This window comes from Thamnophis elegans, chromosome 6 (genome assembly GCF_009769535.1).
Source record: "Thamnophis elegans isolate rThaEle1 chromosome 6, rThaEle1.pri, whole genome shotgun sequence".
NCBI lineage: Eukaryota > Metazoa > Chordata > Lepidosauria > Squamata > Colubridae > Thamnophis > Thamnophis elegans.
The window spans coordinates 33222445-33294533 of NC_045546.1; positions in this window are offsets into that span (position 1 = coordinate 33222445).

Genomic DNA, 72089 nt, shown 5'->3' on the forward strand with positions numbered 1-72089 from the left:
AGGCCACCACTGTTGGCCCTGACATGAGTGATGTTGAGCTGTCCATGCCTACACTGGCCATGTCCACTCTGGCCTCCGAGGTTAAACACAACCCTGATGCGGTCGTCAATGAAATTGAGTTTGACACCCCTGTTCTAGAGATAGTCCAGCATGCATAGACTAAACTTCCACCTAAATTGTGATACTTCAGTACTTTGAACTCTTCGGTTTGAGACAATATATATTGTCCTGTGTGATTATCTACATTTGTATACTATATTTAGACATAATACATGAATCAGATTCTATATAGTTTATTGGTGATTTTGTTTTTAATGGACAGTTTTCTACTCAGTATTCTGCAGATACCTGTGGAAAATACGTGTGGTCAAGATAGGATTTTGAAGGGGAAAACAAGACTTTTATCAGCATAATTTTTCTCTTAATAATTTTCTTTTTAACCATATTTTAAAGTAAATGAAATGGTACATATCTAAAGTGAGGGTATGAGGAGATTAAATTTAAAATAGCATTACTGCACAAATTGGCATATTTGAGGGGAAAAAAACATTTACCCTATTTATTTTATTTTGTAATTTCAACAATTAGAATGTTTGCATAGAACCCAGACAAGTTAAGATTAAACCTACATATGAATGTCTATGAAGAATCTCAATCATCCAGGTCATGGTTATCCCAAAGGTGCTTTTTCCAAAAGACAAGTCTATTTTCTTGGGGTTTTTTTTCTTTGAAAACATTTCATTTCTCATCCAAGAAGCTTCTTTGGTTTAATAGTTAACTCCCCAGTTAAACTGAACAAGCTTCTTGAGAAGCAAAATGTTTTCAAAAGAGAAAAAAAAAGAACAAGAAAGTTCAGTTGCCTTTTGGAAAAAGCACCTTTGAGACAACTAACTTATATCTTAAATATTTCTTTGTATCCAGTGTACAGAGTTGTACATTGTACTAAATTACAATTAGGCACAAAATCATAGTAGTGTGTAATGAGAATTTAATCTTTTTCTATTATCAGCTCTCTAAAAAATAATGTTTTTTTTCTAAAGAGGATGTTTACTCTGTTGTTAATGCACCAGTAGCATAAATAGAAAAAGGAATTGACTCTTCCCAAGGCAAAGTGTAGTTTAAGAAAAATCACAAGAATCACAAGAAGTGTTCATAATTAAATTCTTTATCATCTCTTATGATCCTATGGGTTATCTCTCCCCAGCTGATTATACAATAGACATTTAATATCATATGTGTAGTACTTGGAATAACAATGAATTTGCTAAAGAAATGCTAAGCATAAGATCAAAAACTCCACCTACCTTGATGGGTGGCGTGAACATAAACATTTTAGTATCACTGTCACATAGGAAGATTTATTGTATAGCAGTTATTTAGTTGACATCACTGCTTTCAGAGTTTGGAAATTTTGCTGCTTTGTTCTCTTCATTTTTAGTTATTTTCACTGTAAAGTAATAGGTGCAGAAATTTGAAAGCTATCTTTGAATGAAAGGCTGTAACAAAAATTAGAATCTCTGCCAATCCTCCTAACTCAGACTTAAAAGCTACAATCTGTTTTTGCACTCTGAAGAAGATGGTGTTAGGAAGGACTCATTATCTTTTAGTCATCACAACTGTCAAGGGCATTTTTTTTTTGTTAAGAAAAATAGCATTTTGAGTTTTGCAGCTTGGGAACTGGAGAGCTATAATTTTATGAGCTTGTAGTGAAGTATGATGGCCTTCACCTGAATTGGCATCTGCACAAGGGAGCATAGTCCTGGAAGCTGATGCTGGGGGTGGTTTTACCAATGACAGGCCAGAGAATTGATGTCTTTAGAAAAATAAAAGGATGCTGAGGAAAGGGGGAAGTTAGATCATCCCACTGGAAGAGTTAAAACATGCTTGCGAGATTAGATTGCAACAAGCAGAAAAGTAAGTGTATTAAAATACTGTAGAATAGAGTAGAAAAGATAAGTTGCAAGTTTTGTTGTTATATGCCTCTCTTGCTTTATGGTGTTACAATTTGTTGCTATTTTAATTGTCCATCTCATCAAATGATGGTAGGGATAGATTTTCTTTTCTTTTGTTCTTTCCTACCTTTTCTTCATAAAAATAAAATTATTTGTATGCTGATTTCTACCAGCAGGACTTTTTCTGCTTTTGTAGGTTTTAATAAGTTTGTTTGTTTTGCGTTTGTGCTTATGCTCAATCGAGGGGTTGCTTTTTGCCTATACATATTTACTGAAAGGCTCCTAAGATGCCTGATCAAATTTTTGTTGAACATCATAAGGAAAGGAGGAAAGAAGTTGAGGTTTGTATTTCTGCTGGAATCCTGACAAAATAGGATGTCTGACTCCTGTTCTAAAGGAGAAAGGGATAGGGGTAAAAGCTAGGAATTCTAAATGAACCTCCCAGACAGTGGGTGAGATAACAAGGGTTGGTATAATTATAACACAGTTGGTTTTGACTTATGTTTTTTTTATTGTTGACAGTTGAATACAGACTTGGAAAAAGCAATTGGGAACAGTTACATGTCTGGTAAATCCTTAGAGTGTGGGTTTATCCAGGTGAAATTGATTATAGAATTAAGACTGCTATAAACTACTTTTTTACACAATGCATAGTTTAATCAATGGAATTAACTTCATCAAAATGTAGTGATGGCTGTCAGATTATGTAGCTCTCAGGAAGATTTGTTGTTTATTTAAAGCACATTGCTACTGTTCTTTACAAAAGGATCTGAAAAGCTTACTTACAATTAGTGAAATACACACACACACACACATAAACTGAGCTGAGAAAATCAATAGAAGGTAAGATTATCAGCGACCTCAGGTGAAAGAGGTAAAATCTCTTTTGACTTCAAGTACAATAATAATGTTTCATAAAGATGCCCATGTTACTTTCTTGTCGGCAATATGGACATGTTTGCCATTGCCCTCTGCTGGTAGCTTTAAAAAAAATATCCTGGGGCACTCTGACATTCCTGATATTTCCTTCAGACTTTGTAGGCAAGGGCTTACCTGATTAACAAAATGTTGATTTCTTGATTATATCTTCTCAATGTCAGCCTTCCTTTCAAAATCAATGAATGTGAAATTGATATTCGGGAGCAAAGATTATTGTCCTGATGTATTGCATATGAATTTGTAGAAAACAGCAATAATAATTTACTATTTAGAGTTGTGAGATATTGGCAGTTACAAAAATGACAACAACACAAAAAAAGGCCACCAATGACAAACAGGCTTTGACTCAACTCATTACTTGAGTTTTAAATATTGTCACTGAAACTTTTAAAACTTAAATTATATGGTGTGTCTGACAGGGAATATATCCTTGAAAATCCTACATTATTACAGTTGTGTAAATTAGCAAAGTCTGGATAAGAAAAAAGAAAAGAAAAGTAGTCATATGTTATGTATAAACAAATATATTTTTCATCCCATGATACTAATATAACTTTTTATTCACAAATTATTTCTATTCATGCATAAAGCTTGAAAGCACCTTATCTTCTCTTGGTGTAATATGGATTGTTAAAAACCCTTTAATGCTATTATTTTCATTTTCTATGAAGATTAGTGCTAGCAAAATGCCAATTGTTAACTAAGCTGTCTATTAATATTGGATTATCTCTGGCTCTGGTTTGTAATAATTAAGTCAGCTCAATCCTGCTAAATTGCTTGACTTTACTATGAGTTATGTATGTTCGGAGAACAAGGCTAAGGTTCATGTTAATTCTGTTTTATAACCGTTTGTAAGGCAGTGCTTGGAAATAATGTTAGTCAAAATGAACTCAGCTACTAAAACCTAATTAAGATGGTTATCTCTTGGCAAACAAAGATAGCATATTTGTACAGAGGGTAATGGGATTTAACAAAGAAATTAGTGTTCCTTGCAAAAAGGGTTCATATTTTCAAATATATAGGGACAAAGCTAAGTTGCCAGCACTGAGAGTAGGAAAAGAGTTTTACATATACATACATAGATACATAAACACACACACACACACACACAACTAGAACAGATGATTTTACACTGAAAAATGCATTCTAATATACCAGTACATTAAAAAATTAAGTATTTATACATGTATTTATTTATATTCACATTTATTATTTTTTCAAATAAATTCAAGGTGGCGAACATATCCAACATATCTTTCCTTCTTCTATTTATCCCACAACAACAGGGCTATGAGATAGGTTGGGCTGAGTTAGAGTAACTGGCTTGTTAGTCTTCTGATATTGTACATCTGAAAAGAATTCAAATTCCTAGTTATTAATGATATAATCATTGGTTGACATGATATGGAGCTATCAAGATTCAAGCATTCCACATTAATTTCCTTCCCTTCATAAATCATATCATCAGTTCAGAATAGACACAACTCATTTGTTTTGGCTTATCTGGAATGGTCTGACATTGTGTGACATCACCCTATGCATGCTTAAAAGAAGCAAACTCTTTTGTGTTTAATGACCAGTGTTTTAGGAAAGCATATTATAAGATTGTAGAGCAATCCCGACTCCAATGCTATGGTGTTGGTCCTATGAATAAACCATTTTTTGGCATTGGCTAATTCTGTCTCAATTTATAGTTTTATTGACGAAATATACAACACTTTTGGAATTCTTTTCACCCATTAATAACTCTGTTCTGGCTCATGCAACTGCGATGCAAGAGGGAAGGAAACAGAATGAAGGAGAGATAAATATTGCAAACATTGTCCATTGTCTTTCCAAAGATTCCTTGGGAAATTTTGTTTCCTTTTTTGCTCTCTGCAGACCCATATCTATATTGTCCATGTATTAAACTCAAACTTTTTCCAGCTAGTTCAAAGTTTGTCCAATTGCATTCCCTTTTCAGAAAGTTAATGAACAGATAGATGGGTGGACAAGCAGAATCCCAAGCTTATTTACATAATTTATTCAAATTCTGTCAAGTAGGAACATAAGAAGTAGGGAAATATGCAATGACTCTAGAATTCTTTCCAACTACTTTACCAGCAATGATCTTAATAGTCTTCATTTGTTCTGTGTTAAGAACATTCATCTCATCTACATATGTACGTTTATTTGCTCCACAGATACCAATCCGATATATGTAAAATGTCGTGCATAAGTAAGCGGTATGAAGTTTTAATGACGGTATGTGCAAATGAATTGCTTCTGCATGTACATTTGTAGATATTTCCATTCCCATTGGTTGCATCTGTATTTATGTATTCACTGGAAACATACTGTGGGGTTAATATACTCACTCTGGATCATGTAATAATGGAGAATGGTTTAGTATAGAACAGTTAGCAGCATTGTGATTTACTGCTCATGTACCATACAATTGGCAAAAAATTCTGGAACATTTTTCGCTGCAGCATCAGTCAGATCTACCTAATTTTCATTGGATGTTCTGTGTACCTTTTGGAGGGTAAGTCTGTTGATGAATGAACAGTGTTCCAAACTAATTTATATAATCTCTTTCCAAAATTGTTGGCTTGGGAGGAAATGACATGAAATGAAAGAAAAATAAACAGAATAGAATAGAATAGAATTCTTTATTGGCCAAGTGTGTTTGGACACACAAGGAATTTGTCTTTGATGCTTATGCTCTCAGTAAACATAAAGAAAAATAAAATAGAATACATTCATGAAGAATCATAAGATACAACACTTAGTGATAGTTATAGGTTACTAATAAGCAATCAAATTATACTAGGAAACAAATAAAACAATATAAAATTTAAAGATAATAGCAACATGGTTATAGTCGTAAGTGGGAAGGGATAGATACTAGGAAGGATTATTTTCACATCCCTCTTTTTGACTTGTGCAGTATACAGGTCTTTTATGGAAGGCAGGTTGGTAGCAATTGTTTTTTCTGCAGTTCTAATTATCCGTTGAAATCTGTGTCTGTCATGTGTGGTTGCAGAGCAAACCAGACAGTTAGAGCAGTGCATGTGACTCAATAATTAATGTTAAATGTTAAGACTAAAATGTTAAGAATAAATGTTAAGACTTAATATAATACGTGCATAAAGTATGTTAGTCTTTAACACAGCATTAAACCTTAAGCATAAAGAATGACATGGATCAGTTCTGAAATTATTTTGATATAGTTCCAGTATGTAAGAAGGGAACAAACATATATCATCATTCCCAAGACATGTTTTTCCATCATAAAAAAAATGTTTTTGCTGCGGTTCATACTCATTAATCCTTAATTGTTCATATTATCATAAAACTAAGTTTTATCATAGGTAATTATCACATTCATTTAAACTATATACCCATACCAATTTATATTAACCAACTCATGGTTATTAAACCAAAATGGGAATCAGAAGTATTTTTTCCATCATTTCTAGCATAAAGAAGTTAACAATCAATGTTTTTTAAGATTCTTTGGTAGTTGTCCACTAAAAATGAAAACAAAAACAAAACCCAAACAAACATTTCTTTAAAGGTGTCTGTGGACCAGTCATCTACGTCAGCCCTAGGAAGGAGATAGAGGCAAACCAGTTCTAAACAATCTTGCCAAGACATTATAAGGATTTGTCCAGACAGCCACAAGGAAACAAAAACAACAAAATTAATATGAAAAGGAAATTTTTCCAACTTAATTACATTTTTCACAGTTCATTCCTATCTGATTTATTAAATTATTATTAAAAGTTATTAAAGCACCAATCCTAGCTTAATTATTTTTAAGGCTACTAGTACTTGACTTGTTTGCCATACCCAAAATGTGTGTCTTTCAGGAATCCATTCAAATAGGAAAGCTACATTTATGTTGAAATATGACAACTTTAACCATACTTCTATAATTGTAAGTGGCTTCACCCAAAATAAATTGTCAAACTGACATCTTGTATATTTTTGTAGTTTTCTTCCTCTTCTCTTGCAATGTTGATTTCCATTTTCTTTCTATTGGTTGTTCGCACTCTATTTATTTTTAATATCTCACAAAAACAGTTTTATAAGCTCTAGTTAAACACTTTTATTTAGTTTCCTAAAAGTTAGCAAAATCCATAGTAGGTTGAGTTACACTTAAAGTTCAAAGAAAGATATGGTTTTTAATACAATGAATTAATAGGCTATTCCAAATATTAGCCTATATTTAGTTTTGTTTTAGAAAAAAATAAGCAACAAATTTAAAAATGATACAACTGTTGGATCTGGAAAACATCAAAATTCAATATCCTATTTCCGATAGAGAAGAATATTTGTAGCTCATGTTTGAAAGGAGAGTTCTTTGGTACCCTTTGAGTTTGGTTGTTTTATTCAGACATCATCTGATGATGCTATCTAATGAAATGTCTTCAAGAAAACAACCAACCTCAAAGAGCACCAAGGACCTCTCACATCCTGTTTCATAAAATGATCTCACAGGTCTATTTGATGGATGCATAAATCATAAAGGTAGCAGCTCCCTGTTTCCCACCTCTCATCCAGCCTTGAAGCCATTCTACACAGCCATTGAAGATGAAGGTTGGTCTTTCATTCAATGGTGTGATTCAGTCAGTTTGCATCTATTCAAGAGAATCGGTTGTTAACTTTCTAAGCAGTTCAGTTGTTGGAGGAAATCTTATTTTGTTTTTTTCCCACTTTACAGAGCTAATCCTGTAAGGAAGGCAGGAAGGAAACATTCTGGTTTTTTTTCTAGCCTAATCTTTATTGCCCTGCTTACAGAAACTGCCTCTCCGGTTAACCCTTATTAAATTGTAATAGCTAAGGCGAAGCGCCCATCAACCTGAGTGACACTGAGTTGGCCACACCCACCCAGTCACATTACCATGGATTCACATCTACCCAGCTGGTCATTAGGGCAGAGAACTGGTTGTTAAATTATTTGAATCTCATCACTATTTTCATCCATCTATCCATCCTTAAGAGAAGGGACTGTTGGCTAAGGCATTTGTGTCTTTGTACCTTATTCACTCATAATAAACATTTGTTTAGTAAAATTCTGTACTCCTTCACTATTTATTTTCCTAGTTAAATACACATATTACATATCAATTACATCCTTTAGGAAATTGCCAATATATAAGTTTTATCTTACTTGGATAAAAAAAAAGAATAAAAGCAAACATTTCACATTAGAATATGGAAATTGAAAAGAAAATTTAGAAATGCAAGCAAACTGGGCTTTGGAAACTGATAGTTTTGTTATAGCTTTTTAGGATGAAATCACACAAGTGGTTCTAAATGCTTAGAAATCAAGGGAAGCAATTTCTACATTACAAAAAAATAAAAAGGTAAAAACCTGCCTTCCTTTCATGGCCTCACATTTCTTGAAGAAATTAATGCTCTCCTGAAGCTCTGAGCCTGCTGGCCCCCTTTTCTCCCTTGCTGTTCCTCTCGCTAATGCTGGCCATGCACTGCAAAGTGCCAGGAATGGTTGCTAATCAGCTCAAACTGCTGGCAGCTGGGCCTTCTTCCAATTGATCAGATAAGTTCAGCCAGACTTCTCAAATTACTGGCACCTCTGGGCTCTCATAGCAGAGCAGTTTAGCAATGAGTGGCAAATAGTTCTTGATTAAAGGAACTGTAGCTTATAGCTTCCACAATGCTAAGGAACACAGGAGGAAGAGCCATGAACTGGACAACTGTCGTGTAAAAAATAAGTCAATCCACAGAAGAAGAAAGGCCACAGGAATTATCTCAGAAGGGACCCTTCTTAGCTTTCTGGAGAATAAAAGGAGAGGAGAGGTGGAATAGTTTATAACTTGCAAGATTCTGTTAATGTACGGAATACAATCAAAGTAGGGTTACAAATCATAGTTGTGTTTCTTGCCCACACTACCTTGAAGGCAGGAGGGGGATTCAGCTGGTATGGATTGCTTCAGGCAAACGGGTTGTTCTGGCAATCAGTTGGCCCCGCCCACCTGCCCCTGCTCTATTCTATCCTATATTTCCTTTGTTTGAAGCATATTGCTGCGTCTCAGCTGTTTTACACACTGGGGCTGCAGGAAAAGGTAAGATTTAGTGCAGATTTCAAATGTAACGTCTGTGTGCACGTATGCAAATTACCCGCAAAGCAAACAGGTTGTTACAATGGTTGAATCCCACCACTGCTTGAAGAACTAATAGCTTCTGGCTAAGTAAGAACTAACTTATTAAAATGGTTGCTTTCTAACTCTTTCCAGGAAAGGAAGAAATGAGGAAGAGTCTGGGAGTACAGATAGTCCTTGACTTACAACAGTTCATTTAATGACTGTTTGAACTTACAATAGCATTGAAAAAAGTGATGTATGATGTATCACACTTATGACCATTGCAGCACCTTGAGGGTTACGTGAACAAAATTCAGCCACTTGGCAAGTGACTCATATTTATGACTGTGTCCCGGGGTCACCTGATTCCCTTTTGCGACCTTGCGACAAGCAAAGTCACTGGGGAAGCTAGATTCCCTTAACAATCTTGTTGACAACTTACCAAAGGGAGGGATTCACTTAACAACTGGTATGAGAAAGGTCATAAATGGGGCAAAACTCACTGAACAGCTGCCTCACTTAGCAACAGAAATTTTGGGCTCGAATGTGGTTGTAAGTCAAAGAGTAGCTGTATGTACTTTTGTCTGAAGCGGTCATAAGCAGCAGCTATTCCTTTCAAAGAAAAGCCAGGTGTTAAGTGCTTTTCAAAGACTAGGAGGGTAGTGGCCTGAGAAACTTCACTTCCTAGTTCCCATACCCTTCTGATCTGGAAGGATTGGTAGATGTCTTGAGGAGAGGTAGTCCTACAAATAATCCTGTGCCATGTAGGATTTTAAAGATAATAACCAGTACCTTGAATTGCATCTAAAAGGAAACTGGGAGCCAGTGCATTTCTTGCAATAGAAGTGTCGTATAGCAATAGCACTTAGACTTATATAGCGCTTCATAGTGCTTTTACAGCCCGCTCTAACCATTTTATAGAATCAGCCTGTTGCCCCCAACAATCTGGATCCTCATTTTACCCACCTCGAAAGGATGGAAGGCTGAGTCAACCTTGAGCCGGTGAGATTTGAACTGCCGAACTGCAACTAGCAGTCAGTTGAAGTAGCCTGCAGTGCTGCACTCTAACCACTGCACCACCTCATCTCTTTATAACAGTAAACCTAGGGCTACTCATAATTGCATCTACAGGTAGTCTTTGAGTTACAGTGCAACAGTTCTTTAAGTGACTGTTCAAAGGGTTAGGATCTCTTAAAGAAAGTGACTCGTGGCCCTTTTTCATACTTTTCACACAGTGGGCCAATGGTCACATGATAAAAATTCAGACATTTGGCAACTGACTCATATTTATGACAGTTGCAGAATCCCGGAGTCAGAGTCAGTTGCAGAATCCTTAGGATACCTACCGATCCTTCCAGATCAGATAGGTTGCAGGCTCCTAGTTTCTTTTGTGACCTTCTGACAAGCAAAGTCAATGGGGGAGTCAGATTCACTTAACAATCATATTAATAACTTAATCACAGCAGTGAGTCACTTAACAATTGTGGCAAGAAAAGTTGTAAAATAGGGGAAAAACTCACTTAACAAATGTCTCACTTAGCAATATAAATTTTGGTTCAGTTGTGGTCATAAGTCAAGGACTACCTGTATTCCGGGTCTCTTGTAACTTCTATGTGGTCTCCAAGAGCAGCCCCACTGCAGAAAACTGCAAAGGGGTTTATATTTTACTATAACATTTCTTGAAATGTTTGCTTTCCGAATTCTGTAGCAATAAACTAAAGGATGCAAATACTGTAATATAACTGCATTTCAATTTACATTAATTTAGAAACTATAAATTAATAAGAGTTACATTACATTACAACACAAACCAGGTTAATTTTTTTCAGCCTATTGGTGGCACAACATAAATTAAAGTTTCAAAATATTGTTCCAACAATTCATTCTGATGACTGTTGAAAGCTAACCTTTTGTCTCTTATGGCTATTAAAAGGTGTTTTGTCATCAAATTTAAATTGATGACTTTTTATTTTTAGACATTGGCAATAACATGGCCTAGACATGGGCATACACAGAAAGGGGCAAATGATGGAGTATGTAATATGTCATCAAGACCTGACTTGTGTACTTGCATTAGATGTCATATTGTGCTGTTTGCAAGTTGTCAGCATATACATGTTATTTTGACATTATTGTGGCTTGTTACAGATGTTGCTGAGCCTGGGGCTGCCTAGAACAAATAAATGTCAATGTAGACTCAAAGGTATATTCTCAAGCCTACAGAGGTAACCAGTTTTTCATAATTAGATCCTTGATGTAGCTATCATTTACTTCTTGTATTCCAAAAGTTAATCTGCAACAGTTTGCTTAATTTTTATAAGCAATATATTTTTCAAGAACTTCATGGCGGACTGCATAAATTCCTACATAAAATATCTTACATAAGGAAAGTATGTCTGTCATATTTCATTTGTTTAAAATGTATAATTTCATTTCTCGTATATCTTACTTGATTCTTTAAAAAAAGTTGTTCTGTTTTATTAATAAACATTTTGTTCACTATCATTTAATCTAGTCAAATGTTTCTTTTTCTTCTTCCCTCCTATCTTTCTTTTATAGAAAGGAGTTTCTCGTTGGACTTCACAGCTTTTGGATTAACAAAGCGTAACTTTTCAAGGGTTCTCATCTGTACTTTGGCTCAGCAACCTTGGCATTTTACAATTTCATCAGAATGAGTATGGCTAATTGGTTAATTAAAAATGTTTAATCAACTTTCTAGCTAAAGGGACAATGCGTGCACTCAATCACACTGTGTCAGATTGGAGAGAGCAATTATCACCAGAATTTGGTCTCTGGCAATGACCCATTTTATAAATAGCTTGTTGTTCATTTAGAGTTCTTAGGCAAACACCCTCAGAGAGTGCTCATGCCAATATCCCATTACATGATGGTAACTAGAGTAGTGATGGGTTTTACACCTCAAATCCAGAAGGAAATATATACCAGTTCAATTTCTGAAACAGAAATTCAAGATCCTATCTTAAAAGCTGGGAAATATTTCTTAGTTGTGATCTTAGTAATTAAGGTTATGGTTATTTTCAGAAGTACTTCATAGCTGTAGGTAATCTGTCTAGTTCTGAGTATTTCCTGAAACATCCCAATTAAGGAAAAATTGGATGCAAGCTTTAGATTTCACCTAAATAGTTATCTAATAACTGAATATTTTTATTACATATTTATTTTCTATTTTTTGAGAGTGTTGACCCTCATTTTAAAATGAGATGCAATCCAAATGTTTCCTAGCAAACAATAGTAACTGAACCTGAGCACAAGAGTGGTTTCCTTTCAGACCAGCTACTGTATCGTTAGGTCAACAGGGTTGAAAAAGACAGGAACAAGAATTTTCTTGCCTTACCCAAGTAGCAAAGGACAATTATGGTAAACTATGTGTCTGCTAGCAGCTAACATCTCTTTTTCCCTGTAGAAGAACTTGAGCTGTAATCTCCTGTTCCAGAATAGAATAGAATAGAATAGAATAGAATAGAATAGAATAGAATAGAATAGAACAGAATAGAATTCTTTATTGGCCAAGTGTGATTGGACACACAAGGAATTTGTCTTTGGTGCATATGCTCTCAGTGTACATAAAAAGACAAGATACGTTCTTCAAGAATCATAAAGTACAATACTTAATTATATTCATATGGGTAAAAATAAGCTATCGTAAAGATACAGGCAACAAAGTTACATTCATGCAGTCATAAGTGGGAGGAGAGGGAAAATAGGAAATAGATATAATTGATTGATGTAGATTCCTCACAAGTTTTGTAAAACCTATTTCCTTAACTTTCATTCAAGATTATAAATCACAACATAACATGGGATTGTGTGTGTATTTGTGTGTGCACATGCATATAGATATTTTACTTATTCATTTATTTAAATAATTTATTTATTTGTAAGCTCCGAATGGCTTACAAACATAAAACTAGTGCCCATTTCAAAAATACAATAATAAATGACAATAATAAATACTGTTAAAATATGGGAAGAAAGGGAAATGAAAACACTTGGGAAAAGGTAGGGTTTTTCCTAATTCAATAGCCACTTCCAGAATGGTGCTTACCCATTGGGGCTCCAGGCCAACTGGCAGAGCCAGGCCCTGATGGAAGATCAAAAGAGTGAGTGCAGATCTCACTCTCTCTCTCTCTCTCTCTCTCTCTCTCTCTCTCTCTCTCTCTCTCTCTCTCTCTCTCTCTCTCTGTGTGTGTGTGTGTGTGTGATGTTTCAAAGGGAAGAAGCCTGATCTTGCAATCAAGTTGGGTAATTCTGTGGAAGGTGATTATTGTTTATCTTCAGTAATGTTCCACATTTCTACTTTCACTAGTATCTTTTGTTTTTGTATATTGCCTATTGTATATGACTGTCAGTGATGAACATTGCACTTATTAATAATTTTGTGATTATTACTTAAAACAATAATGAAACATTTAAGCTTTGGACTGCTTAAACCAGACACAGAACTAGTTCTTGGAAATGAACCATAGTGTTTAATTATTATCATCATCGTCATCATCATCAACATTATCATTTTGTTTGGCATATATTAAATATATCAGATTATTTGGAAAATGGCTTTACTTCTTGGAAAAGTAAATATCTCCCACTATTCTGCTTATTGGAAAATTTGCAAAATATATTAGTTCCATGATCTCAAATCCAATATTATCCTGGTACATATTATCTTTTCTCTGAAGAACTTATATTTGCAGCAACTTTATTGAAGAGTTTGAATAATTCTGGCTATTGAGCAGGCAAGTGAAAAATATAGGAGTCAGACATCTCTGGTTATTTATTTCCTAATTCAGGGATTTGATATAGAAGAACATTTGAGATAAAGTAATTTCATATTGTTAAATGCACACACATAAGGTACGGTATACAATGTGGGTGAAATTGGGTTTTGAGTCTGGGATTAGTTTGTAATTGATAGGCAAATAAAGCACTGAATGAGCTCTTCATAATCTTGTCTTCAGTGAGTAGTTTAGTGAATTAGATCAATCACACATAAGAGTCCAAGAAGTCATTCTGGTAATACTTTGACTTTGGAGGGATAATAGCATTGGAAGCCAATTTGCGATACGGACTATAATTTCAAGTATCAAATATTTGTGCAGTTTGTATATGAATTATAGTTTTCCCTGAAAAACAGTTAAAGTTCCCTATAATTTTTCTCATGACAAAACTCTATCACTGGCATGGGAGAATAATAATATACAGTAAGTGAGATTATAAATTCTAACAATAGATGTTGTACTCAGGCCAAACAATATTACACTATACACTCTGGGATGTTTTTTGGACTTTCTTTTCTCTGCTTCTCCTTAATGTTGTTATGAAGTTGAGTATGCCTTTAGCAATGTATTTCATATCAGTCTGGAAGAATGGATGAATTGTGAAGCAATGACTATGCATACAATAAAAGCTGTTAGCTAAGAATTATACTGGTCATTTTAAAAAAATTATTATTACAGACTTCTCTCAAGGCTGACAAGAAGATTAGGCATTTTCAGTATCGACTGGGACCTCTGCACTTTGTTAGAAGTCAAACATTACAGAAGGAATCATATCTGTATTTCGCTTTCTACTTTTTTCACCAGAAAGACTGTCCTAAAGATTGGGCCTTTTGTAATCTTTTATATGTATATCTGTGTGGGTGACTGCTCCCTTGCGAGTGGGCTCCCAAAGAGCCGGGCACAGCCTCAGGGGTGAAGCTGCCATGAGATGACCATGGTCATGAGCAGCCCTTCTCCAGCCGGGCAGAGTGCCATTCATTGACATAGGGGGTATCTCTAAGGCACCAAGCCATGGGAGCTGGGGAGCTGGCAGAGCATCATGTGCCTTGGCTGTGCCCAGCTCTTCGGGAGCCCGCTCGCCAGGGAGCAGCTGCCCGGCAATCCCAAAACAATAAGCACTCAAGCACCCAAGTAATAAACCCAAGGCCATATTTCATGGGGCAAAAGAAGATAAGACACATATGTGTGTGTGTGTGTGTGTGTGTGTGTATGTATATGTGTGTATATGTGTATATATGTATATATGTATATATGTGTACAAACACACACACATATATGTTCAAAAGCATGTAAAAATGCAAGTAGAAAAATAGAAACCACCTTTGGTGAGAAGTTAATAGCATTCTGTGTCCCTTTGGCATTTAGTCATGCCAGTCACATTACCACAGAGACATCTTCGGACAGCGCTGGCTGTTTGGCTTTGAAACAGAGATGAGTATCACCCCCTAGTCAGGAATCACTAACACTTTTGTGTGAGGGGAACTTTTACCTATATATTTCAGTGCATCTGTTTTTCCAAAATCAATTGAGTGGGGAACAGGGGTGGGTTCCTGCCAGTTCTAACCTCTTCTACAGAAGAGGTTCCACAAATCTACAGTGCTGTTTAGAACCGGTTCCAGCTCCCTCCCCCGCCCATCTGCACATCATCAAGATGAAGACCGAGGGGAGGAATTCTGGGAGTTGAAGTTCACAAGTCTTAAAGCTGTCAAGTTTGAACACCCCTGGGTTTTTTTTTCTAAAGGGTTAGGATGCAAGGGTCTTGTAACTTGACAGCTTTAAGTCTGGCGTGATTCAAATGCCAGAGTTTCTGAGCCAACATTTTGGTTGCTAAGCCAAAGTGTTGTTAAGTGAGTCTCATCACATTTTACAAATTGGCTACACCCACCCAGTCACATGGCCGGCAAGCCACTCTCACCTGGTCACATGGCCAGCAAGCCACTCCCACCCAGTCACATGGCCGGCAAGCCTCTCCCACAAAGCAGGGCACACCTACAGAAGAGGTTCTAAAAAATTTTGAAACCCATCCTGGTGGGGAATGATTATCAGCTGCTACCAATTGTATAAGCTACAAATCCCAAAGGAAAACATTTTTGTTATTGATTGCTTATTACAAGACTAAAAATAGTATCAAGAACAGCAATCTTCAGAAGACCCTGAGTAGAGAAATGTAGTGGATTATTTCTGAGATTACCTTCACCTAAGAAAGATTGTGAGAATGTCCAAAATACAGTGATATGTAGAATGTATCTGCCTAACTACATCTAGCAAAGCAAATAGGAAATTATTATGCAAATATAAAACATTACGCCTTGTACTTGATTTAGTGACTGCATGTTTATTTTTAGATATCCTTAGAGCTGATGCTTTTATTATATTGATATGTACGTAATAGCTGCAATAATGTGTTTCAATTTCATAAAATGTATAATTTGACTGTGTCTAATTTATTGTCTCATGAGCTCTTTTATTCAAGGGGGCAAAGAGCAAATTTGTAACAATAGATTAAACATGGGAAATAGGCAAGAATTTTCCCACCTAGCCTTTAAAACTGTTACACAGGGTTTAAATTTAGAGGCACAATTAATGTAATTAATTTTAACTGGAGAAACCTCATCTCCTTCTAAGGATTAATTATCAAATTGTTATAGCTCTTGGGAAATGCTTTTTGTTAATATCCATATCATGTATACTAAAAAGGAACCAAATCACTAAACAGAATCTATCTCCATTGTTGGAAAAAGCTTAGAAAGAAAAACAAGAAGACAACTAGCATCAAGGTGGTGATGGGCTTATTTTGGGAGACCTGAAGGACCAGTTTAAGTATACAATGTCATGGAGAAACTACATATGTAGTTACCAAAAACCAACACTGAAATGATGCACATAATCAATCAATATATCATCAATCAATCAATCAGATCTAAGTAGAACAGTTATTCAAGCTGCAGTGCTTATCTGAACTTTTGGATCAATAGCTTTTAAGATTGGGGCTGACAATTTTTGTCAGGAGAAAAAGGATAGCTTTTTCAATTTAAAAATGGGTTCATCTTCTTTAGACTGGTTCTTTTGCTGATTATACAAGTTTATTGTTATTAGTTATTGTGACTAGTACATATTAAGTATGCAATCTTATTATGTTACTTTACTGTGCTAAAAAGAGTTGGAAGTCAATATTTTTTCCCCTTTACCCTACACCTCTTTCTTTCTTTTTCGTTCTCCATTTTCCACTATTATTTTCATCTGTATTTTATGCTTCAATAAATTTAATAAAAACATTAATTGAAAAATGTGTATGTACTCTTTCAGAACAAAGATATAACACAGACAGCTGCTCTAGGCATTGGGCATGTTAGATAAAATAATAGAAAGAAGCAAATAGCAATGTAACAACAGCTATGGGAGAGATGTATTGAGGTTGATTCCAAGTTTTTCCACGTCATCACAAGGGCTGGATTCTTACTAGTTAGTTGAAGTATAACCAAGACACCAATGAACTGATGGAAGTCTTGTCCATATTATTGACATATCCTTGGCAATGGTAGAATAACATAAATTATTAGTGGTTTTGGGTTCAAATACATTTTATTTATTTCATTTTCATTTTCATTTTATACAATCACTTATATACTGTGCGTAACAAAAAAAAACAAAGAGAAAAAAAACAAACAAACAAAAAAAACCCCCCAATATAACACTTCAATCCCCCATACACCCTCTCTTCTCCCCCTCCAACTTTCATTTCACCCCTCCAGCATTCCCCTCTTCTACTTCCCTTCCCCCTCAGACGTCTCCCCCTCCCTCCATCTCACCCTCCTTACATTCCCTCTCACTCCCTCTTTACTTCTCCCTCCTCTTTCCCTCTTCTCCTCGCTTTGGTGTATCCATCAGTTTGTTTTTTTTTTTTTTTTTAAAGAATAAAAGAGAAAAAGAAAAAAAAAAGGAAAACGAGCCGCAGTATACAAGTGAATTCTTATTGTTCTAAGAATTGAAACTGTAATTCCACCCTCCCCCCTCCCCCCTATAATCCCCCCTCCCTAACCCCCTTACGGCTTCGCAGGTCCCATACCCGGCATAATTCTTTAACAAGCATTTGAGTATAATAAGGCCAGCTAACTTTAAAATTAAAAAAAGAAAAGAAAAGAAAAGCCAAAAAAAAAAAAAAAAAAAAGAGAATAATAAAAAATACACACACACCTAAAAAGAAAGGGGAAACAGAGAAGGGTCAATAAACCCACTACGTTAACACAGCTTCCCATTATCTGTAAATCTTAAACAATGTAGCTCATTCCAAATTTCGATTATTTTACTACTTGCAGGGTTTCAAACTATATTAGAGCCAGGTAAGTTGATCAATTAGGATTCCCCAACTAAAAGTCTCATTGCTTTGTCTATCTATTCAAACCTTTAATTTCTCTCTTTTTTATCCGAATATCCAAACCTTTCTATAAAACCATTAAACTCAAGTACTTCTTTCATTTTTCATTTCCAACACCTCCCTTTCTATCCTTACCCACCTCCACATGTAAATTTTTTACCTTCCACCCTGCCTTTATCTATGTCCATATATATATTTTATCCGCGTCCATTGCTCCTCCCATATTTACTCCACTTTCCTGAAGACTCTCCGACCAATCTTTCTTGACCTTATATTGAAATAGCAACTCAAACAAATATCAGCTTGCATTCTAGCCCCAAGTAGTCTAATTAAGCTTTCGCTACCCTTCCCTCTCCCACGCGCCTCCCAACTCCATTCGTCCCAGACCACAACTCAAAAAGATCGCAATCTCCGCTCTCCTCGCCTAAGAAAATAATTCATGCGCAATTTGAGTTAGAATTCAGACAAATCTTATATACAATATGTGTCCACAATCAGCAACGCTTCTTTCAGTCTCCATGTCTCATCATCAATATACCACTTTTCCATTTTATCCCAGACGGAAATCATAAAGCTTTAAGAACATCGCTTAGTCTTTATTCTTTAGTCTTCTGCCCTTCCGGAAGAGGAAAGCAACACCCTCCGCCTTGTAGCCACGTGTCTCGCTGTTTGTCTTCTCCTTCTCCTTGTCTCTCTCCAGGTCCGGATGAATCAGGAAGTCCCGCCTTCAGGATCTCGTAGTAAAATTCTCGGGCTTCACAGACAGAGTTAATGCGGTGTTTTTGGTTGCCAAATGTAACTGTAATACCAGCTGGGACTTCCCATTTGTATGGAATCTGAGAATTTCTGAGTTCTTCGGTTAAGAAAGCGTACTCTTTCCTTGTTCTTAATAATTGAAATGGTATCTCTTTAAAAACAATCAAGTCCTGTCCGTCAATTCTCAACCTCTTGCTGTAAAGCCTCTGTATTATCTCATTTCTGGATTCCCTTGTGGTAAAGTATATTATTATGTCCCTCGGAAGCTGTCGCTGTTTTGCTACCCAGGAATTCTGGCGGTAAATTCTTTGAATCTGCCAATCAAAGTTAAATCCCGGACTTCCCACCAAGCGGCTGAAAGCCTCAAAGAAGATCTGTTTCAAATTCTCCTGTTGGTTTTCACGCAGTCCTCTAACCCTTATTGCAAAGGCAGTCTTATTGTAATTTATCATGACAAGTTGTTTTTGAGCAATTTCCATTTCCTGTTGTAACGTTTGAATTTTGGATATCAAATTAAGGTTGGTTTCTTCCAAAAGTTCCAATTTGTCCTCCGCTTCAGCAATATAATCTGTCATGACTGTCATTACTCCGATCATATCCTTCTTTGCCTGAGCAATTTTAGCATCAAATTGATCATATAAATCCGATATCAGTTGATTAATTTCCTGTCTGAAGTCATTAAGCGTTTTGAGAAGAAATTCTTGTGTTAACAAATCTCCCGTGGAGGGTGTGGGAGGCAAGGGTAGCGGCTTCATAGCAGTTTTTAGAGATATGTTATTAAGGAAGCGCTTCTGTTTAGATTTGGGAGCCATTCCAAAGTAGAAATAAAAGACAAGCAATCAAGCGAGCCAAAAATCAAAGTCTCTGCTCCCCTCAGTTAATCTTTTAGCAATTAGTACAGAGAAGCCTTCAGGAGGGTAGGGCTGGCTAAGTACGTCACATCAAACACAAAAACTACGAGATCGCCATCTTGTGACGCAGCTAAAAAAGGAAGGGAGCCTTTTGCGAAATTGAAGCTGGTATTTTAGATAGTAATAAAAGAAATTCCTCAGGAATGGTCCCCGCCCGGATTGACTTTTAAATAGCTTAGCTTTGTCCTGGGGGGGGGGCAATCTGCCTAGGCTGCAAAAAAGGCAGCGCGGAAAACTGGCCGGAGTAAAGGCTCAGCTAATGTTGAACCTCTTCTCCATTCACAGCAAAAAAAAAGCTATGAATTACAAAGAGATCCTAACGACTGACCTTCTCCCTGCCCCTTTCTGCCAGAAAGGGGAGATATCTATAGATCTTATAAGATATACGAACCAGAGTCCTGGCAGGAGCTTCGTTGAGCTCCCGACGGCGGCAGGCTCCACCCCCCGAAGCCTAATAATTTTTCGGAATTATTAGTGGTTTTGTTGCTGTTGTTAGTCGTGAAGTCATGTCTGACCCATCCTGACCCCATGGACCACATTCCTCCAGGCCTTCCTATCCTCTACCATCCTCTGGATTCCATTTAAGCTCACATCTTCTCTTCAGTGACTCCAGCTACCTCATTCTCTGTCGTCCCCTTCTTCTTTTGCCCTCAACCTTTCCCAGCATTAGGCTTTTCTCCAGTGAGTCCTTTCTTCTCACTAGATGGCCAAAGTATTTGAGTTTCATTTTCAGGATCTGGCCTTCTAAAGAGCAGTCAGGATTGATCTCTTCTAGGACTGACCGATTTGATCGTCTTGCAGTCCAATGGACTCATAGGAGTCTTCTCCAACACCATAGTTCAAAGTGGTTTACCTAAGTTCAAATACTAAGCAAATGATTAGAAACATTATAGCATTATGAATCTAGCAGTATAGTGACAATTAATACTTTATAACATTAACTCTTTCTTGCTCACATGGCATGTCTTCAATGTTGTACAGGTGAAACTCCAAAAATTAGAATATCATGCAAAAGTTCATTTATTTCAGCAATGCAACTTAAAAGGTGAAACTAATATATGAGATAGATTCATTACATGCAAAGCAAGATAGTTCAAGCCTTGATTTGTCATAATTATGATGATTATGGCTTACAGCTCATTAAAACCCCAAATCCACAATCTCAGAAACGTGAGGTTGCAACGACACAACATGCAATCTTGGAGCTCCAGGATTGCTATTGATATCTCTGTTTCTGGACGATCCTTTTGGATCTAAACTGTTCTAAAGGAATGGTGATAGTGAAGGGCATGTCCTGCTGATCTCAGGGGCATCGCAAAGCCCCTGATTGATCCAGGAAAAAGCTCTTTTTGCCAGCTACAAGAGAAGCAGCCAATATGACTATAGAAGGTTGGGACAAGCCCCTGAAACAGAAGCAGCACAGGAGAGACAATGTGTCAAAATGGTGAGAAAAATCTTTAGAGAAGAGAAAACCCAAAAGACTCAGAAAAGACTCAAGAGTTAAAATAAAATTGAAGACAGAAGGAAACAAGTGGCAAATTTACCCTGGTTTAAAACTTTTTAAAATCTTTTTCACTTTAATTTTGTTTGTTTTTTATGGATAGACTTTTTACAAATGCTCTTACTTTTAAACTGGGCTGGTCTCCCTCCCCCCATTCTTCCTCTATACTTTTCTCATTTTTTGTGTTTGTGGATTAAAAGCCTATTTACTCACAAGGCTCAGCCGGATCATAATCTTTAAACAATTTTTTTCTCTTTCCAGAAAAAAATCCTTTCCGGAGTTCGGAGTTTAGAAAAGAAAGCCAAAAACAGAGGGAAAAGATATAACACTGCCATCTAGTGTCTAGAGCTTGGCAACATCTGATATTACAAAGCTATCAGCTTGGTTTACTGAAAGGGTCAGTGGAAAAAACTTCACTGAATTTGTTTGAAACCTAGCAAAGGCCTTGGATGTTTTAGTGGCAGTGTCTATAACTTGGAAAAATGGTACTATATGAAGAAGAAAAGGAACTAACATTGCAAAAAATTATGCTAGAAATTCAAAAATTCTTAATAACTACAGTGAGTCTTAAATTTATAGATCAAAATACAAAATATCAAAATACAGAAAGTACGGAGGGAAGAGTTGAGAATACTTATAAAACAATGATGAAATTTGAGGACAGAGTTCAAAAAATTATATAGACATATGAAAGTGATAAGAAAATTGTTGACATTGACAGCAAATTGAGTGTGGAAGGAAATGATAAGTGCGGATTAGGAAAGGAGAGATCGATGAACTGGAACTCTATCTCAGATGTCAAAACATAGATGAAGATGGGGAGAAAATTTGGCAGACACAATGAGAGTAATTTTGGCAGAAGCACCAGTGTTAACAAAAGTCAAGCAGATGAAAAGAACAGATGGAGGGTTTTGAATTCTTTTAAGATAATTAACAAGTTGTCAAGAGAAGTCCACATAAGACTTATCAAGAAAACACTTAGAATATAGATTCTACAAATGGCAAGAGATATTGGACTGCACTATTTCTGGAAGGATACAGGATGATGAAATGAAATTTCACAATAAAATTTAGTTAAATGTAGTTAAATGTAGTTAAACTTTGAGTATTATGTATAAAGTAAATAATAGCTATAGTCAAATAAATGATCAATAATGATAAAGCATTTATATATACTAGATTGATAATATAAAATTTGATATAAACTGTAAGTGAGGATGATGGAGATGATATTGAAAAGCCTTTTTATAAACATAAATAATTCTATATAGAAGAGAATTTAAAGATGTAATATAATTGGATGATTTCAGGATGATGTAATAAAATACTATAATATAAATTTACTTCAAATTTAATATGCCTATATAAAAAGAATGTAATAATAGCTATGCTGAATGGAAGTTTAACAATTATAACAATTTGTATAAATGCATATTAGATTGATGATACTTATAATGGAAAAACATGGAATTGAAAATTATTAGAGAAAGTTATTGATGGTAAAATAATAGAAGGATTTAGAATAGGATACAAAAAATTGTTTATTATTGGATATATTGAAGATGATATAATGAATCATCATAATGGATACATATTTATAATACCTGAAGTACAATAATAATGTATACAAAGATATTTGATTGACAATAAGTGATTTTTGATAAAGTTCAAGTGATGACTATGAAGGGATGGAGAAAGATTTTATAACCAATCAACACACTGTATGTAGTTGAAGAGTTTTTTTATGTTTGTTTTGCATGTTTATGTTTGTTTGAAAATAAAAAAATTATTTTAAAAAAAAGGACTTTGGACCACTGAGCAACAGACCAGGTCTGTTTTTCTTTAGCCCAAGTAAGACGTTTCTGACGTTGTTTGTTGTTCATGAGCAGTTTGACAAGAGGAATACGACATTTGAAGCCCATGTCCAGGATCCGTCTGTGTGTGGTGGCTCTTGATGCACTGACTTCAGCCTCAGTCCACTCCTTGTGAAAGTCCCCAACACTTTTGAATGGCTTTTCCTGACAATCCTTTCCAGGCTGCGGTCATCCCTGCTGCTTGTGCACCTTTTTCTTCCACACTTTTCACTTCCACATAACTTTCTATTAATGTGTTTTGATACAGCACTTTGGGAACATCCAACTTCTTTTGCAATTACCTTTTGAAGCTTTCCTTCCTTATGGAGGGTGCCAATGATGGTTTTCTGCACAACTGTCAGGTCAGCAGTCTTTCCCATGATTGTGATTCCTACTGTACCAGACTGAGAGACCATTTAAAGGCTCAGGAACCCTTAGCAGGTGTTATGGCTTAATTAGCTGATTAGAGTGGGACATTTTGAGCCTAGAATATTGCACCTTTTCACAATATTCTAATTTTCTGAGATTGTGGATTTGTGGTTTTCTTGAGCTGTAAACCATAATCATCACAATTATGACAAATAACGGCTTGAACTATCTTGTTTTCCATATAATGAGTCTATCTCATTATATTAGTTTCACCTTTTAAGTTGGATTACTGAAATAAATGGACTTTTGCACGATATTCTAATTTTTCGAGTTTCACCTGTATGTCCTGAACTTTCTCTTTTTATTTTATTGATTCATTTTAGTGTTCAGGAGAGAATCTTATGAGTTTATAGTGTACCACAAGGATTAATTCATTTATAAAAAAAGGCTGTCTGATACATTAAAAAAAACCCCGAAGGAATTTGAAAATGGCAATATATCCTCAGCTCTTATCACCATTTTAATAGCATTACAACGAGATAAGTCCGATTACTTTGATGCACTTAGTAACAGAAAAATAAATAATAGTGAATCATGTTACACACATAATTTTTCCTTGATAATATAAGAAGAGAAAAAAAATGGATTCTCTACACGTCTGATAATATTCTATGAGTGAATCTTCTAATCTTTTCCTTTATATGCATACACAGGCTTTCTTTTGTTTGCAAAGATTCTTCTCACATCATGGAAGATTAATTTAAATATAATGCACACTTGAAAAGTAAATGTGGTTTTAAAACTGCAAATATTGCCATGGAGATTTATATTTTCTGGTACAATAGTTTCAGCTCCATGCTTTGGTACTGATTACATTTCATATAGCTGATTTCACATCAGAAAAGATAAGTCTATAATTGTTTCAAATACAGAGTTGTTCATTGAACAATCATTGGTTTATTCACAAGGGAGCAGGAAGCCCACATTTCTTCCCTTTACAGGCCTATATGACTGAGGAGGCTAAAATGTCAGGTTTATATCCTGTACCCTTTGCTTTCATATAGGAACCAAAATATCCCTGGACTGCCCAATTCATCAATACGATTATGTGTTGGTTCTTGCTAGACAATCTTTACACTATGTAGTATTGAACAGGTAAAGAAATGTGTTTGGGACATTTTATTATGTTTTGCAAGGTAAAGAAATGCTTTTCTCTTTAAATTTTAGAGAGCCTTGTGTGGAAAATTATGTACTGATGCATGTGTCACAGTGTTAATAAATATAACATTTTAAAAAATACAAACTTTTTTACTGTTTTGATTGTGTTTACAAAACTATTTTCAGTAACAAAATAAATTTTAGTAAAATTCTACTCAAAATGTATTTCAGGAAAACTTTAATGTACAATATACAGTAATTGCATGGAAACTAACTTTATATACTCAATATAGCAGTAAATTTGTAATGAATAGCATGTTCTGCCAAGTTATCCCTTATATCAGCATAGTTTCTGAAAAAAATATACTTGAAATAGTGTTAATAATTTCATTGTTACATTTAGGATATAATTAATCAACTTGTGTCACATTAAGAACCACTATATTTATTCTGACATATGCTTTTATACATTGTTTCCACTTTATTACTATCCTATTTACAAAATTGACAAATTACTTTGAAGTAAAGTAATTCAATAAGTATCTTATTTTGAAAGTCAGAGCTATTTAATATGCTAATTCAAACCTTTCTAGGTGCACTTATTGTAGATGTGTTGGACTACAATTCTTATTTCTTCAGAAAAGGCTGTGTGAACTTCTTTTTCTTTTATTTTGGGCTAATAGCAAGATTGTCACATAGAAAATTAACATATTGTCTTATTACAATTGTTCTTTTTTGTGATGCAGAAGCCACATTAATGGCTTTTGAAGCAGAAGACAGTTTCACAAAGACAGTGCAACAATCCTCAGCCTTCAGACTATCAAAACAAGAGGAGATATTTATTTTAAGATTTATTAGAACTGGTTTTGATATATCGTAAGCATTGATTTTACTACTTTACGCCAAAAATATTTTTTACTTCACGGTGCATATAAATTATGAATTCAGCTTGATTTTTTTCTTTCTCCTTACTTTATGACATGAAATTTGTCCTTTAGCTATTCAGATAATGATAATGAGTTTATTAAAATAACAGCATAGTATTTCACTAGTAGTTGTAGTTTAGTTGTAGTTTATTCAATTTGTATGCCGCCCTATTCCCGAGGGACTCAGGGCGGCTAAAAACCAAGGGGGAAAGGGGATACAAATAGGACAAAAGACAGACAGATTAAAAAAAAACAACAGTCGCAACATTTCAAGTGGGGCTGGAAATTCATCAGCCCCAGGCCTGCCGGAACAACCAGGTCTTAGTGGCTTTGTGGAAAGCCTGGAGGGTGGTGAGGGTCTGGATCTCCACGGGGAGATCGTTCCAGAGGGCCGGAGCAGCCACAGAGAAGGTCCTCCCAGTGCCGACTGGCAACTGGGGAGTTGCCAGTCGGCACTGGCTGGCAGATGGAATTCGGAGGAGGCCTAATCTGTGGGATCTGATCGGTCTTAGGGAGGTCATTGGCAGGAGGCGGTCTCTCAAGTACCCAGGTCCGATATCATGTAGGGCTTTAAAACTAACAACTAGCACCGGAGCCCAATAGGCAGCCAGTGCAGCTCGCGGAGGATAGGTGTCACGTGGGTGTACCGAGGTGCACCCACAATCGCTCACACGGCTGCATTCTGGACAAGCTGAAGTCTCCGAATACTCTTCAAGGGTAGCCCCATGTAGAGCGCATTACAATAGTCCAGTCTTGAGGTCACAAGGGCATGAATGACTATTCAAAGGGCCTCCCAGTCCAGATAGGGTCGCAATTGGTGCACCAGGCGAACCTGGGAAAATGCCCCCCTGGTCACAGCCGACAGATGATGTTTTAAAGTCAGCTGCGGGTCCAGGAGGACTCCCAAATTGCAAACCCTTTCTGAGGGGCATATAATTTCACCCCCCAGCCTGAGAGATGGAGTACATAGCCAATATTTGGGAGGGAGCATCAATAGCCACTCAGTCTTGTTGGGATTGAGTGCAAGCTTGTTCATTCCCATCTAGACCCTGACAGCCTCCAGGCACTGACACATCACTTCAACCGCTTCACTGAGTTGGCACGGGGTGGACAGATACAGCTGTGTATCGTCCGCATATTAATGGTATTTTATCCCGTGCCGACGTATGATCTCACCCAGTGGCTTCATGTAGATGTTAAATAGGAGGGGGGACAGGACCGAACCCTGCGGCACCCCATAGTTGAGGGGCCTAGAGGTCGATCTCTGCCCTCCGACCAACACCGACTGCGACCTGTCCGAGAGGTAGGAGGAGAACCACCGAAGAATGGTGCCTCCCACTCCCACCTCCTGCAACCGCCGCAGAAGGATACCATGGTCGATGGTATTGAAGGCCGCTGAAAGGTCAAGGAGCACTAGGATAGAGGCATGGCCCCTATCCCTGGCTCTCCAGAGATCATCGATCAGCGCGACCACAGCAGTTTCCGTGCTGTAGCCAGGCCTGAATCCAGACTGAAAGGAATCCAGATAATCGGTTTCATCCAAGGACCGCCGGAGTTACTTGTATTGTGTGTAGGACAAAATTAACAGTGCTTTATGCTTTTTTGTTTCATAGGTATATTTAGAATATTCTAGAAGGTAAAAGACCAGGAAAACAGTTTAGTTTGTCATCATGGAATCTATTTTCTTTGGCATTTCAATTTCTCCATTTAAGCAGTTTTCTTAAAGATGATGCCATCCAATTAGATTGGAGTAAGAATGTACATGTAAGTATATACTGTACATATATTTGCAAGTATGCAAATCATGATGACTGCTAGGGCCAGACCCTGCAGTTTTCCTGGCACGATTTTGGAAATAGTTTGCCATGGCTTCCTTTCTAGGGCTGAGAGAGCAAGTGATGAGCCCAAAAGCTGGGTATTTTGAGAGATTTCAGTCAGTTACTGGATAAATTGCTTCCATTTCTATGAAGGAGGGAGCAATTCCATTCTCTTTAAAAATGGCCTGTCTTGAAGAAGTGCTCCCTGAATCAAACAAGTTAACTTAAATTTTGATTCTGTCTCCAGTCTTCCTTCTGGGGAAAGGTTGTCAAGAATGATAAGGGTATAGACTTCTGGGGGGGGCGGAGCCTGTCGCCGAGGAGGGCTCAACCGAGCTCCTCTCAGAGATCTGGTTTGTATATCTAAATAAGATCATAGATATCACCCCTTTTTGGCTATAAAGGGGCAGGGAGTAGCTCTGTGTGCTAGGGTCTGTTCGTAATTCACAGCCTTTCTCTTTTTTTTGGCTGTGGATAGAGATTAGATCCAGCGTGAGCGGAGCTTTTATCTCCAGCCAGTTCTTCTCAGCTGCTTTTTTTTTTGCAGCCCCAGACAGGCGACCCCCCCCCCAGGACAAAGCAAAGTTGTTTGAAGCTAGGATTAATACGGGCGGGTCCCACTCCTGTGAGATTTATGCTTTTATTACTATCTTAAATACCAGCACCATTTGTCTTAGAGGCTTCTTTGTTTAAACGGACTTCAAAATGGCGATTTCTCTCCATTGGTGACTGATAGGGGATGTACGTAGCCGGTTTTACCTTCCTGCAGACCGCTCCTTAACAAAATAATTTTTTTTGGGTTTTTTTGGAAACAGAGGGGAGCGAAAGCACTGTTTATTTGTTTATTTATAATGGCACCCAGGTCAAAATTGAAGCGTCTCTCTACAAATGTGCCTAAAGAATCTATGAATGAGCTTAAAGAATTTACACTGGAATCGCAGCCCTTGTCTCCTACGCCCTCTACTGGAGAATTCTTAACACAGGAATTTTTTTTTCAAATGTTTAATGATTTTAAACAAGAAATTAAGGAATTTGTATTGGAGCTATATGGTGATTTAAAGTCTAAAATTGACCAAATGAAGGCGAATACGTTTGCAGCCGTGTCTGCCCTGTCAGATTATACCGCTGAAATAGAGAATAAATTGGAAAGCTTGGAGGAGGCTAATTCTAATTTGACTACTAATATTCAAATATTACAACAAAAAATTAGAGACACTCAAGAACAGCTCGTTATGATAAACTTTAATAAGAAGGCATTTGCAATAAGAGTCAGAGGATTCCGCGAAAAGGAGCGAGAGAATCTGAAACAGACCTTTGTTGAAGCCCTCAGCCATGCGGTGGGAAGCCCGGGACTTAACTTTGATTGGCAGATTCGGAAAATCTATCGCCAGAATTCGTTGGTAGCGGAACAGCAACAGCTCCCGAGGGACATAATTATATATTTCTCCACAAAAGAATCCAGAAACGCGATCATGCAAAAATTTTACAATAATAGTTTGAGAGTTGATGGCCAGGACTTGATTGTCTTCAAAGAAATACCTTTCCAGATGTTGAGAGCAAGAAGAGACTATGCTTTTTTAACTAAAGAGCTTAGAAATCAACAGATTCAATATAGATGGGAGGCCCCAGCCGGCATTACGGTCACATTTGAGAATCAAAGACTTCGTCTCAATTCTGTTTCGGAGGCTCGAGATTTCTATTACAAGACTTTGAAGGCGGGACTTCCTGATTCACTTGGAAAAGAGGAGAGACAAGCCGAAGGAGAAGGCAAGCAACAGATCACATGGCTGCAAGATGGAGGGGGTAGCTCCCCCTCCCTCGGAGAAGCAGAAAAGCGGAGTTCGAGGATTTAGACATTCTAAAATATTCGCCAAAGTTGTGGATTGAATGGGGGTTTGCGACCTCTCTCCGGTAGAAAAAGCGGAATTTATTGGTGGGGTGATACTGAATGTATATATGTAAAATGCATGCAGAATGATTTACGCTGTTTAAATCTTGTTAGAAGGGAAAGTTTGAAGAGATTATTTTAAAATAGAAGGTAAACTGATTCTTGTTGAAAGTATTATTTGAATATGTGGAATGATCTATGCTATTTAATTTTTATTAGAAGGGAAAGCTTGGTGAAATTATTTTGAGCTAAATTTTAAACTAATGTCTGCATAAATTTGATAGTGGTAAATATCAGAGAAGCAAGGGATGAGGGCAAAATGCATGCGGAATGATTTACGCTGTTTAAATCCTATTAGAAGGGAAAGCTGGTCGGGATCATTTTAAAGTAATACTTGATCCACTCTGCTTAAATTTTACTAAGAAGGGAAAGTTTGGTCAGATTATTTTGAATTACTGTTTGAAATTAAGGTTAAGAAAGATTATTTACGCTGTTTAAATCCTATTAGAAGGGAAAGTTTGATTATTCTTCTGTAAAGTAATATCTGAATATGTGGAATGATCCACGCTGCTTAAATTTTACTAGAAGGGATTATTTTTGAGCTAGATTGTATATTGATGTCTATACAAATTTGGATAAATGTTTATCTGAATACAAGGTTAAGGAAGAGGAATGGGAGAGTCTACAGGAGGTCGGGGTAAATAACAAAGAAGCAAGAGACGAGAATAAAATATAGATAGAATGACTTATACTATTTAAGCATAGATAAAGATGGGGGGCTGAGCTTAACACAAAGAGTTTCTTTTTTTTTCTTTTTTCTTTGTTCTTTTCTTTTTTTTTGTTTTTGTTTTTTTTCTCTTAATATATTACTTTTATTTTTAATCCATACGAACATAAGATACTTTAGATAGAAGGCAGTGCCAGGTGTGGGCCCTGGGAAGTCGGGAGGAGTAGGGATGGGGATTTAGGGGGGGTGGGTGGGTGGGTGTTAATATAGTCTCAATAAGAACAAGAATGCACTTATATACGGTTGTTCTTTTTTTTTTTCTCTTTTCTTTCTTTATATTTTTTTTCCCCTTGGTTTATTTTACTTTTTATCAGATTATAATAAACAATACTTGAATAAAGGAATACACCAAGGAGGGAGGTAGAGGGAAAGAGGAGGGAGGAGTAAGGAAGGAGTAAGGGGAATGTAAGGAGGGTGTGTTGGGAGTAAGGGGAGAAGGAAGGTTTGAGGGGAAAGGGAAGTAGGAGGGGAGCGTTAGAGGGAGGAAAGGAAAGTTGGAGGGGGTAGATGGGGTGTATGGAGGATGGAAGTGTCAGGTGGGGTTGTGAATGATGAGTTGTGTTTTCTTTTTTATTTTTTTTATTATTTTTTTTTAATTTTTTTTTCTTATAGCAAATACCCTGTATATAAGTGATTGTAAAATGGAATGTGAAAATGAATAAAATATATATTTAAAAAAAAAGAATGATAAGGGTATAAACTTCAGAAAGTCATATAAAATATTTTATTTATGTAAGTCTCTGCCTAAAAGCGACCTGGGGAGAGGAATCAAAATATATTTCTTTTCATCAAATATAGAATGGTGTTTGGTTCTTCTTTGGTATTGTTTGGTTCTTAAAGTGTTTGGTTCTTCTTTGGTATTGTTCTATTTAAAGAGAACTACCCTGCTTTTCTAAGCCTTTGAGTTGCTGCTTCACTCAGCTGCATAAGAAATTGGATGCCCTGGGCAAATGAGAGATGGAAGCTAAGAAGTGACTTTATCTTTGAATCACCCTAGGGCTATTGTTAGGTCAGAGCAGACCCTTGTTTTGCAGTACTGAGCTCAGATATCAGAAAGTGCCTTCACTTTATGCCTGGAGGTAGAATAAATACTTCTCTTTACAGCACATATTTCCAAATGTGAAAGCTTAAAAGCTTCTGTGATAAATATTCATTGCTAGGAAACCCTTTCCCCACCTTGCCAATCCAATGGATTTTGGTCTACTATGCTATAAGCCAAATATTACATCATATTTAGTGTAATAGGTAAGTCAAAATTTATCACCCCTGACCCAAAATGTGCCTTTTCTGTCACAGACCCTCCTTCTAGAATGAAGTTCTCTTAGAAATCTGGGTGATAGCATTCTGAAAGCCTTAATCTCCTAGTCTATGGTGTAGGCTTTGTTATTTTTGACTGGCTTCATCAATTAGTTTAATATTTTTAAATTTTCATTATAAATTTTATTACAAATATCTTCATTAGTGGAGAAAATAGATTAATATATACTAATCTGTGGCTTTCTTTGTCTGATGAGGAAAAATAAAAACTTTTTTTGAGAAAAGACTGTTATGTCATAGTAGAGTATAAGCTTTGAATTAAAAAAATGAAATAACTTTAAAAATAGCATTGTTTAAGTCCAGGAATTTTCCAGAAAAAAAAAAACTTCCTTATAAATATTGGAAAGCTGCTATATACGAGTGTCAATAGTGGAAACCTTGATTTAACTTGGCCTAAGGCAGCCTCCTTTGTTGCTATTTGACCAGAATAATTGAGCGATAGAAAAAGAATGGAAGAAAGTAAGGAATAACATCTCTCTCTCTCTTATGGGCATGAAATAACTAGTAGTCCTCAACACAGTTTATTGATCAACTGTACAAAGTTACGATGGGACTGAATGAATGGTGGTTATGCCTGGGAATTTCAGCCCTTCCAGGACCTCACTGTCAAATGATTGCAATCTGAACGATTAACCTCTGGCTCATACTTATTGTCAACCCTGCAGCGTCCTGATGGGACCATGTGACTGGTTGTTTGGTGAAGGGAGAGAACTTTTACTTTTAATTAGGGGAAAACCACGAGAATATTCAGAGTCGTTTTTCACCAGCCTGTGCCAATATGATATATCTGATAAAACTATTCTGAGGAATTGACCTACCTCGGGGCTCTGTTCATTATGGATGTATTACTTGGAACCCTGACATTGATGCCTGGTGGCAGAGCCTTATGATAATGATTTGTGATTTTCCCTGATGGCTTCTCCAAAAAGTCAATGAGGAATTGGCAGGGAAGTTTATAAACTACTAGGGTAAATGTCTCCCACCCATGCACCCTCCCATCGTGTCTGTATTCATATTACACAAGCTGCTTGTGCACTCCTGCCCATTCTTCCTGAGACTCACTGCACCTCCCTTACACTCTTGTGCATCCCTTGACATCCTCGGACACACTTCCTGACCCTTGCCATGCTTCCTTCATAACCTTGCACACCCTCTCACACCATCACGTATCCTTTCCAAATCTTGCCACACTTCCCTTGTGAACTTCCATTCTTCCTCTCCAAGCCTTACTGCACTTCCCTTTTACCCCCACAAGTTCCCTGACCCTCACTACACCTCCAACTGACTTGTGGAAAACTGGCATAAAGTTGCCTCGCCTAATGATTGTGAATTTGGTAAAGGATGGCAACTGGGATTGCAAGGTTGCTGTCACTAAGCAGTATGGATTCACTTTACAATCACATCTCTCAGCGGCAGAAATTCTGATCCCAATTTATGTTGTAAGTTGAGGACTATTTTATTTGAAAGTAAGAAATGCACAACAGCACTTGCAAATGAACTGCTGAAGATTCGGTAACAAACATGCTCATTCATTTTATTTTCTCCTTGTTACAGTTGAAAAGCACCTATTAACGAATGTGGTTGTAACAAATCCATTGTGATGTAATATATTGGCAGTTTCTGTCTTAAAGATAAATATGTAATTGCTTCAATAATATACTTTAAATTCCATCAGTAGCCAATCTGCTTTATTGGCATAAAAAAGTCCAGCATTTATTTATTTTTTTGCACGTTGTTACAGTTTTTTTAAAACATATCAGAATCTGAAGCTGAAAATGTAAGTTTATTGTAGCTAAACTACATTGACTGGTAAATATTAATTGTACCATATGCATTCTGCTTCTTTCTCTAAACAGATAGATAATCTGTATCATTAGTATTTAGTTCTTTAATGTATTCTATAACTTGGGATTTCTTCAACCATTTATTCAACTATAACAATCAGAACCATAGAACGTTAGTACAGATGCTAAATAAAGAATATTGTCATATAGAAACTCTTGTATATAATGTTGCCCTTCACAAACTAATTTTCCATCAAATACTGAAAAGCCTATCAGATATGCATTGCTAATTTGCTAAAGAAATTTAATAGCTTAAATTATTTAACACCCCAGTTTATAGCTATGAACTTACCATTTCTTTGCAAATAAGGCCAGACTGAAATGTTCTTTTTAAATAATTGGGATGCTAATTGCATATATTTCTCTTCTATTTAACTATTCTCAAATTACAATACAACATTTTTCAGCCTAACGTTCTTCAAATTTATTGCCAATGACTATACTGATTTGGAATGATTTGGAGAACATCAGGATGAAAATATCAAATATTTAAAAACATTTAATGGTGATAATAATAATTGTTCTGCACTCGCTAATCTGTAACTCTGTGGCTCTATGGAGAGTAATTCAGACAGTTAACCTTTCTTGCCATTCAATAAAGGAGATATTCTTTCACCATCTAAACTTCATTCAATGCTGGAAGCCATGTAAAACCATGATATCCCCAGATGGATTGAGATTGCAGCTGAAAAGGTGTGAGTGGCTTTTTGGAATGAAAGATGGAGTCTGGAATGGCATCACTTCCTTTATCTTATACTGAGCCATGGTGGCACAGTTATTAGAGTGCAGTACTGCAGGCTACTTCTGCTGATCGCTGGCTGCCAGCAGTTTGGAAGATTGAATCTCATCAGGCTCAAGGTTGATTAAGCCTTCCATTCTTCCAAGATTGGTAAAATGAGGACCCAGATTGTTGGGGGCAATATGCTGACTCTGTTAGAGAGGGATGTAAAGCACTATGAAGTGGTATATAAGTCTAAGTGCTATTGCTATCTTTTTCATCAATGCATGTAACAGGAAGTGATAAGACAAGAAAGGGGAAGTAAATAACAATCCCTGAATATTTCCTTATAAAGGGAAAAAGCTGCATCTATTTTAGTCAGCAAGGTAAAGGTCAGCCAAACAAATAAGCTAGCTAAACAGAAAGGAATTGTAGGAAGCCCCTCCTCCCCAGATTAAAATAATCTTGATTCTTAATATTAAAAAGAGGCAGGATAGAATATTTCCCCTAAAGGAGAAAAATCTTAACAAAGACAGAAGGCAGCCCCAGTCTTCCTGCCATAGGAAAACAGCCTCAGGCAGAAGTTTGAGGAGGTTGGTCTTTAGGTATGGAGATTTTGTATCCATTCAGAAAGATTGCCCAATCTATTCATAAGCGAACAGCAGCCAGAAACCCTAAATAAGCAGCACATTAGGCAAAGAGTCCAAACTGACAAGATTAGCCCAGAAAAACAAAACACTTAGAATTTGCATTTCCCCTCTTGCCTGTAGAGCAGAGGTGGGTTCCTACCAGTTTGCACCAGTTAGGTAGAACCGGTTCGTCAAATCTACTGAACTGGTTAGAAGAGGTTCCACCAGAAAGCAGGCCACACCTACAGAAGAGATTCCAAAATTTTTGAAACCCACCACTGACACACACACACACACACACACACACAGAGAGAGAGAGAGAGAGAGAGAGAGAGGGAGGGAGGGAGGGAGGGAGGGAGGTAGGTAGGTAGGTAGGTAGGTAGGTAGGTGTGGGAAGTTATCATCCAGCCCTCTCCCAGAAAAATGAAATATCCTAGGAAATATTGAAAAGGCAGAATATTTCTCTGGATGTGAAAAGAAACATGTTTTAAAAGACAGAATTGTTGCCTATAGCTTTCTGCCCACCCCCAGCTAATGGGCCATTAAGGCTAGCTCACTTTACATAATAAAGACTTCTCCTCACTGCAGCTGTAGGGGGAAGGGATATTACTCAACTGACCACAAGGCATCTGAGAACTCATCACAGCCTAGAGAGTAGCCCCCTGCATGGCACCATGGGAGTTTGATAACCAGTCAGAATACTTACACAGGAACAGGAAACAGAGAGGTGGGACTAAACAGGGTATAAAAGCCTAGCAAGTCCCTTCCTCAGCCCTTCTCTTCTTCTCCATCAACATTGAAGCATGTGATCACCTTTTCTGTACAGGGCTCAAGCCATGTGGCCCTGTCCAACAATAAACCATCTTTCCAAGCAGCCTCCATGTCTCCAGAGTCTTCTTCCCCACTTGGAGCTGAACCCAGAAGGACATTTCTTTCAACAGAGGGAGGGAGGGAGGGAGGGAGGGGGAGGGGGGGGAAGAAAAAAATAAAGAAAAAAATTAAAAAATAAAGTGAGAGATGAAAGAAAAAAAGGAAAAAGGGACAGAGAGACAAAAGGAAGGAGAGAGAGAGAGAGAGAGAGAGAGAGAGAGAGAGAGAGAGAGAGAACACATAGCCGGCAAGCCACTCCCACCAGGTCACATGGCCGGCAAGCCACTCCCACAAAGGAGGCCACACCCACAGAGCAGGTTCGAAATTTTTTTGAAACCTACCACTGCTGTAGAGCCAGCCATTATCCCTACATAACCTCATAGGAATCTAGCAACAACCATCAAAATGTTAAAGGACATATTCTTATACAGTAACAATCCCAAAGTCCCAAAGAATGTATTAAAAAACCCACCTACTTTCAACCCCATTTTGTCAGCCACACTAGAAACATGCTGCTCTCACTAGTTTCTGGCTATCAAATAAACAGATACTTCCTTTCCTGCAGCCTGCCTCCATTTTATTTCTCCTGGAATGGAACCAGACCAGATTTTTCTTCCAACAAAATTAACCCTGTCCTGCCAGGACAGCAAATGTTCTGGGGACAGAACAGACATGTTTTATATTTTAAATAAGAGCAGTTTCCCCAACAAATTATAGATTCTAAGCTCTTTTATATGTTGCTCTGTTATTCCTGGAAGAGAAGGCCTTTTTCTGGCCTAACTCAAGAACTGAGTTTAAAGTCCTGTGGTAGTTTTGTGTGAATTAAGATTTGTGTTTTTGCATTATCTAAACCAAGGGTGTCCAAACTTTTTGCAAGGAAGGCCAGATTTGGTGAGGTGAAAATGTGTGAGGCAGATCATTCAGCCTGACATTCTTTGAACCATTAATATTAAATGCAAATGAAATATTTTATGAAAGACAAAACAAATAACTCCGGTGGGGAGAAGAGGCTGCAGGTCGTTCGGAATTTGAAAAAGGTCCTCAATTAGTCCCCGGGCCAGATTTCAGACATGCCTAATCTAAATAATCAATAGCCTATGAAATCACAATCAACTTTTGTTTGATATGTGCAGATCTGATATATAAGAGAACATCCCATCTATCAGTACCTCCCAAAGGTCTACAGATTATACTTTAAATTAGTATATGGGACACTTCCCCTGTTTCTTACTGATAAGAATTCAGCTGCTCAATCATTTCTTGCAGCGCTATAAATTGTACAAGGTTTGTTTTTGAAAACTGAATAAAATCATTAAATGAAGATTCTTAAACATCAGTCAAAATAATTTCCAATTTTTGTTGATGACAACCAAGCACTTCACAGACTGAATGTAAATAGCCTTGTTTTTAAAATTGCTGTCAGACAATTTAAAACTTGTCTAAATTGGTGACTAAAAAAAAAGAACATAAGTATTTTTTTCCAGGATCTTTTTTTACCTTTACCTATCATTTGTGCCTAATCATGGCAGGGCTGATGGAAGAAGCATCCCGAGTATATTCCTATGTATAGGGAATCTGAGCATGGACCAGGGAAGCAGGTTTAAGTTTATGTATGAAATTCATTGCAGTGAACCTCCAACTAGCTAGCTACATTCTATAACTCATGTATCAGGTGTAGTTTGGAAGACAACTGCAGGAAGGAAGTATCCTTAGATTAATAATTTCATAGACAAAGAGTAATCGGGGCATCCTTCTGGATTCATGACTCCTGCTCAAAGAGCAAGTAGCAGCCATTGCTAGGAAGTTTTTGTATAGCTTTGAGTTGTGTATTTATTTTTATTTTCATTATGCTAAAAGATGTCCCAATAACAATATACAAGAAGAAGAAAAAAACTAAGGAAATGCATACCTTAAAAAGAAAAACCCAGTTTTTCCAATTTCTGGGGTTTTCTTGTATTATTATAGATTACATATGCTTAAAGTCATCATCCATTTTCATTATATACCTCTGTAGGAAGATATCACCCAGCCCTCTCCCAGAAAAATGAAATATTATAGGAAATATTGAAAAGGCAGAATATTTCTCTGGATGTGAAAAGGAAGAAACATGTTTTAAAAGACAGAATAGTTCCCTGTAGCTTCCTGCCCATCCCACTTTGTCAATGGGCCATTAAGAAGGCCAAGCTTGTCCACCTTACATAATAAAGAGTTATCCCCTTCAGCTCCAGGGAGATGGGATTAAGTCTTGATAATATTGGCCCTTTACCCAACTCGTCAAATGGCATCTGAGAACTCAACCAAACCTGTATTCAAAACACAGCCTAGAGAGTTGCCCCTGCATGGCCCCATGGGAGTGACAACCAATCAGAATACAAGATCAAGATCAAAGGCCAGAGGGGGATAAAACCAGGGACTCAGCATCTCAGTTGGCCCGTCTCTTTTCTCCACCAACATTGAAGCATGTGATCACCTTTTCTGTTCAGGACTCAAGCCATGTGGTCCTGTCCACCAATAAACCATCTTTCCAAGCAGCCTCCATGTCTCCAGTGTCTTTTTCCCCACTTGGAGCCGAGCCCAGAAGGACATTTATTTCATCACCTCAATATATTCTCCCTAAATATGATTATGGGTTCTTCCCATTATATGAAATGAAGTAGAGCAACAGACTGGGGGCATATTCATCCAGTCAGTCAATTGTTGGCTTAATGTTCAGAGCTACACAGGCTGCACAGGCAGTTGCAATAGCTGTTCCACAGTGCATAGCTCTGAGAACATTTCCAAAATGATGTTTATATAGCAGCTCAGCTGGCTAGATGGTTAGCCATGAAAAAGGTATCAAAGTGCACCCATTAGGAAAGAGACTCATGAAACAAAGTGTTTGAAGGGAATAAGGAAGACCCTTCTACTGTCTCATGGTGGGGGGTCTCCTTTTGATGCACTGTTAATTTCCAATTGATGTGAAAAAGAATTTCAGGCATTCAAGGAATTGAAAGAGCATGTGCCAAATGTGAGCGGCATGTTCACTTGAAAATTCTCAACTAGCAAAGAACAAAAAGTTATCTTAAATAAAGCTTTGTCATAAAACTACAACTGCATTATGAGTGAGAAAAGGCAGCTTCTGACCAGTGACGTGCGGTCAGCTTTAGCCCTGGTGAGGCACTTTTTAGACTTGTGGACTTCAACTCCCAGAATTCCATAGCCAGGCATGCTCAATTCCGATTTAAAGCGACAGCATTTTTCCCCCTTGCAAAATAAGTTTTCTCATTCTTTTTCTTCTCCCTCCCCCTCCTTCCTCCCTCTCTCCCTCCCTCCCCCCTCTCTCAAACACACACACACACACAGACAGAGAACTTCGATCCCTCTCTCATTCACTCACTCTCAAACACAAACACAGAAGTTGGATTGGATATATTTTCCAAAGGCTAAAGCAGCTCCTCTGCCATACCCCCCCTTCCCCTGCTGCCTTCCGATCAAGCTTTTTGAATTCCTCCCCGCTCCCCACATGCACCTTTTCCAGCTGTTTCAGAGACGATTTCAACTCTGCTTCTCCCTGCCCTGCCCTCCCCTCTTGAAAAGCTAGAGCTCTGTCAGACTGAGCTAGTTGCTCCCAGAGAACTCTAAAAAGCCTCTAAAAATGCCCTCTACAGGAGGCGAGAGAATACGTGCCTCATTTGCATAAGGAATTCTTTGCTTGTTAACCCTTGGTTAACTCTTAAAAGGTGAAAAATTCCTTATGCAAAAGAGGCCCCTAGTTCTCTGGCCTCCTCCTAGTTAATACTGAGAGCAGACACCAAGCCACTGTGACTTGAAATCTGGTAGCAACTACTCTGGCTTTAATTATTTTAAGAAAATTATTTAAAATCTTTTCCATTCCCTGAGGAGACTGGTAAGGCCCCGCCTCCACTTGCCTCTAGTGACTGCACGTCCCTCCTTCGGACACACATAAAGCTCAGTTTGCTTTGATTATATTTAATGCATCCTAAACAAAATTGCAACAAATAGTGCTTTAAAAAAAGTTTTTACCAAGTAGCTCCATTTTTTTATTCACATTTTTAAAAATGTTGGAAAAAAAACCCATAAACTTATTTTGTTTGTTACTTGGTCTAACCATTTGATTAATCCCAGTGATGCAGAAACTTTAGCAGCATTGTCTTAAAAATCAGGAAGACATGAAAATCATAAAGACAAATAAAAATCATACAGATAAAATTAGCATAAAACATAGAAATTTGAAAATCAAGGGAAGTTACATTTGAAATAATTAAGGGAAAACTAATGAAACATAACACACTGCTTCCTCTACTGTGCTAAACACCAAACAAACGTGTGCCTTCATATAAAATTAAAAAAATCCATTTTGTTCATCTTTTTAAATTTCAGTTGCTTATACCTAATATAGAATCATATACCCAAATCCTTACTCAATAATATTCCATATTTAGTTAATACTTGTTTAGATTTGCCAAAATATGGAATTTTTAAAAACCTAGAGACATATCTACTATTGCCAACCATTTTTTTCAGTTGAGAAAACATGAATTCATTCTACTTTTCTGTCATTTAAAATTGTTCCAAAAATTCAAGGCTATTCCCAGCCACCAGCTTTTGCAAATCCTCTTATTATAAATAAGCGAAGAACAACCTGACTGGAATGAAATCATAATAGGAAAGTCCCTATGTATTTTCGAAACAGAAAAATGTCCCTATGCATGCTTAGTCATTATGGGTCTTTACTACAAAAGGTGCTGCGTTTAGAAAAAAAAGTTCCCTATAAGTATTATCCTCACAGTTTCTAGTGTAACTGGAAACTCTGCATTTGTACTTAGTTTGTATGATAAGGTTGGTAAGGTCTGGTTGAGAAATATGGGAGCTGTGCTTCAAGATATTCTCTGAGGAGAAAATGAGCTGTAATTAAATAATCTGAAAGATAAGAGTTGAAGAAAAGAGTAGCATTGGAAGAGACTAGTTAAGAAAGATAATGGAATAATTCAACACAAATGCAATGGAATCCCATTTTTACCAATCATAGTTATTATATGTAGAAGAAATATCTGGAAGGTATAAGCCATATATATGATCACATTTTTGTAGATGAGCTCAAGTATTAAAGATACTACAAGATTACTGGCATGAGATGATAAAGAAGTTCAATATATTACCAGAATGTCAGTTGTGTGGAGGAGCACTTTGGAGTGGGAATTTGAAGAATATAGGTGGTAGGAGGCATCTTAATCCCCCCAAAAGTCAAGTGGCTAAGAACCCTGCACTGCTTTCACACTGGTGCTGCATCTATGGGAGGAAGTGCCCCGATTTGTCTTTTGATTCCAAAATATGTCCTTGAGTCAAAAAGGTTGTTATTATTTTAATTAAACAAGTTAATAGTTTTTAAAATTACAGGATTGAGGATTTGAACAACTTAATACAATTTAGGGTTTTGGAATTCAAAAAGAGGAATGTTTTTAGTAATGCTTAGAGATTTATGTTAAGTACAAAATGTGTTTTTACAATATTATTAATTAGATGCCACTGTATTCTCACATTTTATTCTGTTACTTCCATAGTGCTTCTCCACATGTGTGCTGCTTGTATGTTAAATATAGTTACAGTTTTTCTTGCTCCTTTGTCTCCTAGAATTTCTTATAATCTTTGACACTCTGAAATATACTGAAGATTAACAATAGTTTTTTTTTTCTTTTTGGAGATAATATACTTGGATTATAACCAATTCCAAATTCTTTATATAATTCTTGCTTGGGCTAGACATTGGCTTGATATGTAGACATTGTATAAATTTGGAGACTCATATTCAAATTACTATTTTTCTTTCCAAAGGTTCAGAGCTCCCAATTTAGTTTTGCATTAATCAGCCCCGTTGGACACTGAGCTATCATTTTTTCCTCTTTTAAATGTAAATAAATAAATGAACAATAATATTGCAAGGTTGGTACAAAAACACTAGCAGGCAAAGCAGTTAATCACAAAACCTGGCAATGGCTAAGAGCAGGAAAATTGAAGAAAGAGATTGAACAACTAATTTCGTTTGCACAAGACCAAGTCTTAAGAACAAACGCATACCAAGCCAGAATGGAAAAGACACCAATGTACAGCAAATGCCATCTCTGCAAAAAAAAGCTGCTGAAAAATGAGCTGCTGCAAGAAAAGTGCAGATTGACTACAAACAACAGTATGACAAAGTAGCAACAATGGTGGAAGATCGGCAAGAAATATGACCTGCCTGCAAGCAATAGCTAGTGAGACCACAAAATAGACAAAGTAATAGAAAATGAAGAAGCTAAACAGATAAGCATCTGACACACAACACTCCAGACAATTTGTCGAAAAGAAAGACAAAAACATCTGGATAGTGGACATCGCAATACCTGGAGATAACAAAATATAACACAAAAAATGGGGGAAAAAACCACAAAATATAAAGGCATTAGTTAAACCAGTGGTGGGTTACGATTGGTATACGCTAGTATGGGTGTACCTGTGCTTGCTGGGAGCACCGGGTACCGTTCTGGTACGGTGCTCCGGAGGGCCCAACCACCCAACTGCCATCCTTACCTGTATTTGAGCTCTTTGGGGCTTCTGCACACAGAGCATATGGCGCCTGTGCAATGCTCCCACTGAGCAGCTGGAGCGTCGTGGAGGCGTTGCAGAGTGTCGCAGATGGCAAGTACGCATGCACGTGCTGCACGCATGTATGTGCGCTTTGCGCACATCTATGTGGTGGATGCCAGGTCCTGTTGCACCGTACCAGTTACACTGGGATCCAGAAACCACCACTGAGCTAAACCCAAGTAGCATATATTTAACTCCAGATAATCCCTCCTGAAATTTCTTTTCAGCTAGTAAGAGAAAAGTAAGCTTGAATGCAAAGTATAAGAAAAAGAAAATCTGAAAGTCCTAACCTTAGCAAGAATCCATATGCTTATTTTTGGGAACTTGTTCCTCAGAATACAATGTAGGTAAATTACCTTACTTAATGAACTGCAGCTGGAACTACTGATCATGCTAGACCAAAAGGAAATGACCCACAATTTAGTTAGTGTTAGTTATACTTCTCTTATTTAAGATGCAATTTCTTCTATTCGTTTATCAGAAGAAGTCATAAGAAAGTTCTATATAATATGGTTTTTTTTTTCCTAAATGAATTCCTAGCAGTTATTTTGGTCTTATCTCCATCAAGTTGGATGTGGAAATTGGGGGGTTTGATTACATCTGGAGAGCCTTTGGCCAAGTAAAGCTGAATTTCAATTGATTTGAAGAAATAATTTAATGTACCATAGATATTTAAGAAAAATCATGGTAAAGAGATAGTATGGTGTCAGTATTTCAAGAGTTTTATCTTGAAATATATTTCAGGAGAAACTGCAGTGAAAATGTGGTATGGTTTTTTGAATGCATTAAAAAATTCTTTGAAGTTTTGATTTTTAATTGAAAATTAATGGGGAAATAGTATAGAGAAGATTTATTATAATCTTATACAAACTGATTTGTGATTTTATAAAATCAGTTTTTATATTCTGTGGCACAGAAAATGGTTTAGAGCAGCTTCTGAGGCAGAGAAATTCTCTTGCATTTTTTTTTCTTTTCAGTTCTCATTCACTCTGATGAAAGAATTTTTTTCCCCAAAATTTCCTTCAAAAAATAGCAGAATTCTTTAGTTATACATTTTTGTATAACCATATCTTTGATGTAGTCAAAGAGTTGTCATGAATAGGACTTGTCTTTGGTATACAATCATCTCTCTGAGACCAGCAACTTCTGTGATTCCTTACAATTTCAATGAAGGAATACCCACTGGATATTTTAAACACAGTATTATGACCACTGCTGAAGGGAAGAACTTCTTGAAAAAAGTTCTAAATTGCAGGCAGTGGCATGGGCACAGGGTCAAAACAGACAAGATGACAAAAACAGTGCTGCAACCCAAGGCCAGGTTATATTTTTGTATGTGCATTATAAAAAATGGAGAGTGCTTGGATCGCAATACCACTTCTTGCCTGCCATCTTGTTTTGACCCCCTTCCTCATGGAGAATGACATTGTTCGAATGGACAGATTTGAGAAATCTATCCAATTTCTCTGCTTGTATACTTTTGGGAGAACTTTTGAGAGTTTTGAATCCTTTGCTGACGATGAATAGATCCTCATATCTAATCTCCTATTTCAGTTCTGACGACTGCTTTTTTTAAAAAAAGAAACTCAAGATCTACTATAAATTTTGTGGTCACATAGAAGAAAAGGACAAAGTAAGAGGTCATACAGTGTGCCTCGCATTTTATTACTTTTGAAGTTTTTTTAAAAAAATTACCTCTGTTTCCATCATTGCAATGAGAGAGTTATTACAAGCCATTTGGCAGACAACAATTAGTTGCCCAATTCCTTTTTCAATCGCTGTGAGATATTGCAACAATATTGATGGTGGAGTGAATTATGTCTCTGCTGGTTGGACAAATGTAATGATTTTAAGAATTTGTGGTTTCAAGGTTTTCTAAAGGCTAAAAATATTAAGCCATTCAATATTTAACTTGTTTCTATCTTCCGTCTCCATCAGCTTAAGGTAGCAAATCATTTAAAAAAAAATGACAACTTAAAATTGAATAAAAACCTAAAATGTTCTGGCATATTAATAATAGTATCACTGGAATACTATTCACTTTCCAAATGCCTGCCACTTAGCATTTTCAAGCACTGTTTATTGTTAAGTTACAGATAGTCCTCAATTTATAACTGGAATAATTTTGACTTACTATGTGATGCAGTCATTAAGCAAACCATCATGTGACTGGACCTGATTTTATTGCCATTTTTGTTACAGACTTTAAATAAATTTGGCTTCCTCCATTTACTTTTGATTGCCCAATTGATTGTCGGGAGAAATATCAACAGCCTCAGATATGCAGATGATACCACTCTAATGGCAGAAAGTGAAAAGGAACTAAAGATTTTCTTGATGCGGGTGAAGAAGGAGTGTGCAAAAATTGGCTTGAAACTCAATGTTAAAAAAACTAAGATCATGGCATCTGACCCTCTCAATTCCTGGCAAATAGATGGGGAAGAAATTTAGATAGTGACAGATTTTATTTTCCTGGGCTCCAAGATCACCACAGATGGGAATTGGAGCCAAGAAATTAAAAGACACTTTCTCCTGGGGAGGAAAGCTATGGCAAATCTAGACGGCAGACTAAAAGCAGCGACATCACCCTGCCAACAAAAGTATGTATAGTCAAGGCTATGGTTTTCCCAGTTGCAATGTATGGCTGTGAAGATTGGATGATAAGAAAGGCTGAGTGCCAAAGAGTTGAGGCCTTTGAACTATGGTGCTGGAGAAGACTCCTGCGAGTCCCTTAGGCTGCAAGATTATCCAACTGTTCAGTCCTAGAGGACATCAACTCTAACTGCTCTTTAGAAGGCCAGATCCTGAATATTAAACTCAAATACTTTGGCCACCTAATGAGAAGGAAAGACTCACTGGAGAAGAGCCTAATGCTGGGAAAGACTGAGGGCAAAGGAAGAAGGAGTTGACAGAAAATGAGGTGGCTGGATGGAGTCACCGAAGCAGTAGGTGTGAGTTTAAGTGGACTGCAGAGGATGGTAGCGAATAGGAAGGCCTGGAGGAGCGTTGTCCACGGGATTGCAAGGGGTCGGACATGATTTCGCAACTAACAACAACAACAACCACAACATTGACGTTCTTGCTGGAAACTGGCTGGGAAGGTCCTGAATCATGATCATATGATCAAGGAATCCTTCAACTGGTTGTAAATGCTGGCCGGTTGTCAAGCACTTAAATTGTGATTTAATTACCATGTGGATGGTACAAATGTTGTAACTTTGAAGACAGGTTGTAAGTCTTTTTTTAATGCTATCATGAACCTGAACTGTTGTTAAATGAATAGTAAACTGAGGAATATCTGTGTTGAACTCAGCACTAAAGAGGATTATTTTTGTTATATTTAAAAAAAGAAATTTAAAAAGAAGGATGGAGGTATATTTTGAGGATGAAAGTATTATTTTTAGTAGGAAGCATCTAAATTGTTCATGAAGTCTTCATATGTGTAGGAGAAATGTTCTTGTGTACAAAAATCTAACAAATGCAATGAAAGGGATGTTATATTTCCACGTATGTCTATAATGGTTTGCTTCTCCTGCTCATAATCCCACCTAGATGGTTTATCTGAAATTCTTTCTGATTTTCAGATAGGAAAGTGTTTTCACCTCAAGACTGATAAAGCAAGAAGTTCAAATAATCTTCCTTTCCTTTTTACATCAGGGCAGCAATTCCATCTAGAGGTACATGAATCTGTCAGCCTCACTATCTACCCATTAACTTTTTTTTTCTTTTAAGAATCTTAGTTACTTTTTCTCTCCTATTATAAAGATGTTACATAAAATAAATAAAATAAAAATCACTCATCTTCACCAAACAGATTTGATAGATATAATGATTCCTAAATGGAAGAGTCAGTGTGGTATAATGCTTAGACTTGAAGAATTTGGGGTTGAGGAATATGCATCAAAATGTGCATTAAATATTGAATAGATTTAATGACCCCAATTTAAACTACTTTTCCAAAGAATCCATTCTAAAAATCTATTTGAAAAACAGGCAGCATAAATGTTGTTGGGAAGTTGTCATCTGCAAATAGCCCAGTGTTGCCACAAAATGAAATCTCTTTTACCAGTCACTAACGCATTTGAATAATATATGATTACAGTTTCCTTCAATAGCTCCTGGATCTTGTTGGAAGCAGTTTTCTTACAAGTTGGATAGAATATCATAGAAACCTGCTGAACTGTGGATTGCATAGAGATAGCCTTTGACAACCATTAGCTATGCAAATGAGCCAGTGTGCAGCATGCCCTCTGCATGCTTCCCTGTGTACATAATAAATTGCCCTTCTCATTTTTTGTGAGTGAGAATTAGTGCCTTCAGTACCACCCTCATTTGATTCATGTCTTGAATGGTACTGCAGTCTTTCCGTGATATGCTTGGAATGAAAGTTAATAATTCATTGAAGCAATGAATTGAATACTGATTGTCAATTATGCCATAGTCCTTTTACTGTCCCTTGTGCTGTTTTCTTCTCCCTACTCTATTTCTAGCTTTGTTTGATACGTATTTGAAGTCTCAGTTATTCCATGAGGGACGTGTTACTCAACTTAGATATGAGCATTAAGGAATGCAAGCATTCCTCGACTTATGATCACAATTGAGCCCAACGTTTCTGTGGCTAAGTGAGACATCTGTTAAGTGAATTTTGATCCATTTTAAGACATTTCTTTCCACAATTGTTAAGTGGATCACTACACTTGTTAACATTAGTATCACAGTTGTTAAGCGAATCTGGATTATCCATTGACTTTGCTTGTTAGAAAATCGCAAAAGATGATCGCATGACTCCTGAACAATGCAACTGTAATAAATGTGAACCAGTTGTCAATGCCAGAATTTTGATCACATGAGCATGGGGATGCTGCAATGGTCGTAAGTGTGAAAAATGGTCATAAGTTTCTTTGTCATTGTAACTTGGATATTTTTTGGAGGGACATATAAACATACATATATAAAATGCTCATTCTACTCCCAAAGAATTTAGGAATATATATTTGGTTTCTTCACACTGATTAACTTGGCAAGTGCATTTTTTCCACTGATGGCAGGAATAACAAGTTGGTTAAATAGTTAAAATATTAATTTTGTAGTGATGAAAGAAAATAGAGTATTTATTGTACTGTCAAGATATATCTACTTTTGTTTTGTTTTGCTTTGTTCTTCTACATGTATTTTTAAAATTTCCTTCACTGTTAATAGCTTGTGCATTGTTTTGGTCAATGAACGACGTTGCTCTCTATATACAGCACAAAAGCAAAGATATGGGTATAAAGCAGGAATGGGATTTTCTTCCAAGAGTAACTACTCTGTCTATGCTAGTTTAAATTGCATGGAATTTATCACTAGACGTGAGGGCAAAAATGCATCTTTATTCAGATATTAATTCAGATACATGAACAAAAAATTCAGTATGGATAGAGTAATTTATTATTATAATTTCCCTACAGCTTTCCCCCACTCCCCCAAGAAGGCTGGAGGTATATATGTTTTCCCATCCCTTATCTCCATAAGATAGGATAAGTCCAAGAGATAATAACCAGCCAAAGATTTCCCACTAAGATTCATAATGAATGAGAATTTGAATTTGATTCTGCCCAGTTTGAATTCACAATAGAAGCCATAATGTTGCAGTGGTATTTTTATACCCGTTATTCCTAATGCAGCTAGTGATTTGTGCCAAGAAACTTATTTCTGTATGCAGATCTCATCCTTGAGATTAGGGCTATGCTATCTTTGGAGCAGGCTGCGAAGGATTTAACTTATCCATCAATTGATTGTACTGTCGGTGGCACATACGATTATTCAATATATAGCATCTGTTACTGGTGTCATTGTTGATGTATTACCTTACCAGCCCTCTCTTTGAAATGTAAAATGTTTGCATGTTATCTTTCAAAAGGATTCATTTATTTTTAAAGTATTAAAAACAGGCTTGCAATGCAATGCTTATTTTTCTAGCTAGGTTCTGCATATTATTGCACAATACAGAGAATAAACATCTTAAGCGTAAATGGAAAAATACATTGAATATAAAAATACAAAGTTAATGGTACAAGGGCTGTATGAGTGCAGAACTGTTTCTCCATTCTGTCCTTACCTTGTAACTATAGTCTCCCATAATATAGTATATGAATGTTTAATAAGGGCCAACTGTTGGGCATAATTGAATCTCCACTATGTATTTTATTCTCACTAGGTGGCACTGTAATATCAAGTATCTATTGCTGTCCAGTTTTAATACAGTTTTTTCTTAGCTTGTAGGAGCTCCTTTTTCTTCTACCATTCAATACTTCTTCTATTAGTTAAATGCTTGAAAAAATTATTTTATGGCTTTGGAAGAGATGGGTATGACAGCACAGTCTGGTGTTCTTTATGTGATATGTGCAACTAACAGGAGAGGAGATCAAGCAATGAGCATCTTGAACAGAAATGGAAAGACAGAATTGACTCACTTCCAGTAAATGTCATGGACAGCTCACCAGCTCCAGTGGAATATAGGTGAGAATAAAAAGACAGGAGGAGAATCAACAGGAAATTTAATCCACTGGGGATTTTTTTAGTTTACGGTCTGATAATATAGGAGATGGTTCTAAAAAGGAAACAAAAGAGTTAATGCATCCATTGGCTATGTCTGTGCTTCCAAGGAATTTAGTGTTAGATACTGCTTGCTGGATCATCATACATATGATTAATATAAACATGACTGTAACAGGAGGGTGTGTCACATTTTTCAGCTTTCAATTTCCAAACATCAGAGATGCTCAAACATTGTGACATGACTTGGGGATTATAAAGATATTTTAGTTACTTTAATATAATTTAGATATGCTTGGTAAATAGCTACATAAACATCATAACTTTTCTGGACAGCAATTCCCCAGTACCATTGAAGAACATTATTCTGTGTGCAGTGAGCCGGGTGGAAGATATCTTTATCATTTCAATCCAGAGAAAGGCTCAATAACAGAAAAACCTGCTCAAGCGACTGCAAATAATCTGGTGTATTTCATTGACAAAAGCTTGAAGGCCACTGGAGGAGATTCTACAAATGTTAATACAGGCTGTGAAGATGGTTCCATGCACTGGGAATAGATCAAGCCAGAGCATCCACTCTGCTGGAGCTGATTGACTGGTCTGAAGATGTATATGAGCCACCTTTGATGTGCAAACTGACTACAATGGAAATAAATAAATTGTCAAACCAATACAAGTATCGCAGTGGCTCTGTCATGCCCAATCAATAGAGAGATGTATGAAACAGGTCACAGAGGCAGGAAGCAAAGTGTATACATCTGAGAAACGTAAGTGAGGCCAAGAAGCAAGTTGGGCGCTGATGTTGAAGAATGAATCAAAACAAGACTTGATGAAACTCACTAAAACATTTTTGTAAATCAGATAATTGCTTTCTGATGTTACTGTAGTTTATGACTGCATGGATTATTTTTTTGCTCAGCTACCTAAGATTCATGCAGGAAAAAAAGCTTTCATTTTGAGAAGATAAAGTTTTTGTGAGGTACATGATCAGATGTGGATTTACCACACAAAGCTAAACGTAGTACAATTGCAAAAATAACAGCAGATTTGAATTCTTGGTGTAAAAACACATAGGTTTAGAAGCCCTTACTGAAAAAAATTGCAAAAATTAATTTTCACCCCTTTAAATGACATGTTCTACAGCAACAGGAACTAGGTCATTTCCAGTAGCTGATCAATTCAATTATTAGATCCTAATGTTGGAAAAAGAACATTTGTAATTCAATTACAAGAAAGAAAATTGGCTTTCAAAATAGTGCACATTAATGATGTCCTTCTGGAATTTTCTGGGTTATATTTATTTTGATTTCCTGAACATTGTAGGCAACCATTTAGGATTAACATGCTTATGTTGGGTAGCTGTATATGTTTCCTAAATAAATTAACATCTATGTAGTTATGAGATAGACAGATATGTGGGTGAATGTATAAAACAATTGTTGTGGTTGTTGTACTGAAGCTCCTCTGGTTTTCTTAGATGTCCATTCAATTCAAAGGCAAAAAATGAAATATTTCCTCCACAGTTATTGTCTGTGATGAGATTAAGTCACATTAAAAGAAATTATAAAATCTGTTTCTTCTGTAGAAATGTTTTATCCAATTTCCCTACTCACAAAGTTTCCAAGTTTAAAAGTCTTCAAATCCACAAAATACTTTAAATATTCATTATGTCTAGATGACAATTTATGTTTGAGAAAAATAGATGTTTAGAATTTCTATAAATCTATGTAGTTTCTAAGAACTGACATCGACTTGATGGCTCATAATCACTAAAAAAAAAAGCTTGCAGACCACTAGAAGTACGCTGCCTATTCAAATATAGTCCACTATATATTTCAAACCTTTTCAAGTATTTCTAGAAAAAACTCCTGGCAATGGTACCATACCATTTACTCTTGTTCCCTCCTACTCTGACTTCTTGGAAGACAGTACAATTCGTACCATACCATTTCCTAATCAGAGCTGGAACAGTCAGCATTTAAATGCATTTTCATTATCCATGCATTATACATCAGAACAATGAAATTACTCTCCCATTTCGGAAACTGGTGAATCCTCTTTGACCATGATTGCTAAGTATTCTGACAAATGCCCAGAAAGATAGTTGAAAAATGCAATGTTGGAAAAAAACTGACTTCCTGCTTCACACAGCAAGTGGTGACCTTAACTAATGTTTATGCAGTTGCATTTTCAAGCATCTTCATCAAGAATCCAGAAGTAAAGAGTGAACGATGAATGTAGGCAACTCAGGCTGGCTAATAAGTTTTATTCTTTCCGCTATGATTTTTTTTCTTAGATTTTAAGCAGTTTGAATGATATTATGCAAGGGACGAGGTGGCTCAGCAGCTAAGATGCTGAGCTTGTCGATCAGAAAGGTCGGCAGTTCAGCACTTCGAATCCCTAGCACTGAGTGAGCTCTCATTGCTTTCCCCAGCTTCAGCCAATCTAGCAATCCGAAAGCACGTAAAATGCAAGTAGAAAAATAGGAAAGGCAATGGTGTTCTGTTCAGTGTTTAGTGATGCTGGTCACATGACCAAAGAGATGTCTTCGGACAGCACTGGCTCTTCAGCTTTGAAACAGAGATGAGCAGCAACCCCACGAGTTGGGAACAACTAGCATATACGTGCGAGGGGAACCTTTACCTATGCAAACTTGGGAAACTAAAATTTACATACTAATTTTAAAACTTTCTATTGGCCTAAAATATTTACTTGATATGAATCTTAAATGCTTTCTGCTATATGTATATCTAAACTCTGGGTTTCTGTGCTATTTCAGAATGCCTTGATTAGTTAGTCTTGGGGAGGTAGTCTGTATACCCTGTTGGTAGTCTTGGACATACTTCTGCACCTTGTTTAAAAAACTATATTTTCTGCTTCCATTTATTATAGTCACTTTATCATGCCCAGATTCTTTTAGCCCTTAGAGCAGCACTCAAATGGCACACTGATTTTATTGAAATCCTCTGGATATTGTCATCAATTCAAAAACCCAAATAGGTGAACGAACAAAACTGGCAAAGGCTAAATTAAAGATCAGCAAGATAAGTGACACAAAGAATCAATTCAGTGCTTAAATCACTCACAGAAAGAGTTGTTTGAATAAGCCAATAGAAAAGCCTATGGAAAAAGACACAGCTGTTGTTTCCCAGCACTCTTGAAATGAGGGCTTGTTACTAGTTATGCAGCAGTGGGAATGGGCAGTGAAGCCTTTGCTCTTTTGCCTTTCTGCAAATTGGCAGAGCACAGACCAATTTCCCTTTTCAAAGGTCTACTTACCTTTCTCATAGAGAACAGTTCATAATTTCTCCCTGCAATAGGTTTATCTTGCTAAACCAGACCGTTTGTCAACCGAAGCAATATGAAAAAGTGTAAGTCATAAATTTCTGAACACCTTTGCAAACAGCTCTGCCTTGTGTTATTCCAAAATACTTTCTGAGCTGCAACATTTGAGTGACTCTGGCCAGGCCAGCCATGCAGGCTTCTTGAAAAACCTAAAATGGCTCTTTCCCAATCCCATCTTTTGGGAATTGAAAACAGATCAAAACTTACATCTTTAGCATTTTCTAATGGAAAAGCTTATATTATTATAAGATTGGGTATTTTTATTCTTTAAAAGACAGTTGACTTCAAAATGGAACATTTTTTTCCATTTCTCCTCTTAATGTTTGTGTAATCAGCAATGGGTCTAATGAGTTAAAAAAGAATGTAAGAAAATGATAGGAAAATGTCTTGAAAGCATTATTGTTCTCACCTAATGTTTTGGCTTTGTCCTATATTTATTATGAGCTGTTCAAGGAGATGAAAGTAACCTGCCATTATTTTTTATTTGCTTTACTATCAATATGATTTGATCTCCTATAGCTTGCACTTTGAAGAACATGCTTCAAATAAAGACATTTAATGAACATCAAGATATGTTTTATTAAGAAAAAAAGAATCTGAGGGAAACTAATGCATGGTCAGTGAAGAAAATGTGATAAAAACTTTTAAATGAAATTAAGAAGTGAAGTCTGAACTGTAATGCTAGAAGAATAGCAGTAATCTAGAATTGCTTTGAAATTTTGTTCACAAAGAATTAGGGGCCCAAGAAAAAGGGAGGAAGCTTCACATTCTCTGGCTCCTCTGTTGTATATAACCCTTCTTGCTCTTTTTGGTGGGTTATGGGGGGTCATGGGTTAGAAGAGAAAACATTTTCAGTTTTCTATGTAATTTTATATGCAATTTCCTATTTTCCCTATTCTATGTGCTAAACAAGTAGCCATTGCCTGAAAAATCCATCAAAGTGCAAAATTCTTATGATTATTATTCAATCTATATGTTAATTCAAAACGATATAATTATTTGATTAATATGTACACTAAACAATGACATTGGTTTTGTCTGGTAATAGCAACTGATTAAGTATCTTAATACCAAAGACCTGTGCCAAGGTTATTTATTCACAATACAACAAACAAACAAACAAACAAATGTAAATGTTAAAAAGGGTATAATGCCATGACTATTTATTGTGTCCTGCAATACATGTTACAAAGAGAATATCAATTCTCTAAATTTAGCTCAATTATGTAGAGGTTATCCACAATAAAAAATATCTAGGATATCTCTAGTATGAACCATAAGAGTGCCAACAGACTATTTTGCTAGGATGCAACTGATGGATTGCCATGTAAATGCATGGGGATGTATGAAACACTTGTAATGTTACAGTCAATATCAGTCAAAAATCTCCATAGATGCCAGTCAAAATCCATTGCATGGGTTTTGACCGGTATTAATTATTCCCAGTACGTGGTCAGCTTTTTTGGTTGATAATTGACTTTGGAGCTCAGCTCACAATATGACAGTTTTTATTTTAAAATGCTCACTGGTATGGAACCAGAATAGAAACTACATCTTATGCAAATATAAATATTATGAGAACTTTCATTAATTTTGAAAGCTTTTATTCTACACTATCTAAGAAGAGCCGTTCACTATAAAAGGTACAGTATAATGTGCCACAATAAACATTTCAGAGTTCACATTGATATGGATTGTTCTTTTATGATTTGGAAGATAAAATGGTAACATCTGGAAAAAATGTTTTCATATTGCGGTAATTTGCTTAGTGCTTCAACTCAAAGCAGACAGATATGTTCCAGGTATCTTTCTTTTGATGCCAAGGTAAGTCAGATTAACAGTGCCATTCTGTGCCAATCAAAAGCAATGTCTGTTAACATTAATATGTCTTATTTCTTAGTGTTGAATCTATACAAATAACAGTCAGGGATGAGGCAGACATTCACATATTAATTCATAGAGTGTCATACTATTTTGGTCTCCTTTACAGACTCATATAATTTACAATGATAACGATTAGTTTTTTTAACCCTGCCTTTTATTCTCCCTCCCTCCCTCCCTCTCAAAGTGATGAACCTAATATTTCTTCTTCCTCCAATTTTTCCCTCAACAACCCTGTGAATAGGTTGGACTGAGAAAGTGATTGACCCAAAGTCACTCAGCTGACTTTCATGTGTGAGGGAGGCCTAGAACACAGTATGCTGTTTCCTAAACCAGCTCTTATTTATTTAATAAGATTTATACAGGTGGTGAGACACAATTCATGGCAGTTAATAGCAGCAGTAAAAACACACAACAATAAAGGCAATGAATAGGAAAACTAGGTTTAGAATCCAACAACTGCATCCAACTATGAAATCATCCCATGCTTGAAAATTGTCTTCTCAGTACCTGGGGAAAAAGGCAACACTTAATTCTTTTCAGAAAGTTATGAGAATTTGGGATCTGTTAGATCTCAAGAGGATGCCCAGTAAGTAAAAAAAGAGGTGGCACAGTGATTAGAGTGCTGTACTGCAGCCACTTCAGCTGACTGTTATCTGCAGTTTGGCTGTTCAAATCTCACCGGCTCAGGGTTGACTCAGCCTTCCATCCTTCCGAGGTGGGTAAAATGAGGACCCAGACTGTGGGGGCGATATGCTGACTCTGTAGACCGCTTAGAGAGGGCTGAAAGCCCTGTGAAGCGGTACATAAGTCTAACTGCTATTGCTATTGCTAAAATGGCCTCCTGACAGAGGTAAACCTGGTCCCCAAAATTGTTTTGCTGTGATTGGGTTTTTCTTATGAGAGTTTTTTTTCTTTTGCAAAGCTGTAGTTTTTAAAATGCTTTTAAAAATCATTTGAAATAGGACTTCTGGGGGCGGAGCCTGTCGCCGAAGAGGGCTCAACGAAGCCCCTCTCAGAGATCTGGTCTGTATATCTAAATAAGATCATAGATATCACCCCTTTTTGGCTAGAAAGGGGCAGGGAGTACCTCAGTGGCTAGTCTCTATTCGTAGTTCACAGCCTTTTTCTTTTTTTTGGCTGTGGACGGAGATTAGATCCAGCGTAAGCTGAGCTCTTATCTCCAGCCAGTTCTTCTCAGCTGCTTTTTTTGCAGCCCTAGACAGGTGACTCCCCCCTCAGGACAAGGCAAAGTTGTTTGAAGCTATGATTAATACGAGCGGGTCCCACCCCTGAGAGATTTTTGCTTTTATTACTATCTTAAACACCAGCCTCATTTGTCCTAGAGGCTTCTTTGTTTAAACGCACTTCAAAATGGCGATTTTTCTCCATTGGTGACTGATAGGGGATGTACTTAGCCGGCTTTACCTTCCTGCAAGACCACTCCTTATTAACTATCCAAAATCTATAAAAAAAATAATTTTTTTTTTGGAAGCAGAGGGGAGCGAGAGCGCTGTTTATTTGTTTATTTATAATGGCTCCCAGGTCAAAACCGAAGCGTTTCTCTACGAATGTGCTTAAAGATTCTACTATGAAATCGCTGCCCTTGTCTCCTACGCCCTCTACTGGAGAATTCTTAACACAGGAATTTTTCTTTCAAATGCTTAATGACTTTAAACAGGAAATTAAAGAATTTGTATTGGAGCTATATGGTAATTTAAAGACTAAGATTGCCCAAATGAAGGCGAATACGTTTGTAGCCGTGTCTGCTCTGACAGATTATACCGCTGAAATGGAGAATAAATTGGAAAGCTTGGAGGAGGCTAATTCTAATTTGACTACTAATATCCAAACATTACAACAAAAAATTAGAGATACTCAAGAACAGCTCGTTATGATAAATTTTAACAAGAAGGCATTTGCAATAAGAGTCAGAGGATTGCGCGAAAAGGAGCGAGAGAATTTGAAACAGACCTTTGTTGAGGCCTTCAGCCATGGGGTGGGAAGCCCGGGGTTTAATTTTGATTGGCAGATTCGGAAAATCTATCGCCAGAATTCGTTGGTAGCGGAACAGCGACAGCTCCCGAGGGACATAATTATATATTTCTCCACAAAAGAATCCAGAAATGCGATCATGCAAAAGTTTTACAATAACAGGTTGCGAGTTGATGGGCAGGATTTGATTGTCTTCAAAGAAATACCATCCCAGATGTTAAAAGCAAGAAGAGACTATACTTTCTTAACTAAAGAGCTTAGAAACCACCAGATACAATATAAATGGGGAGCCCCAGCCGGCATTACGGTCACATTTGAGAATCAAAGATTTTGTCTCAATTCTGTTTCGGAGGCTCGAGATTTCTACTATAAGACTTTGAAGGCGGGACTTCCTGATTCACTTGGAAAAGAGGAAAGACAAGCTGAAGGAGAAGGCAAGCAGCAGACCACATGGCTGCAAGATGGAGGGGGTAGCTCTCCCTCTCTCGGAGAAGCAGAAGAGCGGAGATCGAGGATTTAGACATTCCAAAATATTCGTCAAAGTTGTGGATTGAAGGGGGGTTTGCGATCTCTCTCCGGTAGAAAAAGCGGAATTGGATATTGGTGGTGTGATATTGGGACTGAATTATGTGGATGCTGAATGTATATTTCACGGGACTTGTATGTCTGAACTTTAATTTAAACTGTCCAGGACTCTAAAGTGAAGAGAGTGGAGATGGTAACCTTACTGAACTTTAGTTTGGGAGGAGGGAGCCGGGTAATGCGGGATAGGTGGAGGGGGAGCGAAAGCCTGATCAGAGTATTTCGAGTTAAAAGGTAAACTGACTCTTGTGTGAATTATTGTTTGAAAATAAAGTTAAGAAAGATTATTTGGAGGGACTATGGGAAATAGTGGTAAACATCAGAGAAGCAAGGGTCGAGGGTAAAATGCATGCGGAATGATTTACGTTGTTTAAATCCTATTAGAAGGGAAAGCTTGATGAGATTATTTTAAGATAGAATGCAAACTGATTTTTGTGTAAAGTATTATTTGAATATGTGGAATGATCCTCGCTGCTTAAATCTTACTAGAAGGGAAAGTTCGGTGAGATTATTTTGAGCTAGATTGTAAACTGATGTCTGCACAAATTTGTATAAATTTTTATTTGAATACAAGGTTAAGGAAGATGAATTGGAGAGTCTACAGGAGGTTGGGGTAAATAACAAAGAAGCAAGAGATGAGAATAAAATACATATAGAATGATTTATACTGTTTAAACATAAATAAAGATGGGGGGCTGAGCTTAATACAAAGAGTTCTTTTTTTTTCTTTTTTTCTCTTTTTTTTCTTTTCTTTTTCTTTTTATAATTTGTAATTTCTTTTTATCTATTTTTTTATATTACTTTTATTTTTAATTCACACGATTATAAGATACTTTAGAAGGGATTTGACAGAGGGCAGTGCCAGGTGTGGGCCCTGGGAAGTCGGGGAGACTAGGGATGGGGATCTACGGGGGGGTGGGTGGGTGGGTGCTAATATAGTTTCAATAAGAAGAAGAATGCACTTGTATACGGTTGTTCTTTCTTTTTTTTCTTTTCTTTCTTTATATTTTTTTCCTTGGTTTATTTTATTTTTTATTTTTTATTATATTATAGTTCAATATTAATAAATAAGAGTTGAATAAAGGAACACACCAAGGGGAGAGGTAGAGGGAAAGAGGAGGGAGGAGTAAGGAAGGAGTAAGGGGAAAGGGGGGCGTAAGGGGAATGCTAGGAGGAAGGGGAGAAAGGAAGGTTTGAGGGGAAAGGGAAGTAGGGAAGGGGAGTGTTAGAGGGAGGAAAGGAAAGTTGGAGGCGGAAGATGGGGTGTATGGAAGATGGAAGTGTCAGGTGGGGTTGTGAATGATGATGAGTTGTGTTTTCTTTTTTGTTTTATCTTATTTCTTTTCTTATAGCAAATATTCAGTATATAAGTGACTGTAAAATGGAATGTGAAAATGAATAAAATTTATTTGTAAAAAAAAAAATCATTTGAAATACAATTGTAACTCAAAAGAAAGTCCCATTAATTTCCTTTCCTAGAAAATACTATTATATGATCACTTGCATAAAGTATTTCTCTATTATTTTTAGTAGATATTTTAAGTTTGTTAATATAAAATATATATTTCTGTGAAAACAGCAAATCTTTTGTTTCATCACCTAATTCTTTTTGTGATACAATAATCTACAGTTTGTGATATCACAATTCATCATAAAGGAAGGATTATATATTTAGCTCTGCTATGATGAAGACAGCAGGTGTGATTTTATAAGGAAGGAGAAAGCTGTTGTTTAAGCATAAACAATTTGGTAACTGCTACAGCAGCACTATGAGAAGATAAATGCAGGGAGTGCATTAATTCCATTGCTAGAATATCTTTAATGTGATTTTCAAAATCACCCAGGCAAAATCATCCAGTGAGAGTAAAGATGGAGGTGTTTCTCTTTGAACTAGAAAAAAACTGAGCCATAGGCATGACCAAATCATTGGGATATAATTTTACATCTCAGTGATTGCAAAAGGAGAAGATTAAAATATATATTAATTGAATTAAATGGCTCACAAATGCTTCAGAAAATTCACTTTATTCATTGGGAATTATTTCCAAGAAGTACATTTTAGAATATCAATTTAAGGCTTTCATTCTGTATATATTTCCATGGCAGGTAATTTCCATTAAGCTCTTGAATTTACTGTTAAATAAACACATCTAAGGCCAGATTATTCAATTGATGTGTTTTGCTGATATTCCAGTTTTGCATTGTTCAAATGATGGAAATATTTAAGTGACCTTTATGGAACTTCAGAAATGAGCTGACAAAGTAGCACAATGATAAGTGTGTTAATGTCTGCTCAGAACTGAATTTGGCAATTTTCTTTTCTTGTATGACACAGTGTGGATGTTCTCAAAGCAACTTTTTCTCTGAGGATCTTCAGCCCAATAGACAAAAGAACAAAAGCTGCCACCTGGAAGAGACTGAATTGCACTCCTGTTTTCATCTTTCTCTTCCACCTTTTAAAATATAAAATTAAGCCTTGCAAATGAAAGACTAGCATGTTGATAATTTAAATGTCTTCTTATTTTTTAAATTAGAACATGATGGAATATTTTCAGGCTCTTTTTGAAGTTGTATCTTCACTCCTCATTTTTTAAGTCCTTCATTACAAGGGTGACTGAATAAATAGAATAAAATGAGAGTGTATTTTAAGGACACTATGGAAGAAAGATATGTAAATCATGCATCAGTCAGACATAAAACTCATCAGTTAAGGCACCTGCCAAGTGTGTAACTCATGAACAGAAAAATCAAACCACGTCTGAATACTGTTAGAAGGCAAGTAGATGTCAAAATGGTATCAATCCAGAGAGAACATGAATTTGTTATCAAATAAAACATACTTCTTAGCCCAAAGCCCACGAGACCTGGCTGTGAATTTGCTGTTTGTCTATTCAAATGATATTTCTGCATGAAGCTACAAGCTGGTTTAAAATCATGGTCTCATAATGATATTAATATGCCTGCAAGCTTCTTGTTGAAAGTGTGGTAGCCTACTTGACAATGCCATATTTATTTCTTTGTCTTTCATATTTCTTAATTTGCAACATGAGCTAGTATATTTAAATGCTGTGAGTTACTGATTCCTTGACTAAATAGAAATTAAACAATGCTACAATTGCTCAATTCTTTTTACAAAAATGCCAGAACCATAAGTATCTGACAAACGCTTTGGAAGGTGGAGATGTTAAATGGGGTTGACTGGATTTTTGTTTTGCATTTCTTTAATTAGTTGAAATCAGTGACGTGCAGTGAGGTTTACAGTTGGTGAGGCAAGAGCGCGGCGGTGGCAAGAAGCAGCATCCCCGCCACTGTCCCCGACAGAGGCGTCTCGCGTTTATGTCCGCCATAGATGCAAGACGCCTCTGTCGGACACAACGGTGGGGACAGAGGAGGTGGGGGGCGAGACGGCAGCTGGTGAAGAAAGGGGAGAGGAGGAGGAGGAAAGGGAGAGGGGAGCAGTATGGGACTCCCGGTGGGGGGGAGAGGAGAAAGGGAAGGGGGGCACATCAGGCAAAAGAAAGAAAAGGCCAGCCCACCAGCAGAGGTGGGTAAAAGACCCGCCTCTGCTGGCGGGCTGCCCCTGTCTTCTCAAACAAGGCTGCTCCACTCTTCTCAAACAAGCTGCTTCTCCCCCTTCCCTCTCTTCTCAAACAAACTCTCTCTCAAATTGAGAGAGAGTTTGTTTGTTGTTGTTGTTGTTTATTAGTTTTGTATGCTGCCCACTCCTGAAGGACTCTGGGCGGCTCACAATAAACAGGGAAAGGGAAATAAATAAGACAATACAAAGAATTTAAAAATGCACAACATTCACAATTGAGGCGGGGCTGGATATTTCAACAGCCCCCAGCCTGTCGGAACAGCCAGGACTTGGTAGCTTTACGGCAGGCCAGGAGGGTAGTAAGGGTCTGGATCTCCACGGGGAGCTCATTCCAGAGGGCTGGCGCAGCAACAGAGAAGGCTCACCCCCGGGGGGTTTCCAACCGACATTGGCTGGCTGATGGAACACAGAGAAGGCCAAGCCTGTGAGATCGAATCGGTCTTTGGGAGGTAATTGGCAGGAGGCGGTCTCTCAGGTACCCAGGTCTGATGCCATGCAGGGCTTTATAAGTAACAACTAGCACCTTGAAGTGTGTCCGGAGACCAATGGGTAGCCAGTGCAGCTTGCGGAGGATAGGTGTAACGTGGGTGTACCTGAGTGCACCCACAATTGCTTGCGCGGCTGCATTCTGGACTAGCTGAAGTCTTCGAACACTTTTCAAGGGCAGCCCCATGAAAAGCGTGTTTGTTTGAGTGAAGTGAAGAAACAAACACAAGCACACACACATATACACACACAAATTACTTACAATAAGAAATTACTTACAAATTACAGTAATTTTGAATTCCTCCCCCTTCCCTCCGTCATACCTTTTCCAGCTCTGTCACAGAGGATTTCAACTCTCCTCTTGTCTGCCATGATGAAATTGTAAAAAATGTAAAAAGAAAAGGGCAAAAGCTGCTGCTGCCAGAGCCTCTAATGGATGACTCCGCTTAACTGTTTAAAAAAAGCCACTAAAAAGTGCCCTCTGCAGGAGGAGGCCAGAGAACCACATGCCTCCATTGCATAAGGAATTTTTCGCCTTTTAACTCTTGCTTAACTCTGCTCAAGTGATCATAAAGATAGTCTAAAGGAGGCACATGGTTCTCTCGCCTCCTCCTGCAGTTAAGCACTAAGCAGAGTCATCCACTGTGACTCTGGCAGCAACTACCTCAGCCTTTTTCCTTTTAATTTTTTTTTCTTTTCAGGATGACAGTGGTGAGGCCCTGCCACCACTGCTTCCCCTGACTGCACATCCCTGGTTGAAATTAACTCAATGGTTCTCTCTGAGAACAGACAGATAACTTCCGTTTATATAGGCTTAGTTTAATGTATCTATTTGAATAATAAGAACTATCTTTAGGGTTACAAAGTGCAAATATCAGTATATAGGAGAGTACAGAGATGTGTTCAGCAAGCAGAACAAACACAAACTTCAATATATGTTTTTCATAGTTAGCCATTCTTTGATTTTGGAAATGGACAATAAGAGTAACAATATGCTTCCATTTGTCTTGTGACCCAGAAGTTAAGTTGAGGTGTATAAAGATAGGACTGGTTTATCCTGTGGAATACGTTACATACAAAGAGGATAGAAAACATCTGCCAATAGATTAAAGGATAGGAAAGCTCAGATTCTAGTGTACTTTTAGCCATGAAAGCTCATGGAATCATAAGCCATCATTCTCTCTTAGTCCAAACTATTTAACAAAATTTTTGTGATTAAAAATAGGAAGAAAAAAAACCCTGTATGTGCTAACTAAAATTTCTAAGTGAAAACCAGGATCTAAGATTAATGAACAAAGAATTAATTCTTGAAGGCCTTTAAAAATTAACAGCTGAGGTAAAATCTGTGGCACTGGTAATATTGCTATAATTATTTTGTGGTACATTTCATTGTATTATTTCTATAGTATTTATTGTATCATATTTGTACAATGACTAGAGCCTTTGAAAGAGTTATTGTATACATCTAACAATTATAAAAATAAAATTGAAATAAATATAAAAATGGGGTTGTGTGTTGAAGCACAAATATATAAGAAAGTGATCATTTTTGTTATAACAATTTTATATTTAATAGCACTTCTATATATGGATTTATGAAATATTATTTATTAATATTTATGTTTAACATTAATCCTCACTGCCTAGCATGCAATGAGTTGGCCTTTTTTCCCTGGAAATGTGGCATATGTTTGATCTAAAGGTAGTGGTATAATTGACACCAAAATTGATTAAAAAATCAGTGAGGGAAATGAAAACTGATAGCAATGAAAAGCAACAGCCTTCATTTCATTTATTTATTTATATATCAAACTACTTCAGTACCTATCTTCCTCATAGAGGAAGATGCTGGGTGCTGTTAAATCATAGTAGAAGAAGCAATGTGTTAATATGGTTACTGCAATGTAGTTATAGTTTCAGCAGGCTACAAATACCTTCTTACTTTATTCAAATACTTACTTTATTAATAAAGCATCCAGTGCTTTAATTTTTTCATTGTGGTACTTTGGTCACTTTACAGCATTTCAACCAAAGATGGAGGAACTGATAAAATATTCAAGGAAAATAGTTTCCTGGTTTACCATTTAAACTTTTATTCTTCTAGAAACTTTGAAAAATAAAGTTCTTTTGGTTCTGAAAGAATGGTAGGATACCCAATTCTACTTCATTTATTTTATGCTCTGGTTTTATGGTTTTTGGCATTTATTTTATTCCAGTCGTGGATGTTTAAATTTTGAATGATTTATCTTTGTTTACTTTTAATTAGTATTAATTACTGAGCATTTTATGATAGTAGATAAACTTGTAATAAATAAATACATTGTAATAAACAAAAATAAAGTACTGCCAGAACCAAAAAAAATGGACTCACAGCACTAGGCTGTTAGGACCTGGTTGTTCCAGAACACCTTGGAGAATGAAAGTAGATATGGATCCTACCTATAGTAAGGAATTGTTTGATGGCAAACAATTACTGAACATGTATCATTGTAGACACTTTTTTAAAAAAAAGTATCAACCAGTATTTTTTAAGATACTGATATTTGATTATCAACTCTGACTTCTGTGTATTCTAAGCTTCTCCCCACCCCTTCCTTGGGCACTATTCATATATTAAAATTTCCAGTTATTCAATAGAGACAGATTATGTGGTTCACTCTGACTTCTCTGAAGGTTATGTCTGCAATAAATCAGTTGCAGTAAATCAGCTACATTTAGTTTAATGTAATTTGGGTACTTCCTGTTGCTCAGAATGTTATACATCTAAAACTTCTGATTGCCTAGTTTCAAACAAGGAGACTAATATGTAGTTGTGTAGTTTGTGGCTAGGTGTGTTGTGCAAATTCATCCATGTGATTATGCATGTTTGCAAACTAGGCACACTGGTGAATTTAACCAGAGCATGGTTAAATTCTTTTAAAAAATTACAGCTTAGCATGTAGTATTAGCATTATAAGAAGTATTATATGTTGCATGCAGATTAATGGGGTAAATCCTTTGTCAATAAAGAAAAAGTCAAAGATCAAACAAGAAAAACTATATATTTTCTATTCTTGACCTGAATTACTTAATGACCAAGAGATCTAATATGTATTTATAAGCAAAGAAGAATCATAGGAGATTAGAAAATGCCTTTTGAGAAACAATCAAATGGCCATGCCAATTTTTTGAAGTATTGTTACATTTTATAAAGTTCTATATAAGAACTTTACAGAGAAAAATTGTAGAAATAAAACAAATAAGGGAACAACTATTTGGGGGCACAATACAAATGCCCTTTATCTTCTTTGTTAGAAATCCTTTTTCTGACTTGTTCTAAAGTAGTTTATGTATGCCATCATGAAAATTTGAAAACCAATAGAAATGAATGATGGGAGTCCAAAGACACTGAAAATGCTACCATTTTGTACTCTAAACAGATTCTTTTACTCATGAATAATTTTGTGAGAGATAATAAGCCACAGGTGGAGATGAGAGAAGAAAATCTATTTCTCCAATATACATAAAAAATAACCTGCCACTTTGAAAAGTGATATATGTGAATTCTGACAGTCAGCTGTCAAAAGAAAAGAGAAATTCTAGATCCTCTTGTGACAGTGATGCCTTTGAATATTTCCAATCCATAAATATTTTAGATTTTTTAAGATGAAATGCAATAACAAAAATTGAGTCACTGAACTAATCTACAGCACTGTTGTACAACTCAGAATTTCTATTCTGATTGTTTCTTCTTTGAAAGATTATGGACAATCAAATGTAAATGAATATAAATGGATGAACTGGGTGACTAGTACTTTGTTACCTTCACTTCAGTTCAATTAAAAGCATCTTGAATAAAATCCTTACTTCTTCAGTAAGTCAATGGTTTTCAAAGGTTGATGTTTGAAATACCAGAAGACAAATAAAAACACATTTTCAAAGAGTCAGTTTAGCAAGAGATAAGCAAGACTAAGTTCAAAGACAAGTTCAATTCAAAGTACGTATAAAGAAAGAACTAACAGAGCAATTTTATTTAGGTCTTCTTAAAAATAAATCCCATTGAATTCATTAGAACTTTTCCAAAGTAAATAGATAAGAAATATTTTTGTCTCTCTTTTGAACGCTTTAATTTGTTTTAAGAGTCTGTATATTTATTTGTTTATTTATATACTGCTGTAATCTCACAAAAAGAAGGAAAAAACTCACCGATGATAACACCACAAACATCACAAAGTATAAATAAAAAAGGGACAATCACATGTACCATAACAGTAAAATCAAAGTAAAAAAGTGAAAATCACTTTTAAATGAATACTCTTCAGAAAAAAAACCCAGTTTTTAATAAACGTCTGAAAGCCACCAAGAAAGAGACTAGATACAATACAATAGCAGAGTTGAAAGGGACCTTGGAGGTCTTCTAGTCCAATCCCCTGCCTAGGCAGGAAACCCTATACCATTCCAGACAAATGGCTATCCAACATCTTCTTAAAGACTTCCAGTGTTGGGGCATTCACAACTTCTGGAGGCAAGCTGTTCCACTGATTAATTGTTCTAACTGTCAGGAAATTTCTCCTCAGTTCTAAGTTGCTTCTCTCCTTGATTAATTTCCACCCATTGCTTCTTGTTGTACCCTCAGGTGCCTTGGAGAATAGTTTGACTCCCTCTTCTTTCTGGCAACCCCTGAGATATTGGAACACTGCTATCATGTCTCCCATACTTCTTCTTTTCATTAAACTAGACATACCCAGTTCCTGCAACCTTCATATGTTTTAGTCTCAAGTCCCCTAATCATCTTTGTTGCTCTTCTCTGCACTCTTTCTAGAGTTTCCAATCTTTTCTACATCATGGCGACCAAAACTGACTAGACTGAGTGTTGTTGGAAAACCATTCTACACCACCAGCATTGGCCCCGAGAAGCAGCATTTTCACCTCTTAGCTCATAGAAATGTAGGTCCATGAAGAGTTTATCCCTCAAAGGCATAATAAGTTGGGTCAACACAGGTTGGAGTAAAAAGGTAAAGATAAAGGTTCTCCTTGCACATAAGTGCTAGTCATTCCCGACTCTAGGGGCAGTGCTCATCTCTTTAAAGCCAAAAAGCCAGTGCTGTCTGAAGATGTCTCCATGGTCATGTGGCCGGCATGACTAAATGACAAAGGTGCACAGAACGCTGTTACATTCCCACTAAAGCAGTGGTGGGTTGCAGGTGGTACCAGTTGCAATGGGATCTGGAGCCCACCACTGCACCAAAATGGTTCCTATTTTACTACTTGCATTTTTACATGTTTTCGAACTGCTAGGTTGGCAGAAGCTTACTTCACTATGTGGTGCTAGGGATTCAAACTGCCAAACTGCCAACCATTCTGATCAACAAGCTTAACGTTCTGATCAACAAGCTTAGCCACTGAGCCATCACGCCTCTTAGGTTGGAGTAGATACCATATTTGGAATTTTCTGCAACTCTTTCCATTTATATAAAATATATAAGACAAACGAATAAAACAAACAAAAACACCCTTCATGATTTTAGAAAATTCCCATAGCAATTTTCAGGGTAGAATCCTGCTGAGAAATAAGAAAATAAATAAGATAAGAAAGATATTGACCCTCTCCCTTTCTTTTTCTGTCAAAACTAATTGATTAGCATAATAGCCTGGAGTAATTCAAACTCTGCATCTGAAAGTTAAAAATATTCTGAGGGATAATGGTAAGTCCATGGGCTCTGCTGCCATATTACCATGTAAGCAGCTGTTTAATATACATATCTTGAATTAAAGATCTGCAGTAAGTTACAAGAACACTGAACTATTCAAAATTTCCAGTGTGAAGACTCCTGAGAAGGCAAGAACCTCAGATTATGAAATTTGTGGAAATGCCTGCAGGCATACAGTACGTGAAGCTCTTTAGAATTTAGACTGAAGTCTGCAAGTAGTAAGTAGATCTATGTTTTGCATTCATTGGTGCATATGGAAATTGTTTATAGCATTGCTGTTACCAAATTACAATCCATTTCTATGCTCTGTTAGTTGTTGATAGGGGATTAAGCAAATCAACAACCTGATTGACATTGTCATAGTTTATCTTTTCTTCCTAATAATATGATGAACATGTTATATCTTGGACTTTTGTTTCCTTTTCAGATAAACATTTATTTGTACTAGGAAGGAAAGACCATTTTGATTGTTTTGATATTTTCTGTCTTTAAAATACTAACCCAAATCATTATCTAAGTCTTTTCATTTTTCCCCAGAATTTATACATTAATGAAATTAGTTGCTAAGCTACTTGTACACTTTGAGTCATTCTGATTTAAAAAGTGGATTAAGCCCTCCCATTAGAGACAGATGCAGTGCACTTGACCTAGCTTTAAGTGTCACTACATTAAATTGATGGGGAGGGGGGGAATGTAGCACTGTCGCATCATTTTTAGAGTGAATAGAGAACCAAGGCTACAAGTAATTTTCTATCAATAATGCACTAACTACTAACATGCAATGTTCTCAGCAGTTATCTTAATAGGTGTCCTGCTTTTTCTTCAAACTTTGATCAACTGAGTTAAAATTTAAAGGACTACATGTGTATCTAAACCAGTAAGATGTCAGTAATCTATAGAAATAAATAAGTGAGTTAATCTTTGGGTTGGTTTTAGTATATTTAAAATATCAACAGCTTGAAACTATGATATTTTGTGGATGATTAGCCCAGTGCCTCAGTGTATACTAGATACCTAAAATATACAATGGGTAATGGGTTACCCCTAGTTCAGGCAGAAATCAGTGCTTGTATGTATGTATGTATTGTATGTGTATGTGTATGTGTATGTGTATGTGCATGTGCATGTGCATGTGTATTTGTATGTGTATGTATGTATGTATATATATATGTGTGTGATATACATACATACATACATACATACATACATACATACATACACATACACATACAAGGTAACAAAGCACTGATATAACAAATTAAGATGTGTAATTCTCATTCCATATATTAATAAGAAATACTAGGAAACTTGCACATGTACTGAAAGCAAAATTATCAACATAGCTTGAAATGCTTTAAAGATTGTACTTTATTATTAAATAGACAAGAATATCTTTTAAAAACCCACTTTGTTGTAGAGTAGTAGAGTAGAGTAGTAGAGTAACGTTGATTCAGTTAGATTTGCTCTGACAATTACTATATTATGTATGTAGAACCAATGGAGAAATAAGAAAGGAATGGTTGTGGATTGGGCAAAGTAAGTATTGGACTGATGACAAAGAAACTATTGAAAAGGCACAGAGAAATAGGAGAATAGCTTGATTAAAAATTAAAGGATGGATACAGAGAAAAAGTTTGATGTAAATATTAATTCCATTTCCAACATTCTGCAATTCTGCAGTGAAGAATCATGTTTCAGCATTATTTTTGCTGGCTTTTAAACTTTTATTTTTCTACTACTTTTTTGAGAAAAGCTACTAGGAGAAAGCAAGTATGAACATTTCTCTATTAGTTCAATATTAAAATAAGAAACATAAAAGTAGTCAGGAGGAAAAGCAGACAGAGCTGCTGAACTAATTGGCTGAACTTTTTAAATTCTAGGTAAAATATTAACACAGATAAAGTATAGATAATAGATAAAACAGATTGGATAAAGCATATTAGTTTCTTTAAATCTACAAAAGTTTGTAGACCAACCAGATAATGACATGACATGAATCTAGAACTGATGTTTTTTTATAATGTTGCTTTGCCTCATCTACACATTCATAGCCATGAAAGAAAGTGAACAAGCAGAAAAAAGATTAATCTTATGCAAAAACTTCACAGTACTTTATTAATATTTCCTTTACCTTTTCGTTTGAATGTTTAATGAATTATAGAGCATTGCTACACAATAGGCCCATATGAGCTCTTGGTTAAAACAAACAAAAAATCAGAAGTAGCAGACTGTGGATTACTGGCAATCTAACCTATGAGATATCAGATGCTGCATAAACTCTAATGAGCAATTTATTGGAAAATATCTCATATTTACAGTCCTTGCCATTTCAAACAGATTGCTGTGGTCTGGTAATTTATTTGTCTGAAATGGTATAAGGTTCCCTGCCTAAGCAGGGGGTCTGAGTAGAAGAGCTCCAAGGTTCCTTCCAACTCTGTTATTCTATTCTATTCTGTTCTGTTCTGTTCTGTTCTGTAATTTATATAAGTAAAACAATTCATTACTTGGAAAGTTTTAGTAAGGGATTAGATCAGGGGTGAAATCCAGCAGGTCCTGACAGGTTCTAGAGAACCGGTGGTGGAAATTTTGAGTAGTTCGGAGAATAGAGCCAAGGTGGCGCAGTGGTTAAATGCAGCACTGCAGGCTACTGCTAGATCAGCAGGTCAGCGGTTCAAATCTCACCGGCTCAGGGTTGACTCAGCCTTCCATCCTTCCGAGGTGGGTAAAATGAGGACCCAGATTGTTGGGGGCAATATGCTGACTCTCTGTAAACCGCTTAGAGAGGCCTGAAAGGCCTATGAAGCGGTATATAAGTCTACTGCTATTGCTATTGCTATCAGCAAATGCCACCACTGGCTGGTCCCAGAGTGAGGTGTGAATGGAGATTTTGCAGTATCCTTTTCCTGCCACTCCCATCAAGTCATGTCTACCAAGCTACACCATGCCTACCAAGCCACGCCCACAGAACCCGTAGTAAAAAAAATCACCACTGGATTGGATCAATTATAGTAAACTGCATACTATTTAGGCTTCATGGGATCATAACTACTTCTGGATAGTGCCCTATAGAAACAATTATATACACAGAAAACTGACAGCAGAAAAAGTGATCCATTGAGTCTGTCCATAGAGTCTGTCCTTTGAGTTTAGTTGTTTTTTTGTCTTCTTTTTCTTTTTCATTTATTATTTTTAAATTATTTATATATTTTTATTTATTTTAAAAAAATGTTTACCAGATGATGGACATGTGTATATCCCAAGCATATTTAAACACAGTTACTGATGATTGACCCATGACTTCCATGGAAAGTTGATTCCAAGCTTCCAATACCTTTTCTGTGATATAATATTTTCTAACATTATTTTTGAACTGTCCTCCTGTCACTTTGAAATTATGCCCCCGTGTTCTTGATTTTTGCTTAAAAGACTCTGAATAAAAGACATAGGACTCATGTTATATTTATAAAAATTTTATCCTGTAAGTATATCTTTGTTCCAAAGATTACAAGGAGATGCAATCAAGCAATCATATTTAATTTTTTTTCTATGTAATTCTGCTTTGGTGAATTACTGTATGTCTCTGTACCATAATTCCTTGTGTCTGCAATTTAGATTGTTGTGTTTGCCACTGAAAATATTCACATTAGCTATGATTAATAGCAAATGGGTATATAGACTTTCAAACAAAAACCAAAATGCCAATATGTGACATTCATTATTTGAGGACAGAGGTGACATTTTAGCACTTGGGAACATGTTTATGAACAACCAGCTCTAAAATGCTTAATGGAAACAGTTTGAAGAGCTGCTATAATGTGTATCTGTTCCACCACCAGAAAAAAATCAAATTAAAATCAAAATAGATTAATGGAAGACATTAGAAAAAAGACCTGCATCAATAATAATCATATTAATAATAATGAAAAATCTTACAGTGAGCATCGTGTTTATTAAATGGAACACTGCAGGAAGCTCCATTTATGTTGAAATCATTTAGAAATGTACACTTTATTTTACTTTCCTGTTTTTTACTGGGAGAAACGGGAGCAAAGTGTTCTTTAAAATGGTTCATTTAACTACTCAAGCTGTTGATTATTTTTTTTTTAAAAAAAACTGGTTCTCTGACCGAATATAGTATCCCTAATTCCAATTAAAAACCTGTTTCTATTCATAACCTTACTTATTGAGAAGAAACTGTTGCAAAGTTAGGTTTGCAGTATAACCCTTAACTATTCTTGGGAAGAGTGCTTTAATCAATATGAAAATAAGAGTAATCAACGAACGGAAAAGGATTAGAGCTAAGTATATAAGAGGAGAATGAATCAGTAAAAATAAATTTGCACCAGAGATTCACTTGCATATTAACTGTGCAGCACCCAGCCCCATCAATAACTGGAGAAATTGTTTTTAATTCTCTGGATATGCTTGCTAATAAAGCTATTTTATCAGAGTGTTAATAAAAGTGTAAGTTTGCAAAATGCTGCCATAACATCATAACTGCATAGATGTGTTATTTAGCAATACAACAACTAATTTAGTTTCTCCACTATCTTGTAATACCCTTTTTTCACCTTGTATGTTGCTATGGAAATTAAACCAAAGTTATAAACTAGTAAACAAAATATTTGGAAAAAGGTACTTTAAAATACAAGAGTGAATAATGGCTTTCATACCAGTGGTGGGATTCAAATTTTTTTACTACTGGTTCTGTAGGTCTGGCTTGGTGGGCATGGTATGGCTTGGTGGGCATGGCTTGGTAGGCATGACAGAGAAAGGATACTGTAAAATCTTCATTCCAACGCCACTCCAGGTGAATGTTACTGCAAAATCCACATTTCCTCCCAATCAGCTGGGACTCGGGAGGCAGAGAATAGATGGGGGCAGGGTCAGTCTGAGGTGGTATTTACTGCTTCTCTGAACTACTCAAAATTTCCATTGCTAGTTCTCCAGAACTGGTCAGAACCTGCTGAATACCTTCTGTGTTTCATACAAACCAATTTACCAGTCAGATTCAATGGAAATAGAATAGTGAAATAGATACACTTTTCGACATGATCTACCACATCTGTTCTCATGTTCACTAAGAATTAAGATGGTTATATGGTAGAATAAATGAGAAAAACTTTTCTTCTAATATTTTCCAAGCTTCCTATTATAAATATTCATTTTCTACTACAAAGCAGAAACGAGATTGTGAGAAGCTACATATATGTACTTGCTAAAATAAGTAGTAATTAGTTCTGGGAGCTATATATTCCTTTTATGCAAATGTTGCATATTTAATCAGTATTTTCTCTGTCAGTATTCAAATTTAAGAGGTATATCTTAAGTTTTATATCATTTTCCCATGTGAGCATCTCTTCTTGTTGACATATGCATTAGATTTGAACATTATAATATTATTAAGAAATGTATTTTACACAACTACAACCATCCAAATAAAAGAAAACAAGAGAGTTTAATCTTGCCTTGTTAAACAGACGTGCCTAACAATTAAGAATGCTCTATTTTATTTGAGTCATATTTTAATTGAACCAACCATGTTAACAAGTAATGAGTTTGGAATGGGATGACAGGTATTTAGAAAATTTCCTTAAATATTTATCTTTTGTTTCTGACATCAAGGAATAACTTACATATAAAGAATAATGATCAGAACTCCAATACTGTATTATTTGATGTAGAACAGTTTAGATATTTGGCTCTGGAACATTAGTTTGGCAGATGATGTATGTAGAAAATCAATGTAAATGGCAGGTGAAATCTTAGTGAAAGATTCTGCCTTCATCTCCCCCTGTTAATGTATTGGTATGAAAAACTCATAGAAATATACATAAGAACGAATTTCTACATGCT